This window comes from Eubalaena glacialis, chromosome 5 (genome assembly GCF_028564815.1).
Source record: "Eubalaena glacialis isolate mEubGla1 chromosome 5, mEubGla1.1.hap2.+ XY, whole genome shotgun sequence".
Taxonomy (NCBI): domain Eukaryota; kingdom Metazoa; phylum Chordata; class Mammalia; order Artiodactyla; family Balaenidae; genus Eubalaena; species Eubalaena glacialis.
This window is the reverse complement of record NC_083720.1, coordinates 10372426-10444514: the sequence shown is the minus strand read 5'-3', so window position 1 is coordinate 10444514 and position 72089 is coordinate 10372426. Positions and strand designations below refer to the sequence as shown.

Sequence of the window (72089 nt, the reverse complement as noted above, 5' to 3'; positions counted from 1 at the left end):
GTCTGGCAAGGAAAAAATGCTACTCCTTGTTATGTCAGATGTCAAGGCAACGCATAACATTTGGCCTTAATTTTAGCCCTTAGACTGTAATTGACTCCTTGATGCCTTGCCATCGATTTTTATGTTGGTGATGAATTGAGATTTCTAGGGAGTAGAAATGCCTCTTTAGGATGTGAAATAGGCACTTGAGGGGGAAGAGGGCCATATAGTGAGGTGGTTTTCAAAAACATGAACTTTAGAGGTGTTCGTTTTATAGCCAATAAGGGAAATTGAGGAATCTTTGTGGCATTGTAGAGGGAGTGCTTGTGGCTTCAGACTAATCCATGCCTGTGGCAATAGCAGGGGGCCCATTTGCTCTCATTGAAGGGAGCATTATATCTCTCAATTAAACTGACTGTCTTGGGTTTAATGGGGACATGGGAGATGCATTGAATAACTTCTTCAAGAGCCCAACTTGTCTATTTTGAGCAGTGAAATGAATGCCTTGGCCGCTATCTACGATCACTGGAATTCTGAAGGAGATAAGGAGTGTTCCGATGAGGACTTGAATTGGGGGCTTAGTACAGGTGGTGACATCTCTACCTTTATTTATAGTTTAGGTCTCTGTGAGGCAAGAGATTCCCAGAGTCCTTTATCTCAAAGGGAAGTTCTCTGGTGTTCCAGTGGTTAGGACTCCGTGCTTTCACTGCCATGGCCCAGGTTCCATCTCTGGTTGGAGAACTGAGATCCTGCAAGCTATGCGGTGTGGCCAAAAAATTAAAAAATAAATAAATTTTTAAAAAAGAGGGCAACTCTTAAGTAGGAGTTAATAAAAATGTACTGTATAGTAAGTGGGGTCATTTACTGGCCTGGGTCTCTGGTGTTAAGATGATTGTCTGATGTGTGGCCAACTGTGCTGACTCTTAGATCCTGCCGTTTATCAGGGACGTCCTGGATTAGGAATGGAAAGCAGCAACATTCCGCTGAGCTCCATCACATGTAACGGTAACAATGTGGTCTGTAAAGTGCATAAAGTCCCATTAATGGTCACTCAGTTGCTCCCAAGGGACCCTCCAGGTTGCCAAGGGGTCTGGGAGTTCGTTGACCTCCTCTAGCATCGTGGCATCTGACAAGGGACTGAGGAGAAGTGAGGCTCTCCCATCCGGGAGGTGGATATGTCAGAGGGTCCGAGTTTGGGTCCAGCCTATAGAAAGGAGGCCGTGGTCACTGTGCAGAGCTGGTAGACTCCGGGTTGCTTCCATAACCTGAGGCATAAGGGCCAGCTTGGAGTGGGAGCGTAGATGTCCAGGGTTTGTGAGAGACTGTTTTCAGAAGAGCTTAGCACGTGGCCAACAGTCACCACTCTAATGGTATTTAGCGCAAGGCCAAGGAGGGCAGCTTCCTGTATGAGAATTCATAGGAAATTTATGGCCTTCATAGGTGGTCCAGAGACTCCAGGAGCCATGAGAAGAGGTTGCTACAGTCTCTACAGTGAAGGAATCCCTGGGAATCCCTGAGTACACTTAAGGGAGTAACTGCGGATTTCAAATTGGACAGACTCTCGACCATTTTGTTTGAGGGTTCCCCAATAAAGGTGGGCTGATTTGCAAGTAACTGCATAAATGGGCTTAAGTAAAATTTGTAAATAAGTAATATGTTGCCTCCAGATCTTCCGAAGACCTAAAAGATGTTGGGTTGTATAAACATTGTATGTGCTGAGAAGGATCCATTGCTGTTTCTTTCAATGTCGGGATGGGGCAGCCCTCAGTGTACCAAAGGATTTTCAGGAATTTAACAGAAGTTACAGGGCCTACCACTATGTAGAGGGCAATGGTCCATCCCCATTTTGTGAGCCTTTGTGAGAATTTGTATGTCCTAAACATATGTGTCTAACAAATCTCCTCAGAAGATGTCATCAAGGTAATATAATACCTGTGCTCCTGGAGAAGGGTGCATGCAATTCTTATCTTAGCAGCAAAGACTGTGTGTGATAGCAAGGCTGCTGAGGTCCCATGGGCAGCCTGGTAAAGGTGTATTGTGTTACTTTGGAGTTGAGGGCAAACTGTGGCTTAGAGGTTGTTGAAATAGGCATTGACCATAGTAGCCAAATCTATAATAGCAAATTCGGTACTGGTTGCTGATTGGATTGAATCAGTAATTTAAAAAAATATTGGGCACTGAGTGTGGGAGTCTTATTGAATTGAACCACAGCATTAAGGTTGTGGTAATCCACCACGAGATGCCATTCATTCTTGCCAGGTTTAAGAACAGGCCAATTTGCACCGCTGAATGGAGAAGCAGGGGAGATAATCACTCCTTCACTTATTAGGTCTAATATAAAGTTTTAATACTCGAAGGCCCTCTGTCCCTTCCTTCCTTCCTTCCTTTTTCCTTCCTTCCTACTTCCTTCCTTTCCCTTTTATCTTTTTCCCTCGCCACTGGATTCATTTGGTGGCGGTAGTGATGGGGGGAGGGGTTCTTTCTCTCCTGCTCATATTTATAATTTCTTTATTCTAGAAAGTCTCAAATCAGTATCATCAGTATTGTAGCCTCACCCAAGGCAACGATTGTATTATAGAATTTAAGGATCCCCTTCCGTTGCCATAGGGATGTCATGAGTGTTTTTCCCTATAATCCTGAGAATTAAGATCTTTGTTGAAACAGAGAAGCAGCTAAAACAGTGGCATAGCCGAAGGCTTCTGGGCGCAAAACCCAGGGGTCAATTGCTCAAAATCAGCCTCTGCTATATACCTATGGGCTTCCTCCTTTTCCTTTTTCTTTTTTCCCTCTTTCTCTCTGTACAATTTTCTCATAATATTTTGGATTTATAGTCACGTAAAGCACTCATGGCTTTCAGTTTCTGTCTGCATCTGATCACCCTTGCAGCAGACCTCACGGGCTGTTGAGAGGGAAGCGTTTGGAGGCTGAGCTGCCCACTTGTAGACAGCCAACTCCTCCTCCCGGGAGTGTCAGGCAAAGTCCACAGAGTCAGGGCCCACCTCCAGTGAGGTCATTTTGTCTGAGGTGTTCGCTGGGTAATCAAACCCTGGGATCAGATTAGCCCTTTGGCCCACTGATAGCCAGCAGCACTAAGACCAGGCACATTGACTAGGAGGGGCTTTTTACTGGAAGAACAGTTGTGTCATTGCCTCCATTGTTTTGGAAGGGGCTGGTACCCAATGCTCTTTCCACTTCTCATTATTATTATTGCTTTTTATCAGTGCCTGGGCCACAGGTTGCCACAGATATGTACCTTGATACCCTTGGGGGTCAGGAGAATACACGGGACAGCAGCAAGGGAAACAGTAGCACAGGTAGCTACCTTGTCTAAATAATTCTTGTTAGGTGATTTGGGTGTCATGCTTAATTCTCCCTACGGTGGTGATCTCCTTTTCCACAGACTTTACAATGAGCCATCCCTGGGTTCCTCCTAAGGGTGTACAATCACAAACAATATCTATATGCCTGCCCCAAGCAGCTAGTGATGGTTACCAAGTTAGACTCAGTGGCCAGAAAGCTCTAGCTTATCCTTGGTAAGGGGGACTCAAGCACCAAATGACCAGTTAAGGGGCTACCTTGCCTCTTTTTTTAAAGGCAGAAGTCCCAGAGATCATCTGCCAAAGACAGACTGAACGTGACAGAACATCGTGCGTAAGTATAGTCAGCTAACAACAATTCTTGTTCTCTTGAGAACAAAAGCATTTTCAGGGGACTTCCCTGGTGGCACAGCGGATAAAATTCCACACTCCCAATGTAGGGGCCCGGGTTCGATCCCTGGTCAGGGAATTAGATCCCACATGCATGCTGCAACTAAGAGTTCGCATGCCACAACTAAGGAGCTGGTAAGCCGCAACTAAGGAGACTGCCTGCCACAAATAAGACCCGGTGCAGCTAACTAATTAACTAACTAAATATTAAAAAAAAAAAACTGGCATCAAAAATACTTCCAAGTTGGGGGAGGGGGGGACCTTTAAGATGGTGGAGGAGTAAGACAGGGAGATCACCTTCCTCCTCACAAATACATCAAAAATACAGCTACATGTGGAATAACTCCTACAGAACACCTACTGAACGCTAGCAGAAGACCTCAGACTTCCCAAAAGGCAAGAAACTCCCCACGTACCTGGGTAGGGCAAAAGTAAAAAGAAAAGACAGAGACAAAAGAATAGAGATGGGACCTGCACCTCTGGGAGGGAGCTGTGAAGGAGGAAACGTTTCCACACATTAGGAAGCCCCCTCACTGGTGGGAATGGGGTGTAGCTTCGGAGCCACGGAGGAGAGCACAGCAACAGAGGTGCAGAGGGCAAAGCGGAGAGATTCCCGCACAGAGGATCAGTGCTGACCAGCACTCACCAGCCCGAGAGGCTTGTCTGCTCACCCGCTGGGGCGGGCCGGGGCTGGGAGCTGGGGCTCGGGCTTCGAAATCAGATCCCAGGGAGAGGACTGGGGTTGGCTGCGTGAACACGGCCTGAAGGGGTCTAGTGTGCCACAGCTAGCCGGGAGGGAGTCTGGGAAAAGGTCTGGACCTGCCGAGGAGGCAAGAGACCATTGTTTCAGGGTGCACGAGGAGGGGGGATTCAGAGCACCGCCTAAACGAGGTTCACAGAATGGGCGCGAGCCGCGGCTATCAGCTCAGACCACAGAGACGGGCATGAAACGCTAAGGCTGCTCCTGCAGCCACCAAAATCCTGTGAGCAAGCACAGGTCACTATCCCCACCACCCCCCTGGGAGCCTGTGCAGCCCGCCACTGCCAGGGTCCTGTGATCCAGGGACAACTTCCCCGGGAGAACACACGGTGCACCCCAGGCTGTTGCAACGTCACACAGGCCTCTGCCGCCGCAGGCTCAACCTGCATTCCAATTATAACTACTGTACCCCTCCCTCCCCTGGCCTGAATAAGCAAGAGCCCCCTAATCAGCCGCTGCTCTAACACCCTCCTGTCTGGGCGGGGAACAGATGCCTGAGGGTGACGCACACGCAGAGGTGGGGCCAAAATCAAAGCTGAACCCCAGGAGCTGTGCGAACAAAGAAGAGAAAGGGAAATCTCTCCCAGCAGCCTCAGGAGCAGCGGATTAAATCCCCACAATCAAGTTGATGTACCCTGCATCTGTGGAATGCCTGAATAGACAACAAAACATCCCAAAATTGTGGCGGTGGACTTTGGGAGCAACTGTAGACTTGGAGTTTGCTGTCTGCGACTGATTTGTTTCTGATATTCATATTTATCTTAGTTTAGTGTTTAGCTCTTGTTATCATTGGTGGATTTCTTTATTGATTTGATTGTTCTCTTTATTATTTTTCTTTTTAATAATTTTTTTCTTTTTTTCTTTATTAATTATTTATTTTCCTTCTTTTTTTCTCCCTTTTCTTCTGAGAAATGTGGCCGAAAGGGTCTTGGTGCTCCGGCCTGGTGTCAGGCCAGAGCCTGTGAGGTGGGAGAACCAAGATCAGGACATTGGACCATCAGAGACCTCCCGGCCCCACGTAATATCAATTGGCAAGAGCTCTCCCAGAGATCTCCATCCCAACGCTAGACCCAGCTCCACCCAACGGCCAGTAAGCTCCAGTGCTGGGCACCCCATGCCAAACAACTAACAAGACAGGAACACAACCCCACCCATTAGCAGAGAGCCTGCCTAAATTCATACTACGTTCACAGACACCCCCAAACCCACCACTGGATGTGGCCCTGCCCACCAGAAAATCAAGATCCAGCCCTGTCCATCAGAACACAGGCACCAGACCCTTCCTCCAGGAAGCCTACACAAGCCACTGAACCAACCTTACCCACTGGGGGCAGACACCAAAAACAACAGGAACTACGAACCTGCAGCCTGTGAAAAGGAGACCTCAAACAAAGTAAGTTAAACAAAATGAGAAGACAGAGAAGCACACAGCAGATGAAGGAGCAAGGTAAAAACCCACCAGACCAAACAAATGAAGAGGAAATAGGCACTCTACCTGAAAAAGAATTCAGAGTAATGATAGTAAATATGATCCAAAAATCTTGCAAATAGAATGGAGAAAACACAAGAAATGTTTAACAAGGACCTAGAAGAACTAAAGAGCAAACAAACAGTGATGAACAGCACAATAAATGAAATTAAAAATTCTACAGAAGGAACCAAGAGCAGAATAACTGAGGCAGAAGAACGGATAAGTGACCTGGAAGATAAAATAGTGGAAATAACTACCGCAGAGCAGAATAAAGAAAAAAGAATGAAAAGAATTGAGGACAGTCTCAGAGACTTCTGGGACAACATTAAATGCACCAACATTCGAATTATAGGGGTTCCAGAAGAAGAAGAGAAAAAGAAAGGGACTGAGAAAATATTTGAAGAGATTATAGTTGAAAACTTCCCTAACATGGGAAAGGAAATAGTCAATCAAGTCCAGGAAGCACAGAGAGTCCCATAGAGGATAAATCCAAGGAGAAACACGCCAAGACACATATTAATTAAACTATCAAAAATTAAATACAAAGAAAAAATATTAAAGGCAGCAAGGGAAAAACAACAAATAACACACAAGGGCGTCCCCATAAGGTTAACAGCGGATCTTTCAGCAGAAACTCTGCAAGCCAGAAGGGAGTGGCAGGACATATTTAAAGTGATGAAAGGGAAAAACCTACAACCAAGATTACTCTACCCAGCAAGGATCTCATTCAGATTCGATGGAGAAATTAAAACCTTTACAGACAAGCAAAAGCTAAGAGAATTCAGCACCACCAAACCAGCTTTACAACAAATGCTAAAGGAACTTCTCTAGGCAGGAAACACAAGAGAAGGAAAAGACCTACAGAAACAAACTCAAAATAATTAAGAAAATGGTAATAGGAACATACATATCCATAATTACCTTAAATGTAAATGGATTAAATGCTCCAACCAAAAGACATAGACTGGCTGAATGGATACAAAAACAAGAACCATATATATGCTGTCTACAAGAGACCCACTTCAGACCGAGGGACACATACAGACTGAAAGTGAGGGGATGGAAAAAGATATTCCATGCAAATGGAAATCAAAAGAAAGCTGGAGTAGCAATTCTCATATCAGACAGAACAGACTTTAAAATAAAGACTATTACAAGAGACAAAGAAAGACGCTACATTATGATCAAGGGATCAATCCAAGAAGAAGGTATAACAATTGTAAATATTTTTGCACCCAACATAGGAGCACCTCAATACATAAGGCAAATGTTAACAGCCATAAAAGGGGAAATCGACAGTAACACAATCATAGTAGGGGACTTTAACACCCCACTTTCACCAATGGATAGATCATCCAAAATGAAAATAAATAAGGAAACACAAGCTTTAAATGATACATTAAACAAGATGGACTTAATTGATACTTATAGGACATTCCATCCAAAAACAACAGAACACACTTTCTTCTCAAGTGCTTATGGAACATTCTCCAAGATAGATCATATCTTGGGTCACAAATCAAGCCTTGGTAAATTTAAGAAAATTGAAATTGTATCAAGTATCTTTTCTGACCACAACGCTATGAGAATAGATATCAATTACAGGAAAAAAACTGTAAAATATACAAACACATAGAGGCTAAGCAATACGCTACTAAATAACCAAGAGATCACTGAAGAAATCAAAGAGGAAATCAAAAAGTACCTAGAAAAAAATGACAATGAAAACACAACAACCCAAAACCTATGGGATGCAGCAAAAACAGTTCTAAGAGGGAAGTTTATAGCAATATAATCCTACCTCAAGAAACAAGAAAAATCTCAAATAAACAACCTAACATTACACCTAAAGCAATTAGAGAAAGAAGAACAAAAAAAACCCCAAAGTTAGCAGAACGAAAGAAATCATAAAGATCAAATCAGAAATAAATGAAAAAAATAAAGGAAACGATGGCAAAGATCAATAAACTTAAAAGCTATTTCTTTGAGAAGATAAACAAAATTGATAAACCATTAACGAGACCCATCAAGAAAAAAAGGGAGAAGACTCAAATCAACAGAAATAGAAACGAAAAAGGAGAAATAACAACTGATACTGCGGAAACACAAAGGATCATGAGAGATTACTACAAGCAACTATATGCCAATAAAATGGACAACCTGGAAGAAGTGGACAATTTCTTAGAAAAGCACAACCTTCCAATACTGAACCAGGAAGAAATAGAAAATATAAACAGACAGATCACAAGCACTGAAATTGAAACTGTGATTAAAATCTTCCAACAAAATAACGCCGAGGACCAGATGGCTTCACAGGCGAAATCTATCACACATTTAGAGAAGCACTAACACTTATCCTTCTCAAACTCTTCCAAAATATAGCAGAGGGAGGAACACTCCCAAACTCATTCTACGAGGCCACCATCACCCTGATACCAAAACCAGGCAAAAAAAGAAAACTACAGGCCAATATCACTGATGAACATAGATGCAAAAGTCATCAACAAAATACTAGCAAACAGAATCCAACAGCACATTAAAGGGATCATACACTATAAGTGGGATTTATCCCAGGAATGCAAGGATTCTTCAATATATGCAAATCAATCAATGTGATACACCATATTAACAAATTGAAGGATAAAAACCATATGATCAACTCAATAGATTCAGGTAAAGCTTTCGACAAAATTCAACACCCATTTATGATAAAAACTCTCCAGAAAGTAGGCATAGAGGGAACTTACCTCAACATAATAAAGGCCATATATGACAAACCCACAGCCAACATCGTTCTCAATGGTGAAAAACTGAAACCATTTCCTCTAAGATCAGGAACAAGATAAGGTTGCCCATTGTCACCACTATTATTCAACATAGCTTTGGAAGTTTTATCCACAACAATCAGAGAAGAAAAAGAAATAAAAGGAATCCAAATCAGAAAAGAAGAAGTAAAACCGTCACTGTTTGCAGATGACATGATACTATACATAGCGAATCCTAAAGATGCTACCAGAAAAGTACTAGATCTAATCAATGAATTTGGTAGGGTTGCAGATAACAAAATTAATGCACAGAAATCTCTTGCATTCCTATACACTAATGATGAAAATTCTGAAAGAGAAATTAAGGAAATACTCCCATTTACCATTGCAACAAAAAGAATAAAATACCTAGGAATAAACCTACCTAAGGAGACAAAAGACCTATATGCAGGAAACTATAAGACACTGATGAAAGAAATTAAAGATGATACAGACAGATGGAGAGATATACCATGTTCTTGAATTGGAAGAATCAACATTGTGAAAATGACTATACCACCCAATGCAGTCTACAGATTCAATGCAATCCGTATCAAACTACCAATGGCACTTTTCACAGAACTAGAACAAAAAATTTCACAGTTTGTATGGAAACACAAAAGACCTCAAACACCCAAAGCAATCTTGAGAAAGAAAAACGGAGTTGGAGGAATCAGGCTCCTTGACTTCAGGCTATACTACAAAGCTATAGTAATCAAGACATCATCATTTTCAACCACATTGCAGCTACTTAGTAGCTTGATCTTTAAACTGAAGTCTTTCAGTTTTTGGAAATTTTTCTGAATTATTCCTTTCATCATTTTTTACCCTATTTTCTTCATCTCTTTCAATTCCTTATTTGTAAGTTGAAACTCCTCCACTGACCTACAAATTTTCTTCACTTTTTCTTCCATATTTTCTGTATTTTTAAAATCTACTTTCTGGGAGGTTTTCTCAGGTTTCTCTTCCAACATTCTATTGAGCTTGTTATTTAATATTTTATTATTATTTTAAATCTAAGAGTTCCTTTTGTGTTCTGAATATTTCTCTTTTAAGCTATTTTGAACTGTTTCATGTATGAAATATTTTCTCTTATTCATCTCAAGGTGTTGATGATGGTTCGTATTACATTTTATTTTGCCTGAATAGTGTTTCCAGGAATATGGTAGAGATTTTTTGCAAATGTCCTGTGATACTTGGCTGTCTTCTCAGAATTAAGAACAGTACTCAGAAAATGCTGACAGCTCTGTGCTTCTTTGGAGGGCTTGTGGCATATCTGTTTTTGTAGGGTGATCTGGCTGGACCATATAATTAAGGAATCGCCAATATCAATAGGTTAGGTATATTTTTACTTGGTTTAAGCACCAAGATAAATGCTTGGGGGCTTCTGCCTGGAGGTATAAGCTTGGGCATTTGCATTCTGAAAGCTAATTGAGAAAAGATGCAAGATCCAAAGTTTTCTTGGTATGATGATCTCACATTAAACAATGCCTGCTGCCTTCCAATCTAGGAATCTCTCTTTTAACCTCCTTAAAGAATAAATCTCCTGTCTTCTAATCAGAGGGGATAATTGATCACCTATATGTGCACTGTTGATGAGGGCAACTTGGAAGTCTAACTGCTTCTTAATGACATTTTTTATCCTTCTTTTTATTTTTATATTCACTCCCACTTCATAAGTAATCTGTTCTCTCAATTCCTGAGCCTTTGGAATTTTCTGTGGGATAAATCAGATTTCTTCTTCATACTCTAAACTTCCAGCTACAGATTAAATATTTTCAAAACCACAAAGTCAATTATAATTTATTGATCTACTTCCAAACGTCCAAAATGTTGTCACAGTTGTTTTCTTCACTTGTTTATTTGCCTTTTATTTGTTTTTGTAGGTTTTACCTTAAAATTTTTCTTTTTATTTTAGTGAAGTTTTGGGAAGAGTGAAGGTTAGTGCATGGATTCACTTTCTCTCTATCTTTAACTGGAAGCTTGAAAATGAGCTTTGGGCTCATGAGCAAAGTATGACAGAGAATGTCATGAAGATTCATTACATTCATGGGAGTTTGTGGGATTCTTGCTAGTATATTTTTTGTTGTTGTTAAGGCTATATCACTTATATGTTTGATGTTGGGTCATATTTGGAAATTGATAATCTAAATACAAATATAAATAATTCATTTCTCTCAGTACAAATCAATAAATGAGATCACAAAATATCATATGTAATTCCATTTTCCCCAAATGCAACTATTATAGTAATTTATTTTTCACTTTGATGGGTAACAAATTTATCCTTATCTTGAGATTGAGTGGAATTAGTTCAATAAGGTTAATATCAAATATGTGATATGCATTGTTATATTTGATATAGATTAGAATGGTGATTATTTATACAATTGTCTAAAAGCTTATAATTACATATGAAAATACACTTTAAACCCCAATAGAGCTTTTCTTTCATTACGTTGGTTTATTCACCATATTACTCTACTTTGAATAGTGCCTGAAATTAGTGTCCAAATAGTATCAGGCAACTTGCAAGCTTCAGTACTTGAGGTCAATTTAATTACACTGTGCATGACAGAAACTAGGCCATTTGGGTATTGCCTTTGCCACCAGCAATTGACACCTGAGTGTTAATGAGCTGGTAATTAAGAGCTGGCACATACAGACACATTTTACTGTTTGGGAGTAGGATAACCATATGTTACATAACTTCGGTGCTAAGTATTTTGTTAGCTCCAGAATTTACACAATTATGTTCGTGAGGTTTTTTTAATCTCAATTTTTTCATGGTAAAAAAAGCTAAAAACAATTATTTTAAAGATTTAAGTAACTGTACTCATCATTTTCAAGTTACGAAACTTTCTATAACTAGCAAGATTATAATCGGAGAGCAAATAATTGGAACAAAATAAAACTGCAAAATTTGTGTAATAGCAATTACTTTCAGTTTAAAACCACATTTACAGGACTTGTATTTTGAAAAGTCTTTCATAATGTAAAAAAGTACCCAAAGCAACTTAATATGAGTGTATCTATGTGGGGTAGGCAGCCTCTGGGATGGTCCATAATGATTTCTACCTCCTGGTATTCACATGCTTGAGTAGCCCTCTTCCCTTGAAGGTGGGTGGGATAGAGTAACCCACTTCTAAGAAATAGAATGTGGTAGAGTGAGGAGATGTCACTTCTGACATTAGTTATAAAAAGGCGATGGTTTCCGTCTTGGGGACCTTCTTGTTTCCTTTCTCATTCTCTTTTGGATTGCTTGTGGAGATGTCATAGAGGCAGATCTGAGGTAAGACACAGGTGGCAAGAGAATGAGGCCTATCAACCATCATGTGAGTGAGCTTGGAAGCAGACCCTCTCCCTCAAGTTGCATCTTCAAAGGCGACCATGGTTCCTGCCAAGAGTTTGACTGTGGATCTCAAGAGAGACCGTAGCCAGAGCCATCCAGATAAGCTGCACCAAGGATTTTGAACCACACCAATTATGATATAATAATATGTTTTGGGGTATATTGTTGTGCAGCAATAGATAACTAATACAATATACAAGTGAGAATCCTATTGTCTGCTACAGGATTGTAAGTATTGATTTTTCTTGTGCGATGTGACCATTTTCACAAATGATTTGTATAATGTACTTGTACCATTTCTTTGCTTTCCTCCTCAATTTTCAGGTGTCCATTCCTCTTCTCCTCCCTACCTCACAAAAAAGTCCCCATCATTTTCTGGATTAATCTTCTATTGGCTTAAAAAAAAAAAAAAACTTCTTATCAGATAAAAAATGTATTAACTGTAGTGAATTTTAGTTGTGGGAAATACTTCTAATTTTCTTCTTTGAAAGAGTTTACTTTTCCATCCAACCCTCTGTAGGACATATAGCCTTTTATATGCAGATTGGTATAATTATGCTTTGAAATAGCTTTGAATTCCCTGTAGCTGAAACTGAGAACATGAAAGGCCAAATGTTATATCGAACCGAAGGATATAAAAGTGCACGTACATCAATCCAAAATGAGGTATAGAAATGAACAGCTCTTTATACAGTGATGTCAGTTTTTGACAGATTATTGAAGGATCTTTATAACTGCTGCGACTGCCTTGAGTAGGATGGAAACTCTGCCTGGGGATAACCTTATCAGTTTGTATTTTTTATTCTTTCAATACCAAAAGGTGAGTCGATGTTAAGTGAAACAAGAGAAATACTCTCTGACAAAAGCTTAACTCTCTTCTCCAAAGATGACACCTGGCCGCCAATGGTAAAACACAGTGTGATCCGATGATGGAATCATCTACCCAATCTGTCACGCTAGAGATGGCAGCCTAGATGAGGAGGTTACATTTTAGGAAGTGATAGAAAACCCACATGGCAATCTTCACCTCCAGAGGGATCCCAGCGACAGACAAGGGCCTCTTCAGCACAGGAGGAGAGTTTATTGTGCTAGTGACAGACGCGTCAAGAGGATTTAAAGCACCCACATTCTGTCTTATCACCAGCAAGAAGATAAAAGAAACACAGTGAATTTTTGAATGTTTAAAATCTTGAAACCAACACTGTCTTTAAACAGATTCTAAGAAAAACCTAACTTTATGCTGAAAGAGTATGTCCTGTGAACATTTAATATCCTGACTGCTATGAGTTAAGTAAAAGTAACTCTTAGAATTGTCCTTTTGTATCCACCATGAATAAAGATTTTTTTCCTACTTAAAGTGTATATCCTCTCCTGAAATTATAATGCAAACAAAAGAATGGAATATCCACCTCATCTGGGTTTGTCAAGTAGAAAGGAATATGTCTTAAAATTGAAGATAAAAATGCCCTAAAATTCTGGTGTTTTTGAATGTGCAGATATTAAGTATAATTGAAATCAGAACAAGAGGGGGATAAAACTTTTTTATAACAAAATATACACTTTGAAACTAATACTGATTCAAGCCGAATTGAGTAGGTGATGCATGTAATACTTACATATTCAGCCTAGTCTAGGAAATTTTGCCATGTTTGGCACTTTGCAAAACGAACCACTTATTAATTTGCAAAGTATATATGAAAGGAAACGATGATAAAACAAGTAGTGGTTGAGAAAAACATAATTGTTAATTAGCTCTGACACTGCAATTAAAAAAATCTAAAATGCTTCTTTTCTGAAATAATCAGCATGGATTTGAAAAAAATCACAGGCTTTAAACAAATAACTCAATGTATTCATTAGGTTAGTATTGCTCTCCGTTCACTTTGATGCTGTAGGAAATATATAGACCATGCATAAAGGACAGCATGACATCTCTGAAATTATTCCAAAATGGATTTTATTCTAGTTCTACTACTTAAAATGATGTGACCTTGGTAAAGTTTTGCAGTTAATTTGGAGACTCAAATCAGTTCTCATAGCTAAAGAGGGTCATGAATCGAAGTAGAGTTGGAAATGATGTCAGACAAAACAGCCTCCATTTTATAGGGAGAATCTTTTATGATCTGGGGACGGAGACATACGCAGCCCGTACATTCACATGCATTTCCCTGTTCAGTGGAAGTTCTGGGTAGAAATAAAAAACAAACAACACCCTGCCAGCAACATTCTGAATAGTCTACCAAAATGTTTCTAGCTACTAGTGATGGGGAATAGTAGCTTCTAAGTGAAACTGGCGGGTGTTGCAAGAAAACTTTTCTTGACAAAGATGATAAAAAACATCTCTACCATGAATTTTTATACAATTCCCAACTGTAGCACAAACCAAGATAAGCACAGAGGACTCTCCTTAAAATCAAAACTAAGATAGTTATGAAGTTACAGTGAAAGCTAATATTTACTGAATGTTCCATCCGTGACAAGTACTGTGCTTGTTATCACAACACTTACATGCAAAAGGTGACATTTTTACCCCATTTATAGATGATGAAACTATGAAAAGCTTATGTACTTGACTATTTCTTAATTATAAGGCTACGGAGTGTTGGAGCTGGGAGATAACGGCTGCCTGAAGAACCCCTGCTGTTAACTACCTTAAATAGTATGGGGAAAAGATAAAATAAAATGGAGCAATTAAGCAAATAATGTTTCATTAGAAATGTACAAAATAGATCTATTACATACTGAATTTTAAAGAGAAACTATAAATTCCTCTCACATTTAAACCACAAAGCCTTGTGGTTTAAACAAAGCTTATGGTCCGAGTATCAGAAATGATAAAAAGACTTTAAGATTTAACTTGTAGGTTGTATGCTTTTTCTTACATCTTGAAGCTGTAATAGTATATCTCACACTACAGTGAGTATGTGTGGGTGTATATGTGTGCGTGTGTAAAATGAGATAGGGATTGGATGGTCACAATATTGAAAATAAATAAAATAATATAGAATAGCGTACAGTAGAGTACATTGGCGTAAAATAGGATTTGAGATCCGCTTATCTAAAATTACTAAATTACGTTCCATGAACCCTTACTTAGATTGAGGGTGGGGGAAAAGGGAGAAGTATAGGAATCTTCATTTTCAAATGGACATTCAGCCTAGTATTCCTAACAATTGACCATGAATATCTTTTTTTTTCTACAAAATTAGCATTTCAAAAGGAGAGTTTTGAGGCACGTACTTTGGGAAATGTTGATTCACCATGTTACATATTTTGCAGATGAGGAAAATTAAGCCCTGAGGAGTGTGAATTAAAGTCGTATAGCGAACTAGTAGCAGAAATCCACAGGCAGTGCATTTTATACACATGTCAAACTCAGGTTATGAAATTAGATGGTCTGGGTTAAAATCCATTTTATAATACTTTAAATCTGTGTGATTTTTTGAAAAATCACTTAACTAATCTGTGCTATGACTTTCTTCTTTGTAATTTGCAGCTAATGATTTAACTTTCCACACAGGATTGCTGGCACATTGCATGCTTTAATTCATATGAAATTTATATTATTGAACATAACGTACAATAAGTATAAGATCCATATTACTTTTTATTGTAGTATGTTATATATGTTTAGATGGATTATAGAAGAAGTGAGAAGAATCATTACAAGGCATCTTGTGCTACAGATTCTATATACTTCTTGTTCTGGAAGTTTGCCAACAGAGCTCTAAGATCTCATTTTTTTACTGCTAGGAATAAGAAAAGCAAACCCTTGGGCAATACCTTAAAAGAATTGCATGCCTGACAGATGAGTAATAACTAAAATGGTGACAAGGGCTTTGAAATCCATGTATGTGGGTTCTAACTTTGGCCAAATCACTCACTAGGTCACTGGTGATGGGGCAAACACGGACTGTGGAGCATTAAATAAGTCCCTCTCTAAATAGTAACTTTCAATAACATTTGAAAAACATATTTCTTGGTTCTCATTGCCGTACCTGTAGCAATGATTTATCTTCTAGAAGTTAAAATTAATCAGACCACTTAACATGGACTTAATGATGTCAGTGATTTTTGAATTTTTCTATTGGAAGACTTTTTAGAGAAGAATATTGAAAAGAAGGAGATGGATTGTTAAGTCTACATGAAGATAGTACAAATGGTTTATCAGTTTAAGAGTATTTAACAGTAGAAGAGAATCCAAAATGACGATAATTATGACAATGGTGAAGCACATTTAAAAACCCGTTTTTCACACACGTTTTACTTTTTCAGAAAAATAGTGCTTATTTTCACTGGTGTACCCATCTCCTCCTCACATCAGATGATAGTGCAGATTTGTATTAGTTATGTCAATGGATGAATGCCATATTTGAAGTTTGTCCAACTATGCCTTGAATATTCATATAGAGAAGCTTTAGCTGAGTGTTCTTTTTGTAACAATATTGACTTTCATAAAATTATTTTCTATTATCAACATACACCATTTCAACCACTTGCAGAAAAAATTGTCTTTATGTGGTACACAGGGAAACTGGGAACATATTTATGACATTATGTCTATTAAAAAAGTGCCATGTTTTAAAAGTTCATCTTAAGTAAAGGAATTATTTGTAAGTTGGCGGCTGTTGAACAGTAAGTTTCTTCAGCCATATCTTTTGAATAGCACCAATGAAAATAAAACTAAGTGCTTTTTATTTCTCCTTCTTCATATATGGATAAAACACTTTTTATTGATATGACTGTTGATATGACTGTTCTAGAAAATTGTTTAGGGGTATACTTTCTTTTACACGGAAGTACAATGAACACAGGTATAGAATTTATTTTTATTTCACACATTAACATGTTTGAACTCTCCTGATTTATGAGATCAGAAAGTAAAATTTTTAAAAAAACATGTTTTTACAAAGTTGTGTTTAGAATATAGACATCCACATACTATATTTACATAGAAAATATGTTGAGTGGATGTGTGTGCGTATACATACACAAATATATAAATATGGAGACACCTATATTTATGTCTTTACATGGTGTATATATATACACACACACACACACACACATATAATCTATAGACATTTCACCAAATGATCTAAAAGTATATCTATTATCCTTCAGAAATGATGTGAAAAGCAATGCTCTTTGTTTAAAAACAGATTATTAGTAATTGATGTGCATGTAATCAAGCCCAATAGGATCTCTTTAAGACACAGATAAATTATATTCATTATTTATTCTTAATTAAAAAGGGACTGAAAACACACCTTGAGGGAGAGAGGGGAATTAATGTAAGCATTAGAGGGAATGATTTTTTTTCCCTTTCTAATAAGAAGCCTTTCTAACATGATTTACCTGATTAATATTTGATGTATACAATTATCACTAATAGCAGATCACGCAACTATTTTTTCAAGTTCGAATCGTTCATGCAGATTAAGTGTGCATACATTCCCAATTCAAGAGACAAGGGATATAAAAGTGAATGTAAAACTAGATTTAAGAAGAGATGTTTTTTCTGAGAAATGTTTTTCAGTAAATTCGAAAAATCTGACTGGCATTGTCCTCCATAGTTCGTTAAATTTCATCAAATCATTTATCATATAGACTAAATATTGCTCTGCAATCTTATTACATTCTAGTTTCCATTCCTTTCCTTTTCAAATGTTAAATTATAACTACTGTCCTCAAGCCTGAAATCCAGGCCTGCCCCACTCACACCTTTCAGTGGATGATCTTGCTTCCAAGTTCAGAGATATAGTTTAGGCATCATAAAAGACCTTATAACTTCTTCTAAGAGCCTCATAATCTCAACGTTATTGGCACCCATCCTTTCATCTTAAAAGGAAAATTTACGCCACCGTTTGTATTAATCAGGACTGTTGTGATTACAAGCCATAGCATGTCAACCCATGCTGCTTTAAGAGAAAAGGACCCCGATGGCTCAGGTAACAGAGAGGTCCATGCATTGGTCTGGTCAAAGATCCAAAAGAGAAAACAAATTTTTTAATTCCAAGGCTGATCTAGTCACCAATGCTTTTAACCCTGTTTCTTCCTGTCTGCTTCCTTGGACATCTTGCTCCATCAATCATCTCTTTGCCTTCCTCTCCAGTGTTTTTTCCCTCAGTATATATACATGTTCAAACTTTCCTAACTTAAAACTATATCCTTCCACATCTAGATTCATTTACGTGTGTAGTCTCTCACTTTGTCTCAGTATACCCCAACTCAACCACCAAGGAGGACCTTTAACTCAAATCCTCATGGTTCTAAGGACAAACCCTAAAACTCAATATATCTGAAAATTAAAGTCTCACCTTGGACCCTACAGAACTTGTCCTGGGTGCTACAGGTGCTTTCTGCCACAGGTACTTTCTAAAGCTAGCACCATGCATAATTCAATCTTTGAGTATCCTTGGCTTCGAGCTCTTCTGCTTGCTCTTTAAGAGGCTTTCAGCCTTCACTTCCAACTCATTATGAGCCAAGGCCTCCTCTTACTGAAGGCATTATTTGCATGAACGTAAAGCCACTATCTCAATATCATTTCCTTAAACTTAGAGGATAGAGCCACGTGCATTGGGTGAGGGGGTTGTGATAGAAGGCTAGACAACAAGCTTTTTGGATATTTGGCTCACCATTTCAACTACTGGTGTTCCACGTGTATCTGTTTTATAGCTAAGATGCCAAATGATATTTTAAAATACTTTCACAGCTAAAGAATATTTAAACACCACTGTTTTACTGGATAAAATACAAACAACTTCAGTTCATACTCTGACCAATGAATTTAACCTTCCTTTTTCCCAAGTCTGCCTCAGATTTTTCAGTCTAGGGACCCTGAATTGTATTTCCCCTTGAACAACCCTCTCTCAACCCCTTTGCACCTTGCACTTGGTATTCATTTTGTGTGGAACATCTTCAGTCACTTTTTTGTTTGGAGAACACCTGTTCGTCCTTTACTCCTCAATGGCACAAACTGCTGATTTTTCTCTGACATCTTTGACTTCTATAAATAGATGTCTACACTTCTTTCTTTTTTTTTTTTTTTAATTTATTTATTTTATTTACTTATTTTTGGCTGCGTTGGGTCTTCGTTGCTGCACGCGGGCTTTCTCTAGTTGTGGCAAGCGGGGGCTACCCTTCGTTGTGGTGCGTGGCCTTCTCATTGCGGTGGCTTCTCTTGTTGCAGAGCACGGGCTCTAGGTCGCACGGGCTTCAGTAGTTGCAGCACGCGGGCTCAGTAGTTGTGGCTCGCAGACTCTAGAGCGCAGGCTCAGTAGTTGTGGCACACGAGGTTAGTTGCTCTGTGGCATGTGGGATCTTCCGGGACCAGGGCTCAAACCCATGTCCCCTGCATTGGCAGGCAGATTCTTAACCACTGCGCCACCAGGGAAGCCCTACACTTCTTTCTTTCTTTCATTTTTTTGGCTGTGCCATGCGTGGCATGCGGGATCTTACTTGATCCTCCTCCCCTTCTCCTAGAAGTGATTTGAAAATGAATCACAGAATGACTTTTGCCTTCCTGGTGTTTATAACCCAGAGATATCTGACAATCATATACAAAATGCTTAGGAATGAGGAGGACAAGATATGCTTATGAGGTAAGAGCTTATGGAGTGAAGTCTGTGTAAAGTTTATTCGAGAAGACTTATTCATAGAGATGAGTTTAAGTAGAGATTAGAGAAGACAAATGAAACTAAGTTATGTATAAGTAGATTATCTCTATTATAATTTGTCAGTAATAATCTGTATGCTCTTTATAAATGTTGTGGTGGAGATCACTTCACTTTATTTTGTTGACGTAATAATGCCTACATATTAAAGCAATAGGTTGACAAATGAACAATTTAATATAACAACCATAGAGGAATTTTAAATTGCTATAGGAATAGTCTTTTTTTTTTTGTGCTGAATATACCAGTTCCCATCTTATCTATATATTGTCATCAAATTAAAGCCTAAACTTTTCAGAATATTGAAATAGAAGGCATTTTGAGTTCTTTGTCCAAGTTCAGCTAAGTTACTTGGGAAGGATTTTTCTATTTTCAGGGTTTAGTTTGACAGCAGTATTATCAATATCAGAAACTATAAATAATTCACTTTTTTTCATCCCAGGAGTTTAGCAACATGCCCAGCATTTAGTATACTTAGTTTAATAAATTAGTGTACTTAGTATAAATAAATATAAATCGAAAGGCTTTATGAATGAAGCTACTCAATTTAGATTGATGTTCTGCATTAATCAGAGAAGTAATATAATCTTTCTCCTGGAATTCTATAGAAGCAGAGACAAATTGATTTGAGAACAGAAGGGATATCTGGATAACTTTTCAAGTTAAGTCTTCATAGTGTGACTTAATTGCCCTTAATGAAATGTTGTGAATTCTTTGAATAATTCACATATCCTATAGAGAAAATTGTACATACATGTAATAGTTATCCAAAAAGTTTACTATTTTTTATGTTATATTTTAAAATAAAAATATATTAAATATTTGTGTGGTTTTTTTTCCTGGCATTCCTCCACTTCTTACTACAGTGTCTTTTTTTTTTTTAAGTATTTGTTTATTTTTTATTTACTTATGGCTGTGTTGGGTCTTCGTTTCTGTGCGAGGGCTTTCTCCAGTTGTGGCAAGCAGGGGCCACTCTTCATCGCGGTGCGCGGGCCTCTCACTATCGCGGCCTCTCTTGTTGCGGAGCACAGGCTCCAGACGCACAGGCTCAGTAATTGTGGCTCACGGGCCCAGCTGCTCCGCGGCACGTGGGATCTTCCCAGACCAGGGCTCGAACCCGTGTCCCCTGCATTGGCAGGCAGATTCTCAACCACTGTGCCACCAGGGAAGCCCAACAGTGTCTTTTTTTTTTTTTTTTTTTCTAAATACAATTATTTAGTTATTTAATTTAAATCACAGAGAGAAAATTGGCTTCAAGTAGGAAATTCCTATGGGATGTCTTTTTTCCTTAAAACAGAGGAGAAACTTGAACAGACACAATAGCTTTAGTTGTAGAAGCCTAAGGATCAGTAAATCCCCATTGTGTTGTTGATTAAAATGATAGTTGGGAAAGGCAAATAGTAGCAACATCTCTAGAATGCCATAGTAAAAACAATATTTCACACTAAAGGGGCTTTCTGTTATTCACAACTTGAGATGTCTTAAACAAACCTGTGTTTAATGTTTGGCTTTGCCACTTTCTAACCTTGGATAATCTCTCAGCCTCAGAGGCCCCATGGGTAAATTTGGGTTTTTTATACCTTTCTCCAAGCCCTGTTAAATGCACAAACTATAAAGTGACAATAATTGGTAGAGTTTTTATTGTTTCTAGGATGCTGATGACAAGGATGGTGATTTTTAAGCGAGTCACCATACCAGGCCCTGAGCTAAGATTATTGGATGCAATGGTGAGTAAGACAGTTCTGACGGCTCAGAACCTCATATTCTATGTTTCTCTTGCACACAAGTTTTCCATAATTTTGAAAAATACTATGATGTAAACCGACTAAGACTGAATTGTCTTCATCTGGTCTGAAGATTTTACTCTCTCTTTATATCAGATGGCGCAGAATAACATCCTTTGCCTTGAAATCAATACGTAGATAAGTAAGCTTGGAGTACATCCAAAGAGAAGTTTTATCCTTCATTCAATCATCAACTATATCATATGTTCAATACTCTGTTTAAAAGCCAGTGATCATAAATGAGCTTTTTTTTTTTTTAAAGAACACACCTCTTCATTTTTTCTTGAGGTACAAACATTCAGTTTGGATGATGAGAATGAGCTAGCTCTACCATTTACTCCAATGAAATCTAATGGAGGAAGAGGCTAAATAGGATCTAGACTCTTTTGGTCTATTAATACTCAATTTATCAAAATTACAGCCTGGTGTTTCTGGAGTAGGACTGCCCCAACAAGGCCAGATGTGATAACTGTTGAAGATGAAGCTGGCAAATATGGACAATTCAATATGTACATACAGTCTAGTCTGCTGTCTTCCGATGGTCTCTAAAATTCCGTATTTGGTCAGAGCTGGGAGTGATACCATGTTGCTGGTCCATCTTTGCTCCACTGTTCCTCTAATTCTGCTTTGCTGTTTTGAAGGGAGAATAGGTTCAGATAGTCTGCGAGCTGGTGGGGGGCCATTCCCTTGGCATCTTACTGGGCTAACCAGTACTTATATATCTTTTGGTCTTGGGCCTCTCAAAGTTCACCACAGACACAGGTACCCTCACAGTGCCAAGCCCATTTACAGTGTGAAATAAAATTCGTATTTTATGGCAAGACAAGAAAATTATGAACATAAAATTTCTTCTCTGCCCTTTGGCCTCCCTTCACTCCCCACTGTGCATCGTGTATCTGTATTATGAATTGACCAAACCTCCCCCACGGTCAGGAATACCTGCTCAACCAAAGACAGCAATATTCTTCCAGCACCAACAAGACAACGCCTTAAAAGATAACATTCCTTCTTGATCTTATAAAGGGTCACACGACCCACCAGGATGCCACTTAGATCTGGATTATGTAAACTGTCAATACATCATTTGATGTTCAGCCCTCTCTCTCAAAAAACTTATATAACTGTGCCTTGATTTCTAACTGGCAGAATAGTTAGTTCTCAGAACGTTCTGAGATGCTCTTCCCAGGTTAGAATCCTCAAATTTGGCTTGAATGAAATTTTCCAATTCTTTCTTAGATCAACTGATTGACTTTTTGTCCACAACTGTCACCTCACACCAGTATTTGCCCCTCTGTGCGATGGGCTCTTCTGGTAACTTTAACGCATGTGGGGTGACCACAACACCAAGATTTCTGAGGAAGTGGCCAGCAACTATTTCAGGGTTTAGCTCCCATTTGACACTGTTCTTCATTCCCTCGTCCAGGTGACATCGTCTCAGAAATTTCACTGTCGCCTCACCTGCCTTGGTCTGGATCTTCTCTGGTCTTCCTTCTTGTCTCAGCAAGTTCTCCTCTTGAAACGGCTTCTCGTTTTCAGGAGATGCATATACAGCCAGTCCTTGAGGAAGTAGTCAATTACGGCCCACTGGTTCTTTTCACTGAGACCAGGTCACCTCCGGACTCCAAGTTCCTCCACTGGCTGCGTGAGGATGAGCTGCAAGTTGTCTCTGGGCTGGTGTTCGTGTCCTCCACCAGCTTGTGGACGTGGTGCTGCCGGTGCAGGCGCGGGCTTCCGGCCCTCTTGGGCTAGCAGCACTTTCCACCGGAGCAACCCAATGACCGTGCCCCGATTGTGAGACAGGCTGAGGTCAAGCTCCAAGCCGGGGACGCCCCCTTCAAGGTGCGCCTGCAGGCCCTCCGGACCTCCTGGTCGCTGCAGCTTCTTAGTGCCCGCCTCGCAGCAGAGCTCCGCCTCGCAGCAGAGCTCCGCCCCGCAGCAGAGCTCCGCCCCGCAGCAGAGCTCCGCCTCGCAGCAGAGCTCCGCCCCCGCAGCAGAGCTCCGCCCCCCCCAGGCCGCGCATGCGCAGCCACCATGTTCTTCTGCACGGGAAGGGAGACCGTACAGAGGAGTTTGATACAGTCCCTGAACTGCAACTGAGGCAGAAGGGCATCAGAATCTTCAGCTAGGAAGGTAAGGATGAGGTCACCATCCCCAATTTAAAGTAAATTGCAATAGATCATAAGGAGAAATTGTGAAAGATAGCCAGAGGTAATCTAAAATTCTTAGGAATATACTTGCCGTTTAACTTTGCTCAGAAGTGTTTCATCTATAGTTGCCTTTTTTTTTTTTAACATCTTTATTGGAGTATAATTGCTTTACAATGGTGTGTTAGTTTCTGCTTTATAACAAAATGAATCAGCTATACGTATACATATATCCCCATATCTCCTCCCTCTTGCGTCTCCCTCCCACCCTCCCTATCCCACCCCTCTAGGTGGTCACAAATCACCGAGCTGATCTCCCTGTGCTATGCGGCTGCTTCCCAGTAGCTATTCGTTTTACATTTGGTAGTGTATGTATAAGTCCATGCCACTCTCTCACTTCGTCCCAGCTTACCCTTCCACCTCCCCGTGTCCTCAAGTCCATTCAATAGGTCTGCGTCTTTATTCCTGTCCTGCCCCTAGGTTCTTCATATAGTTGCTTAGTTTATACCCGTTGACTGAAAAAAAAAAAAAAAAAGCACAACCTAAACGTTGGGAGTTATGTTTTAGTCGACAGACATTCTTAGGACTTCAAGCCTTGGAGACAGTATCTTAACCTGAGAGACTGCTCCAAACAGGAAAGGAGGAGGCCAGGATATAGAGGAGTATTTGCAACAGAATCAGGTAGTCAGAACATCAAAAGATTACTATTAATAAAAGAAAACCAGATATCTCAAGTTAAGGAAGTTAGCACTTTTCTAGGTATGGGAAGATGCAGGAGTCTGGGCTCGCTGAAATCATTCTTTTGATGTGCACCTCAGCTATCTGGGGCCAGTATCCTGTGTTTTCTCATCCTGAGTTTCCTCAGGCTGCACCATCAAGGGTGACTGTAGTCTGATGACTGCTAGACGGTGGGCATTCCTTGTTTCCTTCCTGAGTTCCCTCAGGGCTCACTATCAGGGCATCTGCAATGTGATGTCTGATGGCTCTGACATCCTTTGTTTACTGATATGACAGGCAATAATTTAGTTCTCATACCTCATACATATTTGAGGAATTCTCAATAACTGTGATACGCACTAACATTTGTTGAACATTGATTATCTCCCAATCACTGTATTAAACAATTTCCATTATATTTCATTCTTACAACACACACTATTGGTCAAATTACCATTACAAAGAAAAAAATTCCCTCCAGCTATGTTAAGCAGAAAGGAATTTATTACAGATTATTAAATCTCTCACACAATCCTGGGCAGGGTTAAGAAAAGAGAGATCTCTGATTGAGATTTTAGGAACCCTTTTCAAAGCTATGCGGCAGGACCAAGTTTCTAAGGGAACTATTGTCTTGTCTATGTTCAGTAGGTGTATCAACACTACACTGCCGTAGTCTGGAAACAGCCATGATGAAGAAGCCACTGTTACTTTGGATAGGAAAAACTTTAGTAAGCAAAAACCGCTCTAAACTATTGACTTCTATATCAACAAGCAAACACATCTTTTTGTGTTTACAAGATACCTGTTAGCATAAGGCCACTAAAGAAGAACCTCTCCTCTGTATAGAGAGGGATAGTGTGCTTATTACCTATTATTTCCTAAAAGCTGGGAATATATGTTTCTTGAGCATATTCTCTGGTTTGAGTTTTGCTGTGAGCTCCGTAGTAGACAAACCATCCTTTGAGTTTGAAATCAAGTCTAAAATGGAGCAAAATATGAGTAGCATAATGAAGTTTATTATTAAATTATATAGGTAACAAATGCTGACTTCATTTTCCCATCGAAGCAAGTTAAGCATCAGTGGTAATTGATCTACATACTTAAAATCTAAAAGAAACCTCTCATAATGATAAATTTGTTGATTCCTTTAATAGTTAACTGTGGTTGTTCAGAGACTTTTTTTTTTTGAGAATGTAGTTCTCTTTCATGTGTTTGTGTATTACAAATAATTTAAACCATCAACGTTATTTCACTCATACACATGAAACAGTACAACTTGATATCTTTTATTATTTACTGTAAAAATATCCTGGGGCATCTAATGAGTTGTAGACCAAATTATGTGTTCAATAAGAGAGCCTGCTAAAATTCTCTTATGCAAATCTGCTCCTCATATTATATTTGTCATTTCATATTCACCAAGTTTCTTTAAGTTTTCAGACATTGTATCAGACTACACATCCTTGGCAAACAACATGATGGGATATATATTACAAGGCCACCTTAAGTGACATCACTTCTAATATGTACAAGGATTTGAAAGAGAAACAGAGCTGCCACATTGATTAATAACTTGATGTATTTTCAAATTAATATTCTTTAGTGGACATTCTTAGAGATTTACTAAAGATTTTTAGGTGTGGAAACAGAGCAGAATGTTTAATATTACATAGTGTGACTGATTTCTTTTGAAAACCTCCACTAAATACATCTCTTTTATAAATCTCTCTACTCTGCCTTCCGGCCTCTGTGTCTCTGTTCACTCCTTTCCTTCAAAGCTCAGTGTTTTCTGTGTGAGTATCCCTTTCCTAGATCTTTACAATGAGGATGCAGATTTAATTTGTGATCTCTATTGTAATTAACTCTCTGTAGTAGGTTTCAGTATGGCAGGGGTCTTCTTTTATAGCAAAATTATTTTGCTTGTTAAAATTGTAAGAAAGTTCCAAGGGTTTAAGATTGGTACTTAAAAATAATGAGTTGCATAATACACAGCTTTAAAAATCTGTCCATTTATGTTGCATAAGGAAAAACTGAAACAAGTAGAGTCAACTGGATACACTCCTGCCTCACATCACACACAAAAGTCAATTGTAGATTGCATAATTTAGAAGAAAATATCATGCAGTATCTTTGTGACTTTGGAGTAGATAGCATTTCTTAGACATAACTAATGATAAGTGGAAATAGTAATTTGTGCTGCATTAAAAATAATAACTTCTGCCTTCACAAGACACTATACATAGGGTGAAAAAGCAACCTACAGAAGGAAGATGATTTCACAGTACATGGATCCAAATAAAGGATTTTTATCCAAAATAAATAAAGAACTCTTACAAACTAATAGTAAAAAGACATAAATCCAGTGGAAATACGGGCAAAAGGTTTCAGCAGACACTTAATAGAAGAAGAAATCCAAATAACCAATCAGTAAGCATATGAAAAAGTGCCAAGTACATTGGTCATCAGACATTTATAGAGTAACGAAAGAGGCCAAGTAATATATTGTGTTAGAGTTCAGGTTCATGGTTATCTTTTGTTCTGTAATACCTGAAAGGGGACCAGGAGGGATTCTGGAGTGCTAGGGTAATTCCATTTCTTGATCTGGGTGCTGGTTATTCAGGTGTGCTTAATTTGTCAGCAACTCTATGATTATGACAGGTGCAATTTTCTATATGCTGTTTAAATTATAGCCAAAAGTTAAAGAAACTGGAAAGAACACAATTATTCAATAGACACACACAAATAAGAAGGCTCTTCTCAGAATGTTGGAGAATTTTGTTGTGGGGATAAACTGCATCTGATGCCCAAATAGGTAGTAGTCAAGAGAAGTCAGAAATGCCCATGACAGAGCCAAATCATTTGTGCACAAAAGAGCATAGAATGTGGAGGTACAAAATCAGCTGTTACCATGTTACTCTAAATTAGAAATACCCCCCATTAAATAGAAGGATATTTTCTCTCATATTAAAAGAATGATGCATGCCACTGCTCCCAGCTCAGTAACATTCACCATTAGTTGTCATTTTTGATTTTTTAAATGACTGAAAATGTAAAGAATAGGGGGATTGTTCCTGATGGAGCTATATGACTGACAAGTTGTCTTCTATTTATTTTGCACTAGGTAGTCATATTTAGCTCTGCTGTTGATTTAAGTTTGTGTTGTAGGCATTGATATAATATACTCCAGAAGCTGTGTGTGCCAGAAACAGTACATTTTCTGATCTCCTAAATTAAATTGCATTTGGCTCTACTATCACATTTACCAGAGTGGATAGATGTCCAACTAATGTGGACCCTTCCTCCTTTCCTGCTGCTCTTCTTTTGACAAAAGCGGTAAATTGTTTATGTATACTCAGATCAGTAGAAAAACATTTATACTTAACAGAAATTTTTCTATTGCTCTAAGAATACATACATCTTAATTACTAAATCCAGCATGCACTTTGATTTTGTTTTCTATCTTGATATTTTGGTGGCATTTAAAATATTTTCTCACCAGATGCTTATGCGTTCTTTTAATTGTATACTGAAGAATTTTTCTTTTCTGATTTTCTTAGGTCTTTATAAGTTCTACATCTCATGTTTTTTTAATCCTGTTTTATTCAGTATTGGGTTTTCCCGAAGTTCCCTCCTAGATCTTGTTTTTATCTTCCTCTACATTCTCTGTCTGAAAGGTATCTATCCACCTTCATATTTTTAACTAATAACTATATTTTTGTATCTTCAATTTTTGCATCTTCTTCTGACACTTTATCTTAGCTCCTAATCCAGGATTAACTATTGCCTGGTAATCATTATTACCTATGGTACCTTACTGTTCTCTAGGCACTTTAATCAAGATGAATAAAATCAATTTTACTGTTATACCAAAAGTTTTCCTTGTTCTGAAATACCTGTATAAAATTAACTTTTTCTTGTAATTTATGACTAAAATAGATTCTAGACCCAAATCTCTTTAATATGTCTATCTTCTTCCATCCCAATCAATTTAACCTGATTGAAGTTTCCTTCACTTTTTTGCATAACTCACTGCAATAATTTTTTTTTTACTGGTTACCAAACTCATCTCTTTCCCTTCTAATATACCAGGCCTGAAACTTATCTTTCAGAAGTACATAACCATCACATTATTTGCTTTATTAATTTAATCAGAAGTTCCGCATGTTATAGCAGGTGAAGTATAAACTCCCTCCAATGTGAAAACACTCCTTTCAGCCTCATCTTATACTACTTCCCACCGGATACTGTGCTCTACTCAGGGAGAATTGTTTGCCATCTCTTCATGTCTCCTTGTCTTATCCCATATTCATTTTTCTTGCCTGGAATACTTTTCCTCCATACACACTTTGAAAATTTCTCCTCTATCTCCTGTATTCAGGCAGTTATCACTTGCTCTGTGTTCTCCCTGATAGATTTAAGTGTACAAAAGGTGCAAGGTGTACAAAAGGACAAACTCCCTGTCCTCATGGAGATGACATTCCACCCAGAATTGGAGCCAGACAATAAACAAGTGAACGAATAAATAACTAAGAAAATCACATGTTAATATACATGCTTGGAAATAAACAAAAAAGGTTTAGGCACTCTAACATAACTGGTTGCAGAAGGAATTTTAAAGAATAAATCTTATGTTTGAGAGTAGAAATTTAGCTGGGGCTTTGTATCAGTCAGTAATGACATTTAAATATAGTTTTTTTTCTTATTCAAGAATTCTAGAAGTAGGCTGTTGCTACCATGACTTAGTTATCCTTAGCTTCTTAGCTTTCTGCTTTAAGCTTGTTGCCTCATGGTCACCCGATGCATCTCCATTCATCCCACCTCTGTACAAAGCAGAAAGAGGTAAGGAATAGTTACATCTGTTGTTTATTTTTTGGGAAGCAATGTGTTTCCCAGAAAAGTGTACAACAAATTTTTGCTTACATTGTATTGCGAACAACTGGGAAATATGTATGCACTAATAGTAAAGGAGTTTAAGAAACTGTAGACTATTATTGTTATATTTAGCTTGAAAAAAACATGATCTCTTCCTCTATACAAAATATTAAGCAAAAAGATAGGAAATAGGCATGCTGAGTAGGCAATTATTAGTGCCACAGACCTTAAGGTTGAGAAATGGTTGGTCATGTCAAGCATCCCAGGCACAGGGAAACTCCAGTGGGAAAGCCTTTTGTGTATTTGTATCTGAGGAATAAAGGTAGGTTACTGTGCCTGATAGGAGTGAGAAAGATGGGGTATGGTAGATGATGGATTCAGAGATACAGAGTCTAAGATTATAACATCTATCTCCTGCATGGGATCCTCAATTACTCAAGTTGAGGACCTACTTTTTATGCATTTCTTTATTCTAAGCACCTTGCAGAGTTCTAGACTAATAGTAAGCTTTTTTTTTTTCATGAGTGAATTTAGGGTAAAGTTTATATAAATATATTGAAAAGCTCTGTGATTTCCTTTTTTATAAATAGCATAAACTGTATTCACAGGAACATATGGTAATAGGTCAAAATCTTATGACTGGTAGTCTTCATTTTTAGCATAGATTTCTCTAAGGTTAATCATATTATTTGAAAACACAAAGGCCTATTTTAATTGTCAGCTGCCTCAATTTCATAATTCCTCCTTACATATGTTGTTTTGTTTTGTTTTTTCAAAAGAAGTCATAAGAAAAATATATTGGTATGTTGGTCTCAATTATCAAAATAATTTCATAAATTCTGTTTATTTTTAACTGTGGAGCTGTGATCATATTTGATATTTCACAGCTGTGAAAAATTCACAAATAACTTTGTTTAGTAGTATTTGATTAAGAAATTATAGATTCTGATTTTTTAAATTGGGCACTGAGATTTGAGTAAATGGTCTATTTAACCAAATGTTATATTGAGTATATGATATATTAGCCCTACTTTAGGTAGTGTGCAGTTTTTATCATATGACCTGAAAAGAAATGATTGACTCTATTATTTTCTAAAGTGATATGCTAAATTGCAACTAGTGTTACACCTCACATCAAATAAGGCATATTTTTTCTTTGTAATTGTTCTTTTGAATTCTTTTTAAATACAAAGCACAAGGCCCAGTGAGGAAAATATTAGCAGTAATTTTTCTTATAGTCATAATAAAAAGCTATTTGTGGAAAAGTTGATAATGTGCTACAGTTGATTTATATTCAGTTACATACTATGTGTTATAACATTCAGAAAGTTTTTTGTGATTTATTTATCTTTACAAGATCTACGAAACCACTCAATGGTTTCTATTTTCTGTTTCACTTCTTTAAGACCAAAATATTTAAAAAAAAATAAAAAATAAAAAAAAATATGGTTTTGGGTTTAATTTTTTTCCATCTAACACTAATGAAAAATGGTAAATTTTTGTGTAATTAATAAATGTTTATAAAGCACAGAGTTATTTCCGAGGTTCCCATGTACCTTATACTGAATTATTTTGAAAGTTTAATTTTTGTTTGTTGTGTTTCCCATCTGGTCTTCTTACATTATCATTCTATGATCTATTTCCAAAATAATACTGGGAAATGGAGTGTTGATTTCTTCTTTACTAAATTATATTTTCATTATTTTTGAAGTAATGAAAACATTTCTATTTTTGTTTCGTTAGCTGGTAACACCTTTTTCCATTATTTTATTTTTACCTGGCTAAGTTTAAATTTGACTCTGTGCCTTTTAAAATTCAAAGTGAAATAATCAGAACATTTTACTTCCATTTGCCATCAGCTGAAAGATTAGTTATTTCAACTAGAGGACAATATAATCAATAATGGCTAAATTTATGCCTAAGATGACCATCCTTGAAGATATCCTTTTCCTCCTTGGAAGCATAGTAAAGTCCATCATAAATCTGGCCAGGAAAAAGACCCTCAATTCCTTTTAACTATCTGTCACTCTCCTAAATTCCGTTTTTATGGAAGGGAGGTAAAATAATAAATCACAAACCATTAGTCATGAAAGGTCAATCATATTCCTAAAATATTCTGTTCTACCACTTAAGGTCTAGATAGTGTTTATACACAGCCAGGCAGACTATTTTTTGCCATTTTCATACTAATGGGATCACAAAAAAAATTGCCTAATAAAGCTTGGAATTACCAGGATAATTTAGATTTATGTTATTTTCCTGGATTAAAAAAGTAATTCAGCAGGCTTATACTTCCTTTTGTTACTCAGCTATAGTTTCAATCTTCATATGCTCCCAGAGTATATAAGTCAAAGTACCTAATAAATATTAAATAATTATTCTAATGCTTACTTCCAGGTTCAGAAGCAATGGAAGATGAAAAGCAAAATTTTACTGTGCTTACCATACTCATTCTAGAAGCACGAAACTGCATCAACAATTGAAATTTAGAGGAAATATAACAGTAACATAGTATTACTCTCTTATAACTAGAAGCAAAACCTGTTTAGTCTCCATAAAAAGGTATAGTCAGGTAGTCTGCAAACAAAATCATGCATATTTATTTTTCTGACTATGAAACCTCCAGAATACTTCAGTACGGCATTATTTTCCTCAATTAGACATTGGCATTCCCTTCAGTACCATGTGTATCTTTATAACTTCTCCCTACCCCTTCCCATTTCAAATAAATTCAAATATGTATTTCTGTTCATTAGTCACAGACTTGTTCTATTCTTCCAAATTAGAATACAGCATTTCCCAGTGAAATATTATTCTGGTCTTAACTTCTTAACTCCCAGTGGTGTGCTCCAGAGGAGACATTCCATGTAAGAGTCCTTCATATAAGTAAGGATGGCTTGGAGAACTATATTAAATCATCTTTTCTATAGACTGAAGATCTCTAATTTCTCTAATCTTCTGTTGCTGTGTCAAATTTTCAATTATTTTGACTATTGTTAAAACCTTCCCCAAAGAGTTTCTCTTGAATTACATTGTTCAAAAGTCTGCACACTCTCCTAGCAAAATCCTGACCATTGCTCGTGATGGCAGAAGAATTGCTGGATTCTTTTCCTTCATCTTGCATCACTATATCAAAATGTATTTAAATGTTATGCTTTTTAACTTACAGTTGTGTCATCTGGCATTATTGATCCTCCTCTCCTCAAAATACTCTCCTCTCTTGATTTTCATGACACTGCATCCCGTTACTTCCATATGTGTATCTCTGTCTATGACCACTCAATTTCTTATATATACTCATTCTCTTCTGTCTGTATACTTTCTTTTCTTGGGTTCTGCCTCTGCTGTTAGTCTCTCTTTACTCTTGCTGGCTTTTCATAGCTACATTCATATCTTAAACTGTCATTGATATAACTATGCTCTATGGGTTAAATTTCAACCTTTCTCCAGATCTGCCCATCCTACTAGACATCCCCATGTGGATGTCCCAATCTCTCTTCCATTTTTCCCTCAGCACATCCAGGTGAATGGTGTTATCTGTCCCCAAGTGTCAAAGTCTGAAATTTGGAAGCCCCTCTCTATTCAAAGTGTCACTGCCTTAGATCAGGGAGTTCACTTAGATTATTCAAATGGCTTCTTTATCCTTTCCTCTGTCTTTGATTTCTTACCCTCTTCTCTTATCCTTGCTGCTGACCTTTTCAGTATATCTTTAAGTATTGCCACAGTGTTTTCTATAATATGCCAATTAGATAGTACACTGTTTCTTTTGCCTGGACTATCCTTTCTCAGTCTCTGTTACTACTTTCATGTAAAGTATAACAAACCAGGAAGTCTCTAGAACATCCTGCCTCACGTTTCCATTAAACTTCGTATGATTGCGACTTTATTGAATGTAAAGCGCTGGTTGTGATTTCTATAGTACGGCTAGACTCCAGCACAGGCAGCGGCATTATCCTCCCATGGAATCCCTTGAATGCCTAGTAAAGTGCGTGCAGCAGGGTAAAGATGCGATAAGTATTTTTCAAAAATCAATGAATACATGAATGAACACAAAAAGAATACATATGTTCTTCATAGGCAGAGCCTATCATGATAAATAGCTATCAAAGACGTATCAGGTATAGTATTAGGAACTTAAATTTTCTTAGTCATTCCAGAGATTTTCATATTGTAGGTAAGAATTAGTGCAATTTCAGTTTATATGAAATATTTCAATTTAAGAATCTATTTAAGGAGTTTTCTTTTCAGTATGCGAAATGTTCAGATTTCCTATTTATGTCATCATTCTTCCCCATGTGGAATAAGCTTGGGAGATACTGAATAAATGATGAACTAATTAGAAGACTACAGGAAGAGTAAAAAGTAAGAGTAAGGGCAGTAGATTCTTCATTCATTTATTTACTCAGCAAATATTCATTGAGTATATACAACGGGTCGGGCACTGTTCGGTTGTAGATGCACAGCAGAGATAATACATCCCTCCAAGTTTCCCTACAGCTACAGATTTGTCTATCAAGCTTCCTACTCAGAATTTTCACTCAGATGTTTAATATGCAGCTCAAATTTATATGTCCAAAACCAAGGTCTTGAAAATTTTTCCCAACCCCTATTGCTATCTTAGTCTTTCTCATCTCAGTTAATGAAACCATTGTCCACACAGTTTCCCAGGTTAAATACCTGCAAGTCATTCCTTATTAATTTTTCTTCATATCTCAAATCCAATACCACAGTCAATCTATCAGCTCTATATTCAAAGTATATTCTTTTGGTTGACTTCTTTGCCACCCTAATTCACTCCTAGACTTCTACAGTAGTCTACTAACTTTTCTCCTACTTCCATTGCTGTTCACTAAATGTAACCCTCATACAGCCACTAGACTAGCCTTCTAGAAATTTAATTAGAACCATATCACTACCTTCCAAACCTCCTTTTTTCTAGCCCCACTTAAAACTTCCATTGGTTTCTCCTTGCATCCAAATTAAAAACAGTTTGTTAAATAGTACAAAGGGTCTATATAATATAGCCTTTGTTTACCTCCTATCTGACTGCATTTTCTAACACTCTTCTTTCATTCACAGAGCACCAACTACAGTGGCTTTTAAAACCTCAAGGTTTCCCTTGCTGCCCCCTCTGCTCTTTCCATGAGTCCTTCCATGACTGGCTTCTTTTTGTCAATCAAGTCTTAGTTAAAAATTCACTTCTGGGAGGCCTTTCTTTACTTCACTAAAATTCTAACATACTATTCACAAGTTCCTTTCTAGATCATTTCTTTAAAAATTTTTGTTCATAACACATCACCGTCAAAACCCATCTTATTTATTTTGTTTACCTGCTTGGTCTCTGTATCCAACCAACAGTACAGATAAGCACTATGTGAGCAGAAATTCTCAGTCTTATTCATGCTGTTTTTAGTGTGCAGAACACTCTCTTGTGAAATTTAGATTTTGGAAAATGTTTCCTTAAATCCTAGAGAAGACACTTTGATGTTCATGCTCTAAAATATGTGTTATCCTTTTGATATTCTTGATTTCCAGATCTGGAGTGCCTCTCCTATTGAAAGTGCTCAGCTCATGCTGACAACAATTTTGCTTGAAAACCACTGCTACATGCAAACAAATACACAAATATAAATGATGTAGCTAACCAAATGCAACTCTATATAGACAACTGAACTAATTTTACGGAGTGGCAAAATTGTTGTTTCTTTTGAAGAGTGAATATAAACTCTGTCATTTGATTCAATATTTGATTTATAGCACTCTTCAAATGTATTTTATGTAAATTTTTAAAATTTCAGAATAATTAATGGCAGTAGTGAGGAACGAATTTCTATTTGAGAGTTTATAAGATCACTTCCAAGTACATAAAAGTATTTTAATAGTTTGTCTCTGTTAAGATTTGGTCCCAAGGCTGACAATTAGTTCATTTCTTTTAAAAGAATTGATTGTGCTGATAATGAGCACTAAACTTTGTTATTTATTTGTTTGTTTGTTTGATCATTTGTTTTTTCTGCTTAGCATGTTTTTCCGTACCTTTTCTTCTAAAAAACACCACCGCATCTCCTTTAGAGAACTTCTCTCCCACTACCTGTGGTTCTGGTCAGATTATCATTCATTGAACCTAAACCTGGGGTACAGGCTTTTGGTCCAAAGGTAGGAAAAGTGTCCCATTGCTCAGAATTTTCTGAACTGTTGTTAGTAGGTAATATTTTTCTCTTCTTTTTAGATTTCATATCATAAGGATGTTAAGACTGGAGCTGCTGAAAGTCCACCCTTCCAGAAAATCGAAGCAGCCTATTTTCAGAAGAAAAAAATTAAACCAAGAGTTGAAGGAAACCAAAGACAAGCAAAGGTAAACAAAAGAGAGAGAAAGAAATTTGATTTTATTTATTTGAATTTTAGAGTCCAGGTGAGGTAAATAATCTTTTAATAATGATTAATTTGTGATGATGTTCTATTATTTGCAACCAAATGAATCCTGATTAATACAGAGGTACTTAATAACTTTCCTTCAAATGAATATTGAATATACTAAATAAATCCATTTTTAAAATTACCTCTGGGAAATTGTTACTTCTTCTACTGTATTGAAGTTGAGTATTCAAGAAATATTATATGATGGAGATAATGGAAGATGATTCCATGTTCCAATTCAATCCTTGACTTGGAAAAAAAAAAAGACTATCTAATGTCTTTCATAATAGGTCATTACCTGTGCCTTTTCATAATAGGTCATTACCTGTGCCTTTTCTTTTGAAAAGTGAATATAAACTCTGTCATTTAATTCAATATTTGATTTATAGCACTCTTCAAATGTATTTTATGTAAATTTTTTAAATTTTGGAATAATTAATGGCAGTAGTGAGGAATGAATTTCTATTTGAGGGTTTATAGATTACTGCTGAGTATGTAAAAATATTTAACAGTTTGTCTCTGTTAAGATTTGGTCCCAAAGCTGACAATTAGTTCATTTCTTTTAAAAAATTGATTGTGCTGATAATGAGGACTTATCTTAAGTTTGGCAACTTTAGGTCAGTACTGAAAATGAAATTTTCTATGTCCTATTCCTGAGTCCTAAAAGAGATTAGAAGCTCTTCTAAAATAAGCTTCTACATAACGAGACATTAATGGGTACCATTTAGCAGTGAGCTTCATTACATGTGGTAGTAACTTGCATAAGTAAATGTGCCTTCTGAAGTAACTATATTTTTACTAGGCAGTGATCTAAGTTTCCGAATGAACAGACTACTTTCTGAAACTAATTTACTAGCTTATCTTAGGTTTTCTAATATAACATGGTGTTAAGATAATTTCATTTTGAAAATCTTCTATTTACTTAGAAAGTACTTCAGTGGGAAAATAAATTTTCAGATACTGCTTCACTAATACTGCAAGAAAAATGCACTTCCTTTATTGTATGACATTTTATGTAATCAACATTTTTATGTATTATACAACAGGGGGAAAATCTTACCTCTTAATATTAATACTTTGATTATTATTACTATCAATCCAAATTATAGTGATTGACACAAATTGTTCATAATTGCTATATACCAACAAAATGCTTTATGCTTTGTTTTACCTTACGCGAAGTTAGAGATTTTTAAAGCTCTTTCGTTTGCAAACGAAAGATATTAATTTTCTGATAATTTTCGTCTGATATTAATTTTCTTCAAGTCTGTACCTCCTTTTCAGATGTGACTGATATTTTCTTACTTATTTATAGGAAATGTTCTCCATTTCTATAGTTTGTCATTTCAAGAGTGTTATACAAACAGATTCATATAGTATGTAGCCTTTGGGGACTGGCTTTTTTCACCCAGAATCATTCTCTGGAAATGTATCAATAGTTGTATGTATCAATAGTTCATTTTTTGATTATTTCTGAGTGCTATTCTATGGTATGGAAGTACCACAGTTCGTTTAGCCATTCACCCATTGGAGAGCATCTGGGTTGTCTGTTTTCTGACAATGTGAATACAGTTGCTATAAACATTCATGTACAGGTTTTTATGTGAACACAAATTTTTATTTTTTCTAGGCTAAAATTCCCAAGAGTGTAATTTCTGGGCTGTATGGTAGTTGTATTTTAAGTTTTTTTAAGAAACTGGCAAACTCTTTTTCAGAATGTCTATATCATTTTATATTCCAAACAGCAGAGTATGATTGACACAGTTTCATTGTATCCATGCTGGCATTCGTTATTATCATATATTAAAAATTTTAGCCATTCTAATACATGTGTAGTGATACAGCCTTGTGGTTTTAATTTCCATTTTCTTAATGCCGAATGAAAGTGAATATTTTTTTCATGCACTTTTTGGCATCCATATATCCTCTTCAGTGAAATTTCTCCTCGTGTCTTCTGCCCATTTTCTAATTGACTTTTGTTTGTTTGTTTGTTTTTACTGTTGAGTTTTGAGAATCCTTTCTACGGTCTAGATACAAGTCTTTTGTCAGATATGTGGTTTGCAAATATTTTCTCCCAATCTTTAACTCACTTTTTTTCCTAGTTTTCTTGAGGTCAAATTTAGCAATTTTTGCTGTTATGGCTAGTGCTTTTTGTGTTAAGTTAAAGAATTCTTTGTTTATAGCCCTAAATCCTGAAGCTATACATAACATACTATATTAATATATATGTGTATATATACACATGTATATATGTATATATAAATACTATTTTATATATATATAGATATACATATACATATATATGTTCTTGGTTATTAGCTAATTCTATTTTTGGCCAAGAGAACCAAAGCATATCTGGATTGCTTTATTTTCACAAGAAATTGCAGATTTCTTATGTGTGTGTATCAGAAGTTGGTGAAACAGGTCTAGCTGAAAGGGTTACCACCGGCACTGAAAGTAGGGGCAGAAGAACAGCACAATAAACAGAGACGAGTTTGTGATTGGCCTTAGGGCCATAATGATGCTGAAGCGGTACAAATACTATGAGGATGGCTACAATAAACACACACCAACCTGTGTGAGTCAATTGACTGTACTTTACTACAGGAAAAAGGAGAGAGATAGATCCTTCAATTCCCAAAGAAATGTGGAATATTTAGATTTGTTTAAATATAATACCTGCCCCTTCCTGAGTAGCACACATAATTTATCCTAGTAGAAGAGATAGGTATACAAAATATAAGTAACATTTTAGAAAGATAAACAATGATAAAACTGGCAAGGTGGCACTGTAAAAATATTGACTCAAAGGTGATGGTGATGTGGATTGCAGGAAAGAACTTCAAGCATGCCTGAAGCTTATTTCTTCTCCTCCAGTTAAATTGCCTTCATTTCCAAGTGAGTGAAGGTAAACACTCATAGAATGTGCTGGAGTTTAAGGGCTTAGGAAGGTTATCTAAATGCAATGCACTGATCTGTTCTCTGCTCTGTCTGTATAGCTTCTTTTGTACAGAAAGTTTTTAAAAAGTCTTTATATTAAGATAACTTCTTTCATTGTTTTTGTTGGTTTTCTACAATCAAGTGCTGTCATTCCTATGACAAAATTGCTATCATGAAAATAATACAGAATGACATTCTGAATAGTGACTGGCATGGCAAAAGTGGATAGTACTTTAGATTGGAGTGTAAAAGAAAAGCTTCTTATAGGGGGTGTCATTAGAGCTAAAACCCAATTCAATTCATTCAGTACACAAAAAATGGAGTGGAAAATTCCAAGGAGATTAAAGCATAAGGAGAAAGAATCTAGAGTGGATAGAGAAGAAAGAAGGTCAGTAAGGGTGAAGTGTAATGTAGAAAAGCGGGGAAGTAGGAGAGGAGGGAAGAATGGGACCAGATCATGAAGCAAACTTTAAACCACAATAAGAATTATGAGTTTTAATTTGCATGCAATGGTAAGGCTTTGGGTATTATTTGGTGGAATGATATCACTCAGGTGGCTGGGTAGAAAGAGTATTGTAGGGGTATTGTAGTAGGAATTGGAATGGACTCTCTCAAAACTGTGCTCTATCTGCTGTCTATGTGCCAGGGTTGGAAAGCTAAGTTTATTTTTTACAGACTCTTTTTTAAGTAAGGTTCTGGATATAAAGAAGGTTCTGTCAATTAAACACTTTATGTGGAAGGAGGAAGTGATGTGGTCACTAACTCCTATGGTTCCTGGATTTGGTAGATCCAACAAAGTTGTGGGATTTTTGAAAAGAGCTCTAATCCTGAGGTCCTCTGGGTTTAAAGAAAAATAGCAGGAGAGAAAACTTCTTGATCTGACACCAAATCCCTGAATCCAAGCTTCAGTTCCTGTTCCCCAGTTTGCTGGTGTCAGAGATTTCCATAAGGCAGTAATAATTTCAGACCTTGAAAAGCATAGCTACACTCATGACCTCAATGGTAGTAGCTCCAGTCACGGGAAGGTTTTGTACCATTTTGTGAGTGTATATGAGAGGCATAACCTGCTCCTTCTGCCTTTCCAATAATAATATGTAACCAAATAGTTCATCATATTGAATTCTTTCCTCCTTAAAATGATTACAGTAGTTTTGTTTTCTGAACTTACTCTTACCTGATTTGGGGGACAAGAGTAGAATCAGTGACACCAGCATTAGGATTCTGTATAGGAATCTAGGCTTGTGAGCATGGCTGGATCACGATATTATTAGTGGAAATATTGACAGATGATCATATATGGGATGTATTTAGAAGGCAGAGGTTTATCATTGTGGCCAGGGTGGGAGATGCTCTGTTTATGGACCTCCAATTGGTCATTTCCACTACAATAGCTCTTACTCTACAGGTCAAGGAACCAATGAGAATGTTTGGTCAACTGCTAAGTATACACATTCTCATTATATATTAAGGAACCAAAAAATGACCAATGCATGTGTTTAATCATCAGGAACTGTGAAGAGTCTGATTTTGCCCTATTTTCAAGCTGAGATGTTAGCTTGCCACGGTTTCAGGGTTGCTGACAGAGTCTTGGGTCAGAGACAGAAGACAGTTGATTACTAACAGCAATAGCTGTTTGTATGAGTTCCTCAGGCCCTAATTCCTACAGGTTAATGTGAAGAGGGCCATCCAAAAACTGAGTTGCATTATAGCAGAGGAAGTCTGAGCTTAGGGTACGTGAATCATTTACAATAGGCAGTAAGCATGCCTTCCCTTTGCTCCAGAGGGATCCAGTTTTTATTATATTGGGCAGCAAACATGCCTGTCATTTGCTCCAGAGGGAGACATTATCTTTATCTTCTAGGGCCTCACTCAAAAAAGAAATATGAACTCTATCTTCCAAAGTTGTTCACTATATAGTATCTTTGAAAAGATGATTAAGGACCATGGGCAGACAGTGCCAGCACCTCATTCACAGGAGGGACAGAAATGTGAGAAATCCATGGTCTGATTTATCTTCTACCCAGAGGACTTCTATTAACATTTCTTGAAGAAGTTATGGTGGTCTTTGCCAATATATTCTTTCAGCCTTTGAATGTTTGATAAATACTTTTTGCCCTTTTTGTTTTTTAAACTTACAACTCCCTATCTTCTAGCATGCCTTATTTCTGACAAAAAATATACTATCATTCTTATAGTTTTCTCTGAGAAAAATGTAGCTTTTTTTCCCTTTGGTTGATTTGAAGATTTGCTCTTTATAACCGTTTTTAAGTGATTTTGATGTGCCTTGGTGTAGGTTTCTTTGTGTTTCATTTTGGAGTGTATTGAGTTCCTTGGATCTGTGGCTTTCTAGTTTTAGTCTAATTTGGAAAATTTTGGCCATTATTTCTTCAAACATTTTTCTCTCCCACCTCTTTCTCCTCCCCACTGGGGAATGCGATTATATGGATATTACGTCACTTGAAGATATCCTGGCCCTTACTGATTATCTGTTTATTTGTTTCTTTGTTTTTCCTTTGTTTTTCATTTTTGGTAATTTCTGTTGCTATGTCTTCAAGAGGCTGGTAAGAACAGGAACTATTCTCAGCCCTATGTAATACACAGGTAATGTTTCCATTAATCTTTGACCCCACCTTGGGTATTTTCCTCAAACGCACGTGCTGAAGACTTAAGAGCTTCTCTCTGCAGATATAAAAGCTCCTCATTCTCTCTTCTCTGATATTCTTTCTTCCTGTGGACTTTAGCCTCCTTGGTCTGTCTGGATTCCCAGCTTCATCTCCTTTTCTCAGGGCGACTACATGGCTTCACCTGGATACCTCTCCTACCATGGCCTTCAAAATACAATTGCAAGGACAATTGTAGAGTTCATCTTGTCTCTCATCTCTCAGGAATTAATGTCATTCATTGCCTAATGTCTAACGTCTTGAACACTGATGTTTCATATATTTTGTCAAGTTTTTAGCCATTTCAGGTAGGAGAGTAGATCTGTTTCTTGTTACTGCATCTTGGCTGGAGGACAAGTCTCCTGGGATCTTTCTGATCCCAGCTGCTTTTGGTTAGGTTCCCATGAAGTGGAATGTGAGACACGGATTTGGGTAAAAGTGACTTTTTGATGTACTGTGTATCTGGGAAAAAAATTGACTTTAAGGGAATAAATGTAGCAGTGAAATGTTGAACACAGTTGTAGTCTTAGATGAGGCATAATCTTGGCCTGATCCACAGGATGAGGGCTCTGGAGCATAAATCACATTGCAGTGTTTCCTCCTATTTACATAAGTGGGCCAGCTTTGCGTCCTTTCTGTCAGTCATAATCTGAGGTCACCCCAAAGGGAGGGGAGCATGTCCTTCCCGTCACTGATTTTGCTGTCACGACAAGAAAGATTCTTTAGAGAAGTGGGAATGGATAGGAGGGGCTGTTGACTGATAGTAGTCAAAACTAATAGCAACAGAGAAATAAATGTGCCATCAAAATAGAGTATTTGGGGGCTTCCCTGGTGGCGCAGTGGTTAAGAATCCGCATGCCAATTCAGGGGACACAGGTTCGATCCCTGGTCTGGGAAGATCCCACATGCTGCGGAGCAACTAAGTCCGTGTGCCACAACTACTGAGCCCATGTGCCACAACTACTGAAGCCTGCACGCCTAGAGCCCGTGCTCCACAACAAGAGAAGCCACCACAATGAGAAGCCCACGCACGGCAACGAAGACTAGCCCCCGCTCGCCACAACTAGAGAAAGCCCGCGCGCAGCAACAAAGACCCAATGCAGCCAAAAATAAATAAATAAAATAAATTAATTAATAAAAAACAAAAAACCAGAAAAACAAAGTAGAGTATTTGGACAGGAAATCATATCATCTACTGTATACACAATAGTATATATATATATTGTGATTGACAATACGAGACTTTACCCAGAATGTTTCCATTTATATAAAGCTAAACATAATCATAATGGAACCTCATCTGTATCGGAGAGCATACGTGACTCATTTTTCTGTAAAGGGAGAAGCTAATTAACCCAACATTCACATTAGTTATTACCTCTTGTTTGTTGCTGGTGAGGGAGGGCAATTCTGAAAAAATCTTCACTTTCTTAACCTCTATGGGGGATACAAAGATATTTATTTTATCACAGTCCTTTAAACTGTCTGAATACTTTATATACACAAGTACATCCTTGCTCTCTTGGACTGCAGTTCAGCGTGTGGCAGGTGTTGGGAGAAACGAATGGACTCTGCCTTTTCAACAAATGTGCACTAAGATACGAGTAGAGTAGAACCCGTTTAACTTTCAATAGAGACACAAAGGTACCCTCAGCAAGAATGAGGATTCAAATTTAAGGAATTAAGTAAATATCACAGGATTTCATTTAGATACTTAAACGGCAGTAATAGCAAACACCATCGTCAAAGACTATTGCCTCGATTTCCCACACTGAATTGGAAGTCCAAGTGCATATAATATTTTAAAAGCATAGATTTGACACGTAAAATTTCATTTAAAACAATCTTGTTAGATAGCTAACATAGCTGTAATTGTAAATGATATTCTGAGTATACTGTTTACTTAAGTTAATTTCATAGTAATGTATCTAAGTTGTGTGTTGGAATGAATGAACTTTTACGTTTTGAACGCCCATACAGGAAAGTGCCTTTAAATAACTTTCATTTGTTTTTCTCGTATTCCTACAACTTCAGTCACAACTCTGAGTTCTCTTTTCAAATCAACATGAACTTTTATATATCCAATTTAGTGAATGCTAAAGCTTCCAGCTTATTTTCAGGAAAAGTAAGGGATGTGAAATTAAAATACATTTATGAAAATCAGCCATTATTTCTTCTTGATACTTTCAGACTGTTTCACATAATGTTCTAATTTAGTGTCTTTCAAAACAAAAACTTTATAAGAAATGCAATTTACATTGCAGCCTAACACCTATGACTACATAGAGACACATAAATAAACATAATCAAAACACAAGTTTCATATAGCACTTCTTGGCTCCACTACATGTGATTTATACATCTGATATTTATTGATGCATTTTCTGTTTTATAACCTTTTATGCTTAGGAAAAACTAGGTAATATATGTCAAATCCACCGTTTGAAAAACATGAATTTAATAAATGCCAGAAACCAGAATACTGTTAAGCAAGATGGGTTTTAAATTGCTTTTGCACTTTTATTATCAACTACAATTGTTCATCCAAAGGATGGACAAATTGCTGTTTCTTTGGAAAAAAAATCTTTCTTCATAAAGCGTATCATTGCCCTTCTGAGTAGAATGACATTTGGGGCCTTAATTAATGAGTAGGTAATACATATTAGTGGGATTTAGTGAGATTCATTTTTAAACAATAAAGATTCTACAAAAACGATTTCTTTTTCTCCTCAGAATATCAACAACATATCTTTTGGATCAATTTGCAGAATATAGAAGCAAATTCTGTGTCATTACTTTGGAATCGTATCCTTATCTGCAAATAGGAACCCTTTTTACCTATCATAGGTACCTTATACAACCTATTATGCTTTTAATGCTTTTTGATCACATTAAAATACCCAATTGTACCTCCAAGGACAAAATTTTGCTTTAATTGATATTTAACATTAAGGATAGACTCCCAAACGAGTTAGAAAAAATAGTTTTGAAAATGTTTACATCAGTTTTATCAGTATTAAAGTAAGTATATTATCTTTCAAAGGGTTTATGAGCCATCATATTGGCTTAAATACCACATGCTGATATAACCATACTTACTATACATAAACACACATCATAACAAATGCTTCTTTTGATTTATGACTTTTTCTTTGCCTTCTTTCCTTAGCACCTAGATCTGTGCCTGGCATATACTAGGTACTCAATAAATAGTTTTAATTAATTGAACAGCACTGTAATAGTCTTATATAATCATATTTTCATAAATTATGACATACATTAAATGTTATATTGACCAAGAGGAAATAGCCTTTCAAGAAAGTAAAAACTTCAAGAAAGAAACAGTGCTATTTTAATGAGTTATTGATGAATTGCTCCAGGATAGCAGAAAAGCATTTATATACTGTACCTAGTTTAAAGACAGGTGACCTTTTAAGAGATTAGTTAACCTTTCAGAAATTTTGGAGAGTTACTGTTTTGAAAGATAAAGGTCAGAGTAGAACTCAGAATGCAGTTGTTGTCTCCTGTGTTTGTTGCTATGCCTCTTAATTTCCAATAAATTAATTCAAAGTGTAGAGTCTGTTCAGAAGTAGATCTAGTTTTAAGATGAAAGAATGGTATTGGTTCATGTATTTTTCAGGTACTAGAAATGAATAATCACAACATGAAAACATGAAAACTCAAAATCCTAACTTATTTATGAATTTCACCTTTAATCTCATTTAGTGCTAAAAAGTTACTAAGACAAAATGTGTTTGATTAAAAAAAAAAAGCACGATGCTTCTGGTTATTGTTTCTCTTTAAGAAAAATTCATTTCATCTTTCATTTCACCCCAAAAATCTTTTTTTTTCTGGACTTAGTCATCATAATTCTTTTCCTATAAGCCCCTGCAGTCGTAAACCCAATGTTTACATATTTCCTTAGATATGTTAACACCAAAAGGAAAATAGGGCAGAGTGTTTAGAAAAAAGTAGTATAAAATAGCATTTCTGTGCCAAGCTTTCAAATACTTGAAATACTTTAGGAAATAACATAAAAATATTTTAACATTTATAGATTTTGGTCAGGTTGTGATAAGCAAAGGATCATTAACCTGACCTACATGCTCTCTTTCTTCTTTGTAGTTTCCTATATCCATATTTTAAAATGCGTACAATTTGCTTCTTGACCTATTCATTTCAAAAGAAACCACCTTCTGGTTAGGAAATGAAGAAAATGTGTTTTTCTGCTAGATTTGATGATATTTACAAAGATGTCAAGCCAATTTTATATTACCTGAACATATAACTTAGTTTCTGATGTTTTATTCATACTCAACTGTGAAACAAATATAGATAATACAGTGCCCAGACTTAAGAAAGCATAAAAAAAAATCAAAGGGTAAACATCATATTGTAACAACAGTAGTCCTGTTTGAATGAGCTAGCACTATTTTGGAGATGGCAATAAACATACTGATAGAAATTTCACCTATTCAAAAATCTGTCCATATTTTTACAATAAATTGTGCTTTATATGATAATTATTATTCACCAGTTCTCATCACTTCAACATCAGTGTAGCCTTAAAAATGAAAAAAACCTTGATTGGTGTTTGAATTGTCTGGATTAATTAAACAAGCACAGGGAGGAAAGGAGAAGAAAATTGAACTTGGATGAAGGATATTTTTAATAAATAAGAGTTTTTTTCAGTGTAATTCAGGATTGACTTTATTATTGTCCTATGCGAAAGTCTCTTTGAGTGGTGGGTTAGTATTAAAAACACGGGTATAATCCTATTGGTGCACAATTCTGTAAGAAGGCCCTATTGAGGGCAACTGCCAAATACATCTCTCACGTTAAAAAGTCGGGAGGTAGCTCCTGGTTTAGTAAACAGATTCTTTCACCTAACAATTGTGATATTTCTGAGTGTGAGTACTTTGTGCTTCTGGGCCAAGATGACTGCTGTATTGTCTGAAATTACATCACATTCTAGGAAGCTGAATAATGAATGGACAAAGACAAAGTGGCAAGTTGGTCCACCATATGTCTTTAAACCTCAGTATACTATTAATGTGCAATGTACTCAATTTTAGTTTTTGTTTCTATTTTTGAACATGTCTAATTATTTTTCATGTTTAATATGTTATGATTTTCTCAGGAGTCTTCTGAAGACCAGAGAAAATTATCTTAAACTTTTCTTTTTTTTTAGTATTAAAATAAAATTCATTGTATCTTACAATTACTTTTATGGGTTCATTGGATCCTCTTATAAATCTCAAATACATTATGGGTTCTTAAATTATTTTTTGATGTCTTGAAACTTTTTGCTCTGATCATCTTAGAAATTATTTCATCACTCATCAGGTATTCTAAACCATGCTAAAAAAATACTCATATGAAGAGATGCTAATGTCACCAGGTTATTCAGTTGCTCCAGATATTGCATTATTATTTCAAGAAGGTACAAAGAAAACTAATTGATAGTCTGCTTTTAGCTTTCATTGAACACAACTGAGAATTCGGAGTTTCTCATTTTCCACGCATAATGGCAAAGAGAAGAAAACTGGTGAGGTTAGATGTTTTGTAACTATTAGAATATAAATACAAGAAGACATATAATTGTCTAGAACTACACTGTCCAATACGGTAGCCACTAATAGCCGCATGTGGCTAGTGAGCCCCTGAAATGTGCTCAAATTAGAATGTTTATTAAGCATAAACTACACACCATGTTTTGAAAACTTTGTATGAGAAAAAAGAAAGCAAAATATCTCATAATTTATATTTATTTCATTTTGGAATGATAATATTAATATTTTGCATGTATTAAATTAAATAAAATATGTTATTAAAAATAGCTTTGGGGGAGGGATAAATTGGAAGATTGGGATTGACATATACACACTACTATGTATAAAATTGATAACTAATAAGCACAGGGAACTCTACTCAATACTCTGTAATGACCTATATGGGAAAAGAATCTAAAAAGAGTGGATAACTGATTAGTGGAATCAGTGGAATTAATGGAATCAGTATATTATAACTGATTCACTTTGCTGTACAGCATAAACTAACACAACATTGGAAACCAGCTATACTCCAATAAAAATTAATTAAAAAATTAGTTTCACCCATTTTTTTTTACATTTTCAATGTGACTGTAAGAAATTTTAAAATCACACATTTGGCTCACATGATTTTATTAGACAGCACTATCCTAGACTCTAACAATGACAGTGAAATTGACCCTATAAATGCAATCTCATACTATGAGTTTTCAGACTACAATGTCCTAGTTAAATTTCCTCAAACTCAAGAATCAATTTGTAAAATATATATTTCTTAGTAAATAAAATATATATGATATCCTCATCCAGGAAGTCATTCAGCAGAAAGGACTTCATCATACAATACATTTCTAAAAGAATTGGACCATCCTCTTTTGCTGCAAGGAATAATGGCAGTGTTCTTTCAGCCTTCATGACATTTGTGCTCCAAAATATACCTTATACAAAGAGGTTTACTATACTTATTTTTTTTAAGTTTTAAAAAATTTATTTTATTCAAGTATAGTTGATTTACAATGTTGTGTATTATACTTATTTTTTTATTAAAATTTCTAATAAAGAATTTTTTTACTATCCCTTCATTATTAATCTACATTATTCATAAAATGATTTTATAAAAATTCAAAAGGACCTTTGGAGTCAGGTGGTAACTGGTGATGTGTTTCCTGGTATACTGAGGGTTAGGGGTTTTCACTGAGGGTAAAGGATTTTTTCCAGAAGATGTCACTCAACAATTCACATATTTCACTGTCCAGAATTTAATCATATCTCCTGGTAAGGTGGTTACCAGGAATTACAGTATTCATTTTGAATGACTATGTGCTTAGCTAAAATACTTAGAGGTTTTTATTTCTAAAGCAGTAGGAGAGAGTAGATATTGGGGTAGAATATACCAGTCTCTGCCAAAGAGTCTATTCACATTTTTTCCTCCAATTTTGGCTTAGAAAATTTGACAAAAATGCTTAAATACTTATCCCTTATAGGCATGATTTAAACTGCATCAGGATCCAAAATTTGATACTCTTTACTTAAATGGGAAGGAAAAAATTACTTATTATTTGTTATACATTTTCTAAACCTACTCTCAAGAATCCCTCTCCTTCATTGTTGGAGTGAAGGGATTCTTAAACTTTCTGGTTAAGGTATCCTGATCTGTTATTATTTGAGGCAGTTTTTCTCTATTTTAACCAGTCTCTTTATAGCCACCTCCTTCTCTCTCTCCCTATTCCAGAAGGCATTTGAGTGTGAAAGTTTCTGTAACCCCTGGATGGAGGAGGAGACTCCATAACATAATATAGAACTTTTTTCTTTGACCTTCAGTTGGACTCAGCTGCAAGATTGTTGGCTTGAGTGGTCTCCAAATTGCTTGTACTTGTATCTGTCAAGATGACCACAGATGAAATTTTCCATTCTCTTGTTGGGTGAGTGCCCAGTGCTTTTCCCTGCCAAACCCAGTTTTAATCACACAGACTTGGCAGACTCTTCTTGAGTTTCAGCCAGGTCCTCCACCTGGGACCTCTGTTAGGATGTCCATCGATTATCACCCTTTAGGGTAAGGTCATCTCTCTCCTTTCATGACACACCTATGGATCTCAACTCAGCCTTGAGGTATGCTGGAAATTTGAGGTTCATTTTCCTGATGAATAGAACTTGTAAAAACTTCTGGAGTACTACTCTGGTTCTCTCTCAGCCTGCCATGTCATGCCATCATTTTTAGTTTGTTTTAGACCTTCTGGCTTAATTTGGGAATGCTTGCTTAGTGGACAACTCACACAAAATTCCAGAAGTTAATAAGGGTACAGTCTCTGACCTTTCTATTCCAAATTATGTAACATCTCACTTTCTAGGACTTTGTCATGGAGGATAGGAACAGGAACATATTTGCCTGATAATATGAATTCCCTACAACTATCCCCCCATTCTCTTTCTGTCCTTCTAGGAACAGGCGTGCTCTATTTTACTTTTCCTTTACGTCTGGTGGAGACAACCTCTATGTCATCATAGCCTTCTCCTTCCCCAAGTTGAATTCATCTCTCACATTCCTTGCAATTAAAAAAAAATCACTGAGCAGGTAGGTGGTAAAACCTTAGCTAGAAAACTAAAATGATTACTTGAGAATATTTTAATCCCACTATGACATTACCTATAATTAATTAAATACGATCACAAGCAACTAAGAGAAAGTAAGTTTTTTGTTTTTTGTTTTTGACGATCTATAGCCAAAGCAATTGTTAGGTGTTCTTTGGTATACAAAAAGTTGAAGACCGTACCTAACCTCAAGTCTCAAGTACATGGCCAAACAGTCATAGAAAGGATAAATATAAAACTCTCAGATGGCACCTGGAGTGTCAAGTGAGTTGATAGGAGCTGAAAAGTAGAGCCAATGATTTCTGACTGACACAGATCAGGCAGCACAAAGATGTTGATTGATATTCAACGGGGGCCATAAATAAGTGCCCATTTAGTTAAAGATAGAGTAGAATTGGGGGTTATTTGGATTAGATTGTGTTGCAATTGATAACCAGTATTCATTCTATTAAAGATTACATTGGATACTTAGCCTTCATCAGGAATGTATAAGAAAATGGTATGTAAGTTATATCATTTGGTCCTGAAGGTTTTTGAGGATAAGTGCCATTTTGCAATGATGTGGAAGAACACTGATATGGCAGGGATCTGAAGGAAAGACTGAAGTAAGGAGAGACCTGCGGAAGACTATTGGGAATATCTAAGCATCAGGTAATAAAACTGGAATTAGTACAGTGGACAATAGCAATGTATTTGAGAAGTATTTGAATGCTGTAGTAGATGACAATAAGTGGTGCCGGGAAAACTGGACAGCTACATGTAAAAGAATGAAATTAGAACACTGCCTAACACCATACACAAAAATAAACTCCGAATGGATTAAAGACCTAAATGTAAGAGCAGACACTATAAAACTCTTAGAGGAAAACATAGGAAAAACACTCTTTGACATAAACCACAGCAAGATCTTTTTTGACCCACCTCCTAGAGTAATGGAAATAAAAACAAAAATAAACAAATGGGACCTAATTAAACTTCAAAGCTTTTGCACAGCAAAGGAAACCATAAACAAGACGAAAAGACAACCCTCAGAATGGGAGAAAATATTTGCAAATGAAACAACTGACAAAGGATTAATCTCCAAAATATACAAACAGCTCATGGAGCTCAATATCAAAAAAACAAACAATTCAATCCAAAAATGGGTGGAAGACCTAAATAGACATTTCACCAAGGAAGACATACAGATGGCCAAGAGGCACATGAAAAGATGCTCAACATCACTAATTATTAGAGAAATGCAAATCATAACTATAATGAGGTATCACTTCACACCGGTAAGAATGGCCATCATCAAAAAATCTAGGAACAATAAATGCTGGAAAGGGTGTGAACCCTTCTGCACTGTTGGTGGGAATGTAAACTGATACAACCACTATGGAGAGCAGTATGGAGTTTCGTTAAAAACCCAAAAATAGAACTACTATATGACCCAGAAATCCCACTACTGGGCATATACCCTGAGAAAACCATAATTCAAAAAGAGATATGTACCATAATGTTCATTGCAGCACTATTTACAACAGCTAGGACATGGAAGCAACCTAAATGTCCATCGACAGATGAATGGATAAAGAAGATGTGGCACATATATACAATGCAATATTACTCAGCCATAAAAAGAAACGAAACTGAGTTATTTGTAGTGAGGTGGGTGGACTTAGAGTCTGTCATACAGCATGAAGTCAGAAAGAGAAAAACAAATACCATATGCTAACACATACATATGGAATCTAAAAAAAAATAAAATAAATAATGGTACTGATGAACCTAGTGGCAAGGCAGGAATAAAGACGTAGACACAGAGAATGGACTTGAGGACACAGCGGAGGAGGGGGAAGCTGGGACGAACTGAGAGAGTGGCATGAACATATATACACTACCAAATGTAAAATACATAGCTAGTGGGAAGCAGCTGCATAGCACAGGGAGATCAGCTCGATGCTTTGTGACCACCTAGAGAGGTAGGATAGGGAGGGTGGGAGGGAGACGCAAGAGGGAGGAGATATGGGGATACATGTATGCATATAACTGATTCACGTTGTACAACAGAAACTAACACGGTATTGTGAAGCAATTATACTCCAATAAAGATCTATTAAAAAAAAAAAGAATGATGGACAACAGTGTCAGTCATAGCTGTGGCTGAAACTCACACACGTTTCCTGGTTATGTGACCCTGGAGAATTTCTTCAACCTGTCTTCCTTGTTTTCTTACTTCAAAAATGAGAATAAAAAGAGCTGACTAACAGATCCATTGTCATGATTAAGAAAACTTTAATGAGAAAATTTAAGCATAATATCTAGAAAATTATAGAAGCTCAAAATGTTTTCAGTATTGATAATACTAGGTAATTCAATGGAAATAAAAAAAGGAAGTGAATCTTTGGATCTAAAATTAAGGCACCATGAGAATATTGATATTATCATGAATCATGAAAAGTAAGCAAACTTTTGAGATGGAAGTGGACAAAACGGCAGCCCAAATATCCATTCCTCTACTCTGGGCTTACTCCCAGACCAGAAATGGATTTGTGAGGCATTATGCCCTGGAAAGCCTGTTTATTTGCTTTCAGTTTCCCCTAGAACAGGGATGAACATGACCTTCTGCTCTTCGATTGTGTGTAACTCCCCTATGAATGCCAGAAAGTAAATTTGCCAAAGTATAATAGCTTGCTGTCAGGACAGTACAAAGGGAACAAGAAGGAAGTAGCTTTTATAAAAAGCTTTAAATGGATGTATTGACTAATTCTAGTTGATTTTAGATCCCTTCACAGAGAAATAGCCTTGGTTCTTCCCTTGATATATTGACATTGTTATATACCTTTAGAAAATATCCCTCAGAAAAAATGTCATCAGTTTATCTTCACCTCCTTCAGTTCCCATATAATCCAGAACATCTTGTGAAAGCCCATCTATAGTTTTTGTGTCAAAAAACATCACCCTCTGAATCTGGAAAATTCTCTCAAACATGTGGTTTAGATGGGAGATTTTACCTTAGAATTCTCTGCTGTCTTGGGCTTAAGTAGAGGAAAGCTTGGAAGCTAAGGTAGTCATTAGTCCCACCCCCAAGCACAGTTGCTTAGCCCAGGCCTGAACATCTGACTCAAACTGGGCAAATCAGCACCCTTTCCCAGGATAGTGACCTGTACTTCCTGGTAGCAGTGATATGAGGAACTAGAGTTATTGATAGTCCTGGTTCGTGCCATGTTGATGAAGCTAGTCTGCATAAAAAGAAGGAACATCTAGAAATGACAGACAAAGGAGAGTAGTAAGAGCAAAAGGGGGTGGGGAAGGGGGCGAGGGATGCAGGAGAGAAAGATGAACAGAATGATGGAAGAAGTGGGGGGAGGGAAGGAGAGAAGAAGGGGGAAGACGGTTTTGTGAAATTCCCTTTTTGCTTAAGAACATATCAAATTAGTGTTATCCCACTTGTAGTTGAATAAAAAAGTTTTCACAATTACGTCTCATCTTTCTGGAATTTATACTGATATTCTCACAGTGCCCATGATGACTTTTAAATGACCGTTTAGCTAACATCTTTATTGCTGAGAGAATGATATACTATATATTTTTTTCAAATTAAATTCACAGTTTTGTCACAAAGAATTACTAAGCTCTGATATCAAATACTGATTCAATATTTATCATGTGAATAAAAGATTGTTCACCTCAAATACTGACCTGGGATCTGCATTTGAAAACAAGTTGAAATAAGGATATTGCAGGAATTTTTCTCTCTCTCCTTTTGTAAATCACAGCCTTTCTGAATATTTTCTAACTAGCTTTTCCATCCTTTGTGTCTTACGTTCTGAGTCTAACTTCTGAATTTCATATTAGCAAGATAATTTAACTTATGTGTTTATACAGACTATCAACACCTTAGCTCTGAGATTTTCAAATTAAATAGTGTTCTGAAATAATGAATCATGCAGTAAATTCGTAGCCTGCATATGAATCTCATTGAGTTAGTAAAAATATTGAACAAATGAGCAGATATATTACGTTTTAATATTTTGTCAGCTCTGTTCAATTAAATACCTGATGATAGCACTTAAAATAACAAAGTTTTAAAATGTTATAAGTTGTAGTGTTACTAAGAAAAATATATCAAGTAGCTTGTTTTCTATTTTTCTATTACAATTGTAATTTTATCACCTGGGGTATTTTTTTTTCTCCCAATGAGTTTTTTCTTCCAATGAGTAGCACATCATGATTTTAAGAACTAAAAATAGAAAAGAAGAAAAAGTAAAAACCTGACTATAACTTTCACATATTGAAAAATGTCACTGATGGTCATTCCTAGCATGCAATACTAAGGAAGATGAAAATATGTCTTTTTATTAAATGTAATACTGTTGTTACTAGAAATGAATTAATTCTTACAAATGAAGCATAGGTTGATAACTCAGCTAAGCACTTCTTATTTGATTAAAATGTTACTTTCTTATTTTCTTTTTACTTTAGTCATTCTTTTTTTTCCCCCTTCCTCCTTCCCTCGCTTCCTACTGCCCTTCATCCCTCCTTTATTCCATCCAAAACTGGTTCTTGACTATGAGCAACTTGTAAAGCAAGAAGTTTGGAGTTAAATCAGAATAATTAAAGGGTTTAAGTAAGAGATTGGTAAAATAAGTTTGGCGACTGGGTGAAGGATGGATTGAATGGTGGGTTTAACGTAACTACCAAGTCTAGGGAGACCAATTTGAGGTTGTTTCTGTAAGATAGGTGAGGTGGTGGCCAGAGTAAGACAGCAACAACAGACACTGGGAAAATTCAATAACATTGGGAGAAATTTGGGAGGTAAAATTGATAGAAATTAATAACTGTGTTAGGAGTTAAGAGCATGGAGACAGCGATCCCAAAGTTTATACCTTAATGAACAGTGACTTTTGCTGTCATAAGGAGCATAAGTTTTGAAGGTAAAATGATCCATAAATGTACATGGGAACATGACAATAGATGTTTAGTAAGATTTAGACAGAAGATAAATATTTTATAGACTATGGAAATAATTGAACACCCTATGAATGTCTGGAGAAGACAGTATACAGAATACTGAGGACCAAGGGCAAGACAGGATAGGAAGGGTCAGCTGTGCTCTCAGTAAAGATTTTATCACATATTTTGTTTCTCTCTATATATGACAAGTTTATGTTGGCTTGATTCTAGAGTTAAGTTCAAAGTTTAGTGCATATTATTAATCTGTGTCAAGTAATCAAGTGGGATACAAAACCATATTAGGACATTAGTGGAAAAACAGGACTATAGTGCTAGGCACTTAAGTTGAAGTCATATCACTGAACAAGTGACACAGCCACTGCAGCTCTTGTCCTAGAACCGAATAATACTAGTGTATAGAGCTGAAAAAATGTGATCAGATATTATGAGTTGAAAGAGGCCACACAGAGGAATCAATCAACTCTTCTATCTACTCCCAGAATCCCTACAGAATTCTGACAAATAGCTAGCCAGTTTGTACTTTATTTCTAGAAAAAAAGATCTACTATAGAAAAGACTTCCTTCTGATTATAAACTAGAAACCCCATCTGAAAACAAAGTGAATGCAAGTTGGTGAAACTTGTTTTTGATAAGCTCATGTTGACTACTGAATCAACTATGGAAGTACTAAAATTACTATGAAACAGGGAAGAGAGAGAATATATTATAAATTCCCAACACTTAAAATGGAGTTTTCTTGAGAATGCAAACATGGTTCCAGTATAGTTTTTAAGATACATAATGCAATGCTGAATTTCATATTTACTTTTAGCCTAGTCTATGTAGAATATTGAACACAATTATGTTATATTTAATATAAAATATTGAATATTTGATCTTTATATAACTCCACATAATAATTTAGAAGCCCATAATATGCCTAAATCTGTGTTAATATATGCACATTTTAATGTACTTACAAATCAGAAACTTTCAATAAACTATTTTGACATGTAAAGAAATTTAATATAAAATAATATCATTGGGCAGTAGTCAAGGAAATTTGCTTACTAAATTGCTAAGGAAATTCATAATAAAATATGCCTTCCTTAAAAGGAAATTTCCTTGGAAATTAGATCATTAGATTGTATCGTGATGAGTCTCCATAAATATATACCTTTTAGTGTAGAGTATTTTAAAAACAAATGCTTTCAACCTGTTTCCTGCTGTTACGTTTCATATACATCTAGGTCTTTGGGGCTGCGAATATACGACTAAAGTATTGAAATCCATAACTTTATATGTATTTTAATATCTTGGCCATGAACATGAATGAAAGTTTACAAGTCTTGTCTATTAACATTAAAGTCATAAACTGTGTGAAGAACAAAAGTAATTCATTACAAACATATATATTTTAATTTGTTCATAGTTTGCAGTTTAATTAGATATACTGTATAATTTATTGGTCACTATACACAAAACTATACAAGAAAAAAATGTTTAAAAAATTTTCACTGGTTTTACATTGGCCTTCTTAGCTCACTGGAATCAATATTTCAGCTTCACTTCTTATATCTAGATTATACAGACAATAGAATGCACTGGTTGGGGTGAAAAACAAAGAAATATCTGGGTTTAATTAAGGACTCTAGTGCATCATTTAAGTGATATAGTGAATGATTATGAAATTTTGCTCAGTCAATCCTGGAAATGTTCAGATATTTACTAATTTAAACCAAAATAATTTTTCCCATTTTGATAGAGAACTGTACTTAATGGCCACTGTGGTGATGACCGTGGTCATGTCCTTAACTAGATTTAAAAGTTGAATCAGCTATAATATAATAATTAATTTATGGCATATGTAGGTTGATTGAGTAAATAAATTGATTATATTTCTATGTTATGTATACTTCATATTAATTCAGTAGGAATTAGAGTAATATATCTAACAGCAGACCATCCTGCTTTTATCTTTTATATGTGTGGAATCTTGTTAATCCAATGGTTTTTACGTTTTTCAGTTTTAATATATTCAGAGTTTACAGAATTCTCACTTAACAAATATCTATTTCCTGGCCTAAGTAAATCTACCTAAATTGACCTTATGAAATATATGTTATTTTCTTACCCCATTTTACATGTGAAGAAACTAAAGATCAGAGAGCTTAAGTATCTTGCCCAATGCCACAGACCTGTAAAATGGAAGAAAAGACTCTAAGAATAGTTCTTTTAAATTCATATCTAGTACTACTTCCATAATTCTGCTGCCTTGGTAAAGTAATTTTTGTGAAAGTCATATTAAAATTAGAATGCTAAATTATTAATTTATTATAAATGATAATATCAAATGAAAAAAATTAGTAGTTAATAAATTCTTTCTTTCCCTAGTAAAGACCCAGTTTTTCTTTTCTTTTTTTTAAAAATAAATTTATTTATTTATTTATTTATTTATTTTTGGCTGTGTTGCGTCTTTGTTGCTCCGCGCGGGCTTTCTTTAGTTGCAGCGAGCAGGGGCTACTCTTTGTTGCGGTGCGCGGGCTTCTCATTGTGGTTTTGTTGTGGAGCACGGGCTCTAGGTGCGCGGGCTTCAGTAGTTGTGGCTCGCGGGCTCTAGAGCACAGCCTCAGTAGTTGTGGCGCACGGGCTTAGTTGCTCCACGGCATGTGGGATCTTCCCGGACCAGGGCTCGAACCTGTGTCCCCTGCATTGGCAGGCGGATTCTTAACCACTGCACCACCAGGGATACCCCCAGTTTTTCTTTTAATGACCCTGGAGTATTAAGTTTCAAGAGTTGTTTTCATGAGACTCTTAGTAATTTAAATTTTCATTTTTGCATTATAGAGATGCAAGTCAGGCCCATGTATTGTGTACTATGGCAAATAAATTGGTATAATGTTTTAGGTGGCTTGAATTTCTCTTCAAATTATATCTTTTAAAGTAATACTTACATATTGGTCAAAAGTCATTCTTCTCCCAGCCTCTGTGAATTCTAAAACACACAGTTTAAGGGTTGAGATTATGCGCTGGAGGTGATGGTTAACTTCATGTTAACTTGACTGGGCTAAGGGATGCCCAGGTAGTTGGTAAAACATTATTTCTGGGTATGTCTGTAAAGGTGTTTCCAGAGGAGATTAGCATTTGAGTTGCTAGCCTGAGTAAACAATAACACCCTTACCAATGCAGGTTAACATCATCCAATTTTTCTAGGGCCTGAAGAGAACAAAAAGATGGAATAAGGGCAAATTTTCTCTCTGGTTGAACTGGGCATCCATCTTGTCCTGACCTTGAACATTGGCACTCCTGATTCTCAGGCCTTCTGACTCAGACTGAATTACAACACTGGCTTTCCTGGTTCTACAGTTTGCAGGTGGTAAATCATGGAAGGTCTCAGCCTCCATAATTGCATGAGTCAATTCCTATAATAAATTCCTCTCTGTCTCTCTGTATATACGTATCTCCTTTTTGTTCTATTTCTGTGGAGAACCCTGGCTAATATACTAGCTCCCACAATTGTGTTTTGCTGTGATTTAAAACTTTTTCATTGTTCCTAGAATTATTTATTGATGTTTATTAATATTTGACGGGGTTGTTAATCTCTTGTGAATTGGATTTTTAAAAAATACCCCCTTCACCCATTTCTCCCACCTCCTCTTCTTTTTTTTTTTTTTTTGGATCTAAGACACTTAAAATCTTTCAATTGGATAAAAGATCTATTAGAAGCTTTTTAATAAAAAAGTCCAAAAAGCTTTAAAAAGTATTTTATATCCCCCTTGTGGAAAATACAAACTTTTATCATAATATTTATTAAAATAAAGCTCAAGAAAATTGAGATTCTCTTCTTTTCTCTAATTGTGAAATATTTTATAAATTTTAATAGTTCATAGTTAAATGTTGCATAGCAAAAATGCTTCAAATGAAATGTTTTAAAATAGTTTTTATTTCAGATGTTTTAAATATTTTGTATAGTTTCATTATTGGAATTAGTGACTTTTTAAATTATGAAATTCATATGGAAATTTTATGGAAATTGCTATTTCATATATATATATATATATTACCTTGACATAATTCTTTGTTTGAATATCCCAAATTTATATTATAAGAAATTATGTAAAATATCTAATTTATCAGAAGTTAAATTCATTACTTTTTCTTTTTTTTTTTTTAATTAATTAATTTATTTTTGGCTGTGTTGGGTCTTCGTTTCCGTGCGAGGGCTTCCTCTAGTTGCGGCGAGCGGGGGGCCACTCTTCATCGCGGTGCGCGGGCCTCTTACTGTCGCGGCCTCTCCCGTTGCGGAGCACAGGCTCCAGACGCGCAGGCTCAGTAGTTGTGGCTCACGGGCTTAGTTGCTCCGTGGCATGTGGGATCTTCCCAGCCCAGGGCTCGAACGTGTTCCCTGCACTGGCAGGCAGATTCTGAACCACTGCGCCACCAGGGAAGCCCTCATTACCTTTTTAAAATTCCATCTTGTACTCACTGAAATTTATTCTAAATCACATCTTTAGGTCAAACACATTCCCTAGAAATCCAGATAAGAAAAAGATTAAGCAAGTAACAGTTAAAAGCCTAATTAGTGTATTTCACCTTCATCATCAAACCTAAGGAGAGAAGTGATCAAAACCTTTTAATGGTCAGAAATGAGTGAGTTTGTAGGCATTATCTTTCCTTTAAAATAACTGTTTTCTACATTATTTCTGAAGGTCAGTTTTTGGCCTCATTTGGAAGAGGTTCAAAAATTTTAGATTTAAAAGAAAATTATAGAATGATATTTTTAAAAACTTATTTCACACATACATTTTTCATAATTGAAGTATATGAAAGTGGTAGAAATTAATTCCACAAAATTATTAAAAATAAATCTAAACTTAATTGCAAAATTAGTCATGATTACATTTATATAGTTATTAATTATTTTATTTTTTATGTTAACACATTGTTTTTAACATTTTTAAAGCAGAATAATTTAAATTATATTTTCAAATGGGAAAATAAAAGCATATACTTGAAACCTGTAAAGACTCAAATTAAAATGAAAGAAATTATGAACAAATTCAAACATATTGATTTTTTTTTATGGGTTAGAAAGCCCTAGAGCATTTTATTTATTTATTTATTTTTACATCTTTATTGGAGTATAATTGCTTTACAATGTTGTGATAGTTTCTGCTGTATACTAAAGTGAATGTATACATATATCCCCATATCCCCTCCCTCCTGAGCCTCCCTCCCACCCTCCTTATCCCACCCCTCTAGGTGGTCACAAAGCACCGAGCTGATCTCCCTGTGCTATGCAGCTGCTTCCCACTAGCTAACTATTCTACATTTGGTAGTGTATATATGTCCATGCCACTCTCTCACTTCATCCCAGCTTCCCCTTCCCCCTACTCAGAACCATTTTTTTTAGATTCCATATACATGTGTTAGCATATGGCATTTGTTTTTCTCTTTCTGACTTACTTCACTCTGTATGACAGACTCTAGGTCCATCCACCTCACTACAAATATCTCAATTTCATCTCCTTTTATGGCTGAGTAATATTCCATTGTATATATGTGCCACATCTTCTTTATCCATTTATCTGTTGATGGACATTTAGGTTGCTTCCATGTCCTATCTATTGTAAACAGTGCTGCAATGAACATTGTGGTACATGACTTTTTTTGAATTATGGTTTTGTCAGGGTATATGCCCAGTAGTGGGATTGCTGAGTTATATGGTAGTTCTATTTTTAGTTTTTTAAGGAACCTCCATACTGTTCTCCATAGTGGAGGTATCAATTTACATTCCCAGAAACAGTGATATTTGAAAGACTAGATGATTTAAAATCAAAGAATCTTTTATGATATTAATCACTAACAGTTATTGATTATTGGTAAAAGGCACTTTCATTTATGTAAATTAATTCATATAATTATCATAGTATTAATACTTCCCACATTTATAAAAGAGAAAATTAAGGCAATTAAGGCAAAATATAGTTATGGTCCAAGATAACTGTCATAGCCAGGATTTAAACATATGCTCTTTGTGCTGGTGTAAACGTTTAAATCACTATGTTATGAGGTGGCTACCTCATATTTAACTTGATTGCATAGAAAAGAGAAACACTATACCAGTTACAAAGAGTGAATTGATTCATAAGATTTACTTGCAATTTGTGACTGGCTAAACAAGTCTATTTCACTGGAGAGACAGATTTGAACAACTGCATGAAGTCATTACTCTTGCATTGATACATGTATATAAACACATACATATATACATTTTGTCCTTTTGTTTCTATCAGGTTTCTGTTTATGTGTGTGTACACAGTTGGTCCTCGCTATCCGTGGGTTCCCCGTCCTGGTATTCAACCAACCATGGACCAGAAATATTCAGGAAAAAAGTTCCAGAAAGTTCCCCAAAGTGAAATTAAGTCGCCATGCACCAGCAACTGTTTACATAGAATTTACATTGTATTTGCAACTATTTTTTAGAACATTTACATTGTATTAGGTATTATAAGTAACCAAGAGATGATTTAAAGTATATGGGAGAATATGTGTAGATTATATGCAAATACTATGCCATTTTATATAAGGGACTTAAGCATCTGTGGATTTTGGTATCTCTGGAAGGTCCTGGAACCAATCCCCCATGGATACTGAGGGACGACTGTATATATATTTTATACATGTGTGTATATATGTATATTTTAAATTAATTAATTATTGTTATTATTTTTTGGGTCTGGGGAATTTCTAGAGATATTGTTTGTCAACTAAAATGAGAAAAATTCTTGGCCAGAAATAAAACAATTAAATTAAATGCACCATCTAACAAGCAATTTTAAGCTCAATTCCAGAATCTCTTTCTGAGTTGAAAGACCACTGTGCTCCAGACCAGGAAGTTAAAAGAAAAACAAACAAAAAAGATGTGCTTTAAGAAATTTACAACCTAATTGAAGAGAAGAAATGAACGCTTGGGAGTATAAATGATGATTATAGTAGCTGACAACTTGGATAGAAACACTATTATTTCCTTGATCTTAGAGTTTAAATCTGGCATTTTTCTAATCCTAATCAATCTTAACTTTGACTGCATTTTGCAATGCAGGAAATGGTTTTTAAAAACCCATGTATCCTGGCACTGCTCAGATATACTGATTCAGAATTTCTGGGAACTAGTTATTTGCATGTTTCAAAAATTTCTGCATAGTGGAGAAACTTTTAGAAATTTCTATTGTGAATAAATTCCTCCATTTTGTTTTTTGTAAAGTATTTTATTTTACCCGCATTTCTGATTAATTTATTTGGGCATAAAATTCCGATTGACACCTATTTTCTTTTAATTCTTTAAAGATATTGTTTAACTGTATTATGACTTCCTTCTGCTGTTTTGATTCCTTTGTAGAAAACCTACTTCATGTCACCAATTGCTTTTAAAAAAACTTTCATTGAAATATATTAAATATTCTTTGAATATTTAAGTATATTATTAATTTATTGAAGTATGTTAAATATACAGAAAGATATTACAAGTTTACAGCTTAATGAATTCCACAAATTGACAGTGCAACCAATTCCCATCCATGAGTCAACAGCGCATTACCAACACCCCAGAGCCCCTGCTCAGGTTCCTTCAAAATTATTAACGTTTTTCCTCTAACTGGTACATATTATTCATTATTCTACTAAGTTTCATTATTTTTTCTTGCTTTTAGATTTACCTAAATGGGATTATACAGTACGTACTATTTTATGTTTGATTTCTTTTGCTCAGTGTTGTGTTTATGACATTTATACATATTGATTCATGTGTATAGTTTGTTCATTCTCACTGCTATACAGTATTGCATTGTGTGACTATATTAAAATATCTCTCCTTTATGCTTTTGATGACATTTGAATTCAGAAGAGCAGTTATGAATATTCTAGCACGTGTTTTGGTTTTGTTTATTTGGTGAACATATGTACATAATTCTGTTAGGATTATACCTAGGAGCTGAATTTACTGGGCTACAGGTTAGGCATATTCTGCCTGAGTAGATACCTTAAAAACATTTCCTAAAAGAGTTGTACAAATTTACAATCTCACCAACAGTTTATATGGGTTCTAATTGCTTTGTATGTCAGCAACATTTGGTATTTTTCACTTTTTTCATTTTAGCCATTTTGGTATGGTGAGTTGTATCAGATATGGTTTTTTTTTTTCTTTTTTGCTTCTGAAAGGTATTTATTTTTTTAAATCTAAAAACCAGAAAATGTAGAAGTTGAAGGGGAAGAGTAAAACACTGATAACAGATTTGAATTTTCCTCTTCCCAAATATCTAAAACATCACATATACCACTGTTTTTGGTGTAGCTTGTGAAACCCAAAAATTCTGACTTTTCTTCACTGGTTTGAAATAAGTCCAGTAGAGATTGTACTGATGAGCTACAAATTCTGTTTTCTTCTTGTGTAGTAAGAAATTCAGTTCTTTTCTTATCTAACTCCACATTTGGTTCCAGATTTTCTTTTTTATTTCTTCCTAATAGTATTTGCACTTTCCGATGGATTTTACCAGAAGGTAAACTATCCATATTCTTGATGTCACATGGGTTGGGTTCCTCAGGAGGGCTTTGGGATGGAGCCTTTGCCTGAATTGTTAGGTGCTCCTGTGAACTGTTTATTGCTAACAGATCAGAATCATGATGAAATACTGAATGAAGGTCCTTTTCCTTCATATCCTTTGCTGGAAAAAGCACAGTATCTGACTTTTGTTTTGGCTGAGATGCACTATTATCCGTACTGAAATGAGAAACTTGTACAGATGCCTGTTGCCTACGTGGACAGTGATCCACCCTTACTTCTAAATCATTTTCATTTATAATTAATTTATGTTCAGCAACATCAAGAATGCATTCCTGTTTATTTTTATGTGGAGATAGAGATATAAAATTTTCTTTTATGTCATTTTCAGCTGGATTTAACATGGAACATTTATCAGATGTTTTATCATGTCCTCTTAATTCACTTGAAGGGTGTGGGATGTGTTCTGAAGTAGACGTAAACTTTTGTTCAGGTTCCTGGGTTTCTTTATTCAGGAAACTGTGCTCCATCACCTGTACATTTTCCCTGGAGTTTTTCTGAGAATTATGTTGTAATTCCATCTTTTCTTTAGGTTCAGACTTTTTCAAGACATTTGCAGTAATAGGAGAAAGGGATCCAACACTGTATTTTATTCTTTTATTTTTAGGCATGTCCCTTTCATAGTCCACAAAGTCAAAAACTAACTTAGATACAGTGTCATCAACAACTTGATAGTGATTACTCTGTGCAAAGTTTCTGTGTTGCTCACTTAGAAGATGAGTATCGAGATCTTCGTATTTCTGCAAGCAACATTCACAATATCCCTTTTTTTTCTTCTCTTTTAACTGGAGTTGAACTGGGATTCCACCACATTTATCACCATCTGTTTGGATCCTTAGTTTAACCTGAGTTTGCTTTTGGGTGGTAGATGGCTTATCTACATCAAATGGGCTGGAGGGCTTCTGAACAGAATAGTTTATAAAAGGCATACTGGTCAGCTGAAGATAAAATGGCCTATAAAGCTGGCTTATATCTTCCACCTTTACAAAAGGCTTTTTGAGTCTACCTGTTCTTGCTTTCTGTGCGCCAATACTTACTCTTTTCCCCCCATCACTTACAGAAGTACTTGATGTCTTGGGTAAATACAATTCTCTTTTCTTTTGTTCAATGTAGTATCTAATGTCATCAATATGAAGAATTTTTACTCCCCATGATAAGGCGTTTGATAATATACTGTTTGAAGGAATAAAATCATGGTCCTTGATAGCTTTTTCAACTAATAATTTTCCTCTGCTCAAACACACTGTATCTGGAGCCTTAAATGAACTTCCATCATGGCTGGGATGAGGTGATGTGGTTTCTGCAGTATATGCAGATTCTGGACTTGGTACAGGAGAAATTCGTCCCAAGGTTTGTGCAAATTTAGCTTCCTTTTTATTTGAAATAAGATAACTGATATCTTTGCTGAGAAATTCTTCAACGCGCCCTCCCAGATCCTTAATGTCCTTTTGCAGTTTTTCAGATATGGTGACAGAAGGTAAGTCAATGTAAAATACTTTACCCCAGAGTGGCTTATATTTGGATTTTTCTGGTTTGTTATCCGTTTTCAGAGATTTCAAAGACGGTCGTTTTTTTTCATTTTTGACTTGGATTCCACCCTGGAAATGTCCTCTGCTGTGGATCCTCATGGCTCTGGAGTTCATGGCAGCCGCCTGGCACCTACATGCTGGGTCCGGAGAGGGTGTCGCGCCGCGCGGCCGCGGAAACATGGCTCCTCGAGGCCCGTTGACCGGCCGGTAGCCTCTCCCCTTCAGCGGGCCACCACACCCACGCAGTAGAGATGCCGCGTCTGCCCGCCGGGTTTCGTGGGGCGGAATTCGGCCCCAGGGCGCGAAGGAGGAAGTGGCAAAGCACAAACGAGTGGGCTGCGGCGGTTGAAGATTTGAAAACGCGTCACACTGCCGCGGCGCCGATACGCGCGCCCCGCCCCGTCTCACGCCGCGCGCCCCGCCCGCTCTCACGCCGCACGCCCCGCCCCCTCACGCCCTACGCCCCGCCCCCTCTCACGCCACACGCCCCGCCCCCTCTCACGCCGCACGCCCCGCCTCGCGCTCTCCCCCACGTGCTCGCGTCGCGTGCCCAGCCCCTTGGTGCCCGCCTCCTCGCGCTGCGCATCCGGCCCCTCACTCGTATATGGTTTTCATTTGATTCCCCAATGACTAATGTGATTGAGTATCTTACGCTTATTGGACATCTAGTTACCTTCTGTCATTGTCTTTTCAAGGCTTTTGTCCATTTTGTCCGTTTATTTCTATCAGGTTTGTGCCTTTTTCTTGTTTTCTGCCTATTCTTGAGACAAGTCGTTTAATAGATATATGACTAGCAAATTATCAGACTGATTTTTAAGATGTAATTTAATTGAGATGCCACTATCTCTAATTTTATTTTTTATTCTAGAAACTGCCATGTGTCTAGTAAACACTCCAGTTAGCATCTTAAATTTAGTGGCATAAAACAACTATTTTATGAAGCTTACAGGGATTATGTGGATCAGGAATCCAGGGAGAGCACAGCAGGGTTAGCTTCTCTCTGCTCCAAAATGGATGGGGCCTCAGCAGGAAAGACTTGAACAGCTGGGGCATGGAATCTTCAGGGGGTCTCTTCACTTAAATGTCTGATACCTCGGCTATGGTGATGCTAAGGCTGGGTGGAGCTCGAGCTGTTGAGTGCAGCCCGTACATGTGGCCTCCCCGTGTGGCTTGAGCCGGAGCTTCTCACAGCATCGGGCTGAGTTCCAAGAGGGAAATTCATGAGAGGAAATTTGCCAAGAGTAAGCATCTGAAAAGAGGAAGGAGCCCCATGACCTCTTCTGACCAAGCTGTGGCAGTTAAGCAGCACCTCCTCCTCCACATTTGTTGGTTTACAAATTCCAAGGCCATCCCAGATTCAAAGGGAAAGGAATTCAATTTCTCTTCTTGGTAAGAGGGTGATACAGTTGCATTATAGAAAAGCGTTTGGAGTACAAGACTGTTGCAGTCATCTTTGTAAAAGTACAATCTCTCATAGTATGGAGGTTTTTAATGTGTTCTATTTGGGATGTGTTGTGCTTCCTAAATAAGAAAATTCATGTTTTATTGTTTTGTCTTCTTTTTATCAATTCTGGGTCATTCTCAGTTATTATATATATTTTTAAAATACAGCCTGCCCCTCATTTTCTATTTTTTCTTCGTTTTGAAATCCAGGAAGGCAAATTTAGGACCCTCTCATTTATCCGTTATTTTCATCACCTCTTATTTCTGCCTCTCATAAAAGTATCCTGCAAACCTGCGTAATTTCTTCACGTCTGCATAGAGCAGCATCAATTATCTTGTCATCCATATCTAGTTAACTGACTTAGCTCTGGATTCTTACTGCCAGTGATTCAATTTGTCAAGTCTAGAAAGTGCATTTGATTCATTATCAGATATACTTGGACCTGTTTGATTATAACTTATTCCTAAATCTTGGGCGTGACTCTTTTAAACATTTATATGTACCTATTTGTATTTTATATCTGGTTACTTAATACCTTAAATCTTTGAGCAGATAAATTGTACTATATGTTGTTTCTATGGATTTTCACTTGTAGCTGCTTCCTTCTATGTTTAAAGATTTAGGATTATGAACCTTACAAACAGGATGCTATCTATCTGTAGAAATTCTGTGAAGCTTGCTTTGATGTTGTGTCTTCAGAGAAAACGTGCATTTTCAGGTGAATTGAGATGCTACTATCTCGATGCCATTTTAGGTTAATTTCTTAGTTCGGGGTTTCCTTAATATACTCATACTTTAAACTCAAATTCCAAAGCTACATGGGAAGTTAGGGCAGTTAGAGTTTTCAAGTTTTCATGGGCTATTTTTTTTCCCATCCAGTGCTAGTACAAACAGAAGAGTTGCTAGTCATAGCCCTTTATAAGTGGACATATTTTTCTTATTATCCTTGTGGCTAACATGTTCGTTTTACATGGGTCTCAGTTTTAGCCCTCCAGTTTTGGTAGACCTAAGCTGTTGTTTCCAGTTCTTGGACAAGTACTTAAACTGCAAGCCTCTTGGTTCTGATATCAGAAAATCCTCCCAAGATAGCTGTAGTTCAGCTATACTTACCACTATGTTCTCTACTACTCTCCACTTGGGGGCCCAAAGAAGCTTTTTTTTTTTTTAAACTTATGAGTTCAGCTGCGTATGTTTTTTTTTAAAAAGTTTATTTTTCAATCCAGGTTTTTGAGTTAGGATACTTTTCAAGTTGTCAGTTTATCTACATTATCTATATGGGATATCAAGGCTGCATGACTTTATAAATGTTATTCAAGTCTCAGTATAGCAAGGTTTGCTTTGAAAATTAATTCTGTATATGACATTTAATCATAATGTAAGCATTTTGAGATGAAAAAAGTCTTAAAAATATGAGCATGTTTTGAATTTTTCTGAGGACTATTTGAATATACTCCAATAAGAGTCATTATGTAGTTAATTATAGGTTATTTATTAAGAAATATGGAATTCAACTATAATAATCCTCATGGCTCTTAAGTAACTACTATAGGTGATTCTGCTTTGTTACCATGTGTGCTGGATCTACCCGGGTAGCCTTCAGCAGGACCTATTATGTTATTTCTAGTGATGATAGCTTTTATTGCAGTACCCTAGCCTTGACCCTTTCATAAAAGATTTATAAATATTGCCTTGTGAGCAGCCAGCAAGAGCATTTTCAATAGTGGAGACCTGCTTCACCCTCCCTCTTTAACAAACCCATTGATCTTTAGAACCCGGGGCAGTACTAATCCTTTTGGTCTGATATTTCTTAGCAGGAATTAACTAGAATTTCTTCTTTCTGGAAAATTTTAGTAGATAAAATTAGCAGAAATGCTGAACTTGTATTTTGTATGTTTATGCAGAAGTCATAGAGGTATAAATACCTAAAATAAATCTTAAGAGTTTGCTTCTCACATGTGTGAGGGGTTGTCCTATTAGGAGAGAGTTACCTTTTTCTGTATACTGCTAACATGCAGAATTAGAAGAAATAAGTGAAAATTATGGAGTCCACTTTTCAACAGAAGCATAATATTTTGTTCAAAAATGGAGTAAACAGACATGTGAGAGAATAAGATCCCTGGCATTCAATATAGTAAACATATTTTATAACAGTTGCTCTTTGTAAAAAGGGTCTTTGCACTTTTCCAGGGAGAGACCTAAAAACAGTTCCATTCTGAGTCACGGCTTAACAGCATAATATGTAGTGGATCAGTTATCTATTATTGTGTAATAAATTACCATAATAATTGCAGCTTAAAACAATAAACTTGTATTATTTCACACAGAAATGGTTTGCCCTCTCTCAATCCCACACTTCAAAAAGTAAATACAGCTCTGACTTTTAGATTTATCCTATTTTTAAATATTATTTAAATGGAATTATATATTATATACTCTCTTCTGTGTGTCTTAAACCATCTAAATTATTTGTTCCCAGATTTTTCCATGTTTTATATGTAACACTAGTTCATTCATTTTAAATTTATAAATAATAATGAATGTGGGAATATACCACAATTTATCAATTCTAGTGCTGATGAATAATCTAACTAGATGTAAATTTTTTTTAAATATAAGTAAATAGTAGTTGATATTTCAGAACAAATAGTGTTTTGGTAATTTTGCTATAATAAAAATATAAATTAATTACTGTTCATTTGGACTTATGCATATAACATATATATGCATAGTTTTTGAGTATGTTCAGCTTAATATATACTACTAGTCTTCCAAAGAGTCTACCAATTACACTCCCACTGGTGATGTATGCGTTCCCTTTGCTCTACATCTTCAGCAAAACTTGCAGCCTTTTTTTTTGTTTTCTTATGTTGCTCTTTTTATGATGTTTTTATTTTTGCTTTGCTATTGTGTGTGTGTACAAGTGTGTGGTTGTGTACTCATTATGGTTTTAATTTTCATTTCTCTGACATAGTTTGAGCATCTTCTCAAAGGTTTACTGACCATTTAGATATGTTGTTTTGTGAAGTGCCTGTTTAATTCTTTTGTCTATTTATCTACTAATTTACACATTTACCTAATATTTATATGTTTTGCTTATTAATTTGTAGGATTTTGATAAACATTTTGTGGACACAAGTTCTTTTTGTTTTTTATGTGTTGAAATATCTTCTTTCATTCTATAGCTTCTCTTTTATGACCTGAATGGTTCCTTTTTTGGTGCAGAAATTCTTATTATAGCCCAATTTTTTAATATTTTATTTTATAGGTAGTGCTTTATGTATCATGATTAAGGAACATTGTTAAAGCTTGAGTAATGAATATATTCACCTATGTTTTCCTCTAAAAGCTTTATTTTTTAACTCTGATTTTAGATCTATAAACTACCTATCTGGATTTCACTATATACTTTTCTTTATAGGTCAAGCCAATTTTTTTTTCCATAAAGGTATCAACCAATTATTGAAAATAATTTCTAGTTTGCCTTTATTCCTGGAGGATATTATTATCAGGGGTCCCAAGTGAACACTTGAAGTCTTTTTTTTTGTTTTTTAAATTTTTATTTATTTATTTATTTATTTATGGCTGTGTTGGGTCTTCGTTTCTGTGTGAGGGCTTTCTCTAGTTGCGGCAAGTGGGGGCCACTCTTCATCACGGTGCGCGGGCCTCTCACTGTCGTGGCCTCTCTTGTTGCGGAGCACAGGCTCCAGACGCGCAGGCTCAGTAGTTGTGGCTCACGGGCCTAGTTGCTCCGCGGCACGTGGGATCTTCCCAGACCAGGGCTCGAACCCGTGTCCCCTGCATTGGCAGGCAGATTCTCAACCACTGCGCCACCAGGGAAGCCCAACACTTGAAGTCTCTACCAGACTATCCTTCTGTAGGGATGGGAGGAAGGAGCTGGTTGGGTGTATTAATACAGTCACATGCAAAAAGCAAAACAATGTGCTAAAACAATTAGTTAGTACTAGACCATTGGCACTTTCTCAATAATACTGAGAAATATTATGGAGACACAAATCATCAGAGCAGTATGAATAAGGGCCATGTTATTAAAAATGTTAATTACTGTGCAGACAGTATTAATTTCATTATTTAGCATTGCATATAACATATACTATTTAAGTTTAAATGCTTTTACATTCTAATTTTATCTTTTCTGCAAAGTTTAACTTTCTTAAAAAACATATTGAGGAATGTTCTTTTGAATAATCTAACTAGATGTAAATTCTTTTAAATATAAGTAAATAGTAGTTGGTATTTCAGAGCAAATAGTGTTTTGGTAATTTTGCTATAATAAAAATATAAATTAATTACTGTTCATTTTTAGCAGAGGTGAAAACTAAATTCCTAGAGAGATGAAAACTAAATTCCTAGAGAGATGAAATGATTGAGAGAGGCCATATTTTTGGTTAGAAAGAGGGTCTGGATCATTGTACCTGACATATGTGTGTGATATGCTTTCTATTGAAAGCAAATGGCATTTTGAGCATGACTCTGTGTGCGGGTGTGTGTATATACAGAGAAACATATATTCATCTTTACTTGTACATTTGGGAAATACATTTGTGGGAATTAAATAAATATGGTGTCTTTTTACTGGGTTAATATCAATATTCCTTTCTTTTTATACAATATCACATTTAGGAAATAGAAACAAAAATTTAAACAATGATTTTAAATTATTAAGTAAAAATATTAAATAGGCTAATGTAGATGTACATGAATTTTAAATTAAGGGTTTTAGAGCAGATCACTCTCTCTCTCTCTCTTTAAAGCTCCTCATTTGAAAATTGAGGAAAATTTCCAAGTGAGATATAATAAATGGCTTATCTGGTATATGATTTATCATTGGTAGACACAGTCCTGGATTTCAGCCTATTTATATAAGTAGTTGCTTAGTTGTAGTGTACAAAAAGTCAAAATGTACGCTAACTTGTTTTTGTGCCTCAGTTGGACCCTAGATTTCTCTATAGTAAAGTAGGGGATGATATTCGTACGTATCCCATTGTTTTGTTGTAAGCTAACAAATATAAAGGCACTAAAAAATGTACTAAAAAATGTCTAGTTTACAATATTATTATAAATATTACCATTGAAATGTATATATCCGTATTTATAGAAATTCAAATATAGCTATAACTTTATATAAATATATATAGAAATATAACTATGGAAATATAATAAGAATTTTACTTCAATAGTTTATGTAATGTAAATTCCTCAAAAGTTATCTAAAAACTTCTGAAGACTCTCTTTTAATTTTTTTATTTGTGATCAAAGTGAAGCGCTCACGTAACCTAATATGCTGCTTCCAAATTGCCCGTCTAATAGTTGTTTTAGGAAGGCATGGCTATAAATCTCCTTTGGGAGGACAATGAAATATGCTACAACAACAACAAAAATCTGGTACAAACCCCAAATTATATTTGGCAGACACCACAGCCAAATCCAGAAATAGAGCTCTCTGGAAGATCAAAGGTAACAATTGGTGTCTGTTCTGTTGCCTGGGTCATATACAAAGATTTTGCAGTTAATTTGAGGTTGTGCATACTGATTTCTAAAGGGAAGAATAAGAGCCTAGTTATTTTCTTTTTGAGAGTTTGGCTTTCTTGTGTATTCTGTTGTATTGGAGGGGGGAAATCTCTTTTAAATGATGTTATAATTTATGCTCATTTCCATTACAGATTCAAAAGTAATATTTTTCATGACTAAGGTCAAGAAAAAAAATCTAAGCTCTGTGATGTATTTGAGTATAATAGTTTATCTTGTGAATATTCTTAATGTTTATAAAGGGTAATTTACCTGTCAATCCAGTACTACACTGGCATACAAATTAGTGCCTGTAAAGAAAATATTTAAGTGTAGAAACAGCAGGAGAATTGAAGAAAAGTAGGCAGTCTCCAGAAGTGGTGCCACTGCATTTTCTCACTAAATGGAAACAGTTATTCAGAGTCAAAATATGCTATGGTGCATAATATTCCTATTTCTTGAAATACTTGCTAAAATATTTGTAGTCCCTCGGTGTTGATGTCACTATGTGGTACAGAAGTATATCCAAATGATTACATTTAAAATAGTAATTTTTTACTTCATGAAATGACTGAATTTTATAACTGTCAATGACTCAGCTTCCCATCAAT

General features: G+C 36.1%; 1 protein-coding gene and 1 pseudogene across 1 annotated transcript; both read right to left on the bottom strand.

Moving 5' to 3' along the window:
• Nucleotides 1–22096: 22096 nt before the first annotated feature.
• LOC133091735 (large ribosomal subunit protein bL9m-like) lies at nt 22097–57763 on the bottom strand (annotated as a pseudogene).
• A 4834-nt stretch (nt 57764–62597) lies between these two features.
• On the bottom strand, nt 62598–64622 carry LOC133091911 (protein DBF4 homolog A-like). Its single transcript, XM_061191089.1, has one exon. The coding sequence runs from the start codon at nt 64620–64622 to the stop codon at nt 62598–62600; it is 2025 nt and encodes a 674-aa protein (XP_061047072.1).
• Nucleotides 64623–72089: the final 7467 nt, after the last annotated feature.

Excerpts from the sequence above, each read along its gene's own strand:
- LOC133091911 (XM_061191089.1), bottom strand. The coding sequence starts at position 64,622 with ATGAACTCCAGAGCCATGAGGATCCACAGCAGAGGACATTTCCAGGGT.